The 70,295-nt window shown below is 52.0% G+C and overlaps 2 protein-coding genes across 2 annotated transcripts; both read left to right on the top strand.

The window, feature by feature from the left end:
- Positions 1-10,948: 10,948 nt before the first annotated feature.
- Positions 10,949-48,217, top strand: PTPN5 (protein tyrosine phosphatase non-receptor type 5). The gene is made up of 15 exons (XM_068556104.1): positions 10,949-11,190; positions 11,275-11,291; positions 16,059-16,139; positions 34,084-34,277; positions 34,821-34,928; positions 35,168-35,245; positions 35,737-35,978; positions 37,357-37,546; positions 39,980-40,064; positions 44,115-44,194; positions 44,378-44,515; positions 45,051-45,161; positions 47,324-47,484; positions 47,576-47,689; positions 48,124-48,217. Exons 1-15 carry the CDS (start codon positions 10,949-10,951, stop codon positions 48,215-48,217), a joined length of 1,935 nt encoding a protein of 644 aa, XP_068412205.1.
- A 3,827-nt stretch (positions 48,218-52,044) lies between these two features.
- Positions 52,045-69,772, top strand: IGSF22 (immunoglobulin superfamily member 22). The gene is given in 23 exon segments (XM_068556466.1): positions 52,045-52,153; positions 53,700-53,831; positions 54,041-54,177; positions 55,379-55,478; positions 55,561-55,600; positions 55,808-55,982; positions 56,656-56,769; positions 57,301-57,463; positions 58,129-58,401; positions 59,367-59,651; positions 60,374-60,498; positions 60,587-60,728; positions 60,883-61,179; positions 62,301-62,603; positions 63,393-63,566; positions 63,778-63,906; positions 64,547-64,826; positions 64,828-64,838; positions 65,336-65,424; positions 65,617-65,809; positions 66,924-67,223; positions 68,034-68,363; positions 69,702-69,772. Coding segments are annotated over 23 exon segments (3,972 nt in total).
- The last annotated feature ends 523 nt before the right edge of the window (positions 69,773-70,295 follow it).

Raw genomic sequence — 70,295 nt, 5'->3', positions numbered from 1 at the left:
ATCTGCCTAAAAGTGTGACCCAGCCTTTGAAAAATAAATTACACTGTAAAAATAACACAACCTACGATAGAACAATTGTAAGATGAACCATGATTTTATATGTCCCATTCTGTTTCTTCTATAGATCTGTATCTTTTATAGTTGAAATGAGTCCACATCTAGTTTTGTACCCAGCATTTTTCACTTAACATTTTCTCGTAACTTCTGTACTCATACATGACCTTCTTCTATCCTCAATGGCTTCCATACTTTACTTAATCATTTCTTAATTGGTGGACATGGTCAGCAGTGAACATCTTCAAGCACACAGCTTTTCCATCTCAGATTCTCAAGGCATCTGATTTAAGCATCCCCAATAGGGTATGACAGGACCCGGGGGAGGGGGAAAGAAGAGCACAAGGTTAAAGTACATGTTGTCTGTGGACAGATGCAGGTTGATTTCAAGGATACAAATGACGTGGTCCTGGGTCCTGGGGTAGAAAGAAAACAATGGACACCAGAGCTGGAGCCATGGAGAGGATGGAGAGGGACATTATGGGCCAGGAGGCCAAAGTCACAGAGCACTGAGGGTGTGATGGAGGGGTGTCAGATTTCAGATGGAGTCCCTCCAACATTTTATTGATTTGTTTTGGGGTGCCTTTTAAAAATTATGGTGCAATACATAAAATTTACTATTTTAACCATTTTAAGTATATAGTTCTGTAGCACTAAATACATTCACATTGTTGTGCAACCGTCATCACCATCTACCCATAGAACTCTTTTCATCTTGCAGAACTGAAACTCTGTACCCATTAAACAATAACTCCTCATTCTCCCCTCCCCCCAGTCTCTGGTAACCTCTATTCTACTTTCTGTCTATGAATTCACGTGTTCTAGGTACCTCATGTAAGTGGAGTCATATACCATTTGTCCTTTTGTGTCTAGCTTATTTCACTTAGCATAATGTTTTCAAGGTTCATCCGTGTTGTAGCGTGTGTCAGAATTTCCTTCCTTTTTAAGGCTGAATAATAGTCCGTTGTACGTATATAACACATTTGCTTATCCGTTCATCTGTTGATGGACACTTGGGTTGCTTCCACCTTTTGACTATTGTGAATAATGGAATAATGCTGTTATGAACGTTGATATACAGATATCTGCTTGAGCCCCTGCTTCCAGTTATTTGGGGTATATACCTAGAAGTGGAATTGCTGGATCAAATGATAAATCTGTATTTAATTTTTTGAGGAACCACGGGGTGCTTTTTATTAAGGATTTTTGTGTACTCATCAAAAAAGACCACTAAGTGAAGTCTTAGGACTGGAGGGTCCAGGAAGAAACCATTAATTTTTCTAAGCAAATTTTGTGTAGGTTTCTCCATGGCATGAGGGAGAAGACAGACAAGCGAACAGAATACAAATGAATCCACCCTCCATTTCTGAAGAATTACTGTGACTTAGAGGCATCGTGAGTGGGAAAAGAAAGCTCTCAGGAGAGATCTTAGGGATGGAATTCATTCATGCATGCAGGTATTCACTGTGCCAGGAAATCAACACGCCATGAGGACCTTGCCCACAAGGAGCTTGTGTGTGTCCGTTGGGAGCACCAGAGAGTAACCGGGCAACAGTGGTCTGTACTGATGCTCGCTACAGTAATCCGAAATACTAACTTTTCTGAGTGCTTACTACGTTATCTCACCTAATCTTTATCACAGTTCATTGCACAAGGTTTTTATTATCCTCAGCTTATAGATAAGGAAATAGACTCAGAGAGCTTAAGTAACTTGCCAGGAGCACACAGCAAGTAAGTGGCAGAGCCAGAATTCACACCTAGGTAGTAATTGTGCTTTGGTGATGAGCTGAGGGCTGTGGGGACACAGGAGAGGCACCTGCCCAGCGTGGTGGTCAGGTAAGGCTTCCTGAAGGAAGGGGTCAGGCAAGCGTTTTAGTGTAAGTTGGCTGTGTTCTTCTTTTGCCCATGATTTCAGAACATGGCTTTTGGTGGCAGCAGCAGCAATATCCAGCCCTGCTTCCCGTGACTCCGGCCTCCCAGGGCGCCCCGCCTCACTGAGACTGCATTTCACAGGAAGGCGGTCACAGTCAGCATCCCTGGTGCTTATCATGAGGCAGGGAGGCCAGAGGTGGGATGTGTTCTTTTCCCTCTTACATTTGCCGCCTCTGACTTCCTTAGCTGGCCTCCTTCTGGGATGCCTTAGAGGGACATCCCAGGGCACCTCCTGGGCCTGGGCAGCTTCGGGCCAGTGGGCTGGAGTTGGCCAAATATAAGGCCCAGGAGTGGCAGTGGAGGTCATATGTCCACCTCTGTGTCACTTCACACCTAAGATACCTGGACCTTGTGGGCTCCCATCATCTCAAAAGCCCCGTCTTCCCAGAACCCAGATGTAGCCAGTTCTTTCTGCCCTTTGAACTCCTTGTAGCTCCTCGTGGCCTACAGCAATGTTTCTCGACAGGGATCCTGCTGGCCTTTGGATGGGGGAGTTCTCTGTTATGACAGCATCCCTGGCCACTCCCCTGAATATTTCCCAGGAGGACCCTTCAGTCATTGTGACAAGCAAGAACACTCACACGCATTTTTAAGGTCTGTTTTACGAATGAGAAGATGTGCAGACCTTCAGCGTTCCATTCAGTGAGTTTCAACGATTGTATGAAGTTGGATAACCATCACCGGGCTTGAGATGTGGAACATTTCCATCATCCTGCAAAGTTCCTTCTTTCTCCTTCCCAGTCAGTACCTGCCCTCAGAGGTAACCGTTGTTGCCGTCTCTGTCACTGAAGATGAGTTTTATCTGTTCTCGATCTTGGTATAAGTGGACTCATGTGGCATGCGGTCTTTTGTGTCATAAAGTAGTTTTTGAGATTCATCTGTGTTGTTACACCCTCACCCTCCCTGACACACACACAGATCTCTAGATACCAATTAGAATGGCAGTCCCTGCCTTAATCTAACTGAGGAAAAGTGGGCTGTGAGTTAAAGTCAGTGTGTGTTCACCAGATGCATGAAGCCCTCTGCCGTGTGATGTGAGGCCCCTCACCTGCCCGCTGTCCAGTCACACAGAGGTGCCCGCCTTCTCCCAGCTCGCCTCGCCCTCTCACCTCTCCTGGCCTTTGCCCCTGCAGTGTTCTCTGCCTGCAGCATCCTCCCCACTGTCTGGTGAGCTCTGAGATGCTCAGACATCACCTCCCTATGCAGCTTCCCGGACTCTCCCTTTTGCCCTCCCAGGCACTCGCGTTACACAGCCTCTGTTGACAGTTAGCACATATTTGACTCTTCTCACAAGACTGCAAGCTGGTTGAGGGCAGGGACTGGGGCTTAGTCATCTGGGGATCCTCGCAGGCCCAGCATACAGAGCCTGATAGTAAAGACATGGATCTAAGATTACAGCAGGTCTTGTCTCAGGATTACTTAGAGGCAGATTGGGTCTAAAATAACTGTGCAAAATATATCCCCAAACCACTCTCTGAAATTGTTCAAAGAAAGGTGATGAAAAAAGACAGTGTAATCTTTGACTACAGATGATAAATGTAGCGTTAAACTCACTGCCAGTGAGGCAGAGACCTCCAGCCCTTCCCCCAGAGGACCTGGCATCATGGGAAATGGATGGGCATTGATGAGTGCAAAGTAGTACAGCTCAGGGAGCCAAGGGGATGGGCAAAAGAGTAGAGTCAGTCATGGGAGGCTGCCTGGAGGAGGTGAGTTCCAAGGGTTTTTCAAAGAGGAGTCTGTTGAGCCAGAGAGTTACGTAATCTGGAAATCTATAGAGAGCCTTAAAGCATGATCCAAGGCAGCCTGGATCATGGTCTGATCTGTCCTCTTGTGACTGTGGTCCTGAGTCTCACGTAGCTGCCCTTCCCTCCCCTTTCACTCCTTTTAACTCACTTCTTCCTTCCTTCTTTTCTTCTGTTTAGTCGCTCCTTCCCATCTTCCTTCCAAACTTGAATGTGCAGAAAGAGCTGGATGTACATTGCCCGGCCTTCCATCCCTCCTTCTCTGCACTGGACTCCCTGTCTTGGGGGTTATAGAAGGAGGCTCATCCCTTGCCCCCTCCCAGCCTGGGCAGCTCACAGAAGCCAAGTTTATGGACAGGAGAGGGAGGGAGCAGCCCAGGGTGGAGTGTGGTCCTTTTTTTTTTTTTTTTTTTTTTTTTAATAAATTTATTTATTTATTTATTTATGCTGTGTTGGGTCTTCGTTTCTGCGCGAGGGCTTTCTCTAGTTGCGGCGAGCGGGGGCCACTCTTCATCGCAGTGCGCGGGCCTCTCACTATCGCGGCCTCTGTTGTTGCAAACAGGCTCCAGACGCGCAGGCTCAGTAGTTGTGGCTCACGGGCCCAGTTGCTCCATGGCATGTGGGATCTTCCCAGACCAGGGCTCGAACCCATGTCCCCTGCGTTGGCAGGCAGATTCTCAACCACTGCGCCACCAGGGAAGCCCATGTGTGATCCATTTTGAGGTGCCGAGTTACAAATCAAAACGGTAGGGGAAGAATTCAGCCAGAAGAGAGGTCAACGTGCACTAGACTCCCTGGGGAGGCTTCCTGGAGGCGGCATGAGCTGAGGCAGGCCCTGGAGGAGCAGGGGGCCACAGCTCGGAGGAGAGGAGCAGGGAGCCCTGTCCAGGAAGGAGGAATGGGGGAAACAAGAGCTGAGAAGCAGGAGTGAGCGTGGCTGGGAGGCGGGGCAGTATGCATGGCGGAGGAGGATTTGGGGAATCCTACGAAGTTGGGTTTCAGTTCTTTGCGCCCCACCTTCCTGAGGGCTCTGGGTCTGACCCAGGGGACCTGGAAACAGCCCGGGGCTCTCCAGAGGGGAGGGAATGGTTCTCCCGGAGAGGCCCCGCTCATCCTCAAGCTAGTCTCTCCTGCGTCATTCTCATTAGCTCCAGGACACCTGGCAGAGCCTGAGGAAAAAGGGAACAGAGCTTTGTAGCTGATGGCACTGCCTGGTACAAAGGGCAGGAGTGGCTCCCGTGCCGTGTTGACTTAGAGGGCGCCAGGAGATGCAGCTTTAAGCCAGGTCACCTGTGGTGACAAGGAGGATGTCAGCCCTGGGTCGCTTCGTACTTTCTGCGCTTCAGTCACTTCCTCGGTCATTACCACCACCCTGCGGCCAGCAGCTCCTATTGCTTCCATGGCCCAGAGGAAGAAACCGAGGCTCAGAGAAGTTAGGACACTGGTCCAGGGCCCCTTGGGGAGAGGGTGGCAGAGCACAGCGTTTCAGCCGTGTCTCTTGGCCTCCAAATCCATGCTTTTTGCAGAGGACCGTGGCTGCCTTAAGGTATGCAGCCTCAGAATGGCCAGTCTGTTGTGTTTCCAGGCATTCCACCAATGACGGAAGAGTCTGTTGACAGCCCACCCCAGGCACCAGGTTTCCAGACCCTTTTCAACCTTGATTCCTGGTCCCCTCTGCTTTTTTTTTTTTTTTTTCCCTCTGTCCCATTCCATTCAGCTTCCTGGCTCACACTCTATTCTCTCTCCTGGCAAAGGTGCCTCAGACCTAACTAAGGTTTCCAAACAGCCTCTGCCTCCCAGGCCCTGCCTCTGACTGTTTGCCTGATTCTTTTACCAAACCCTGAAGTGCCAAGATCTTCCCAACCTGAGCACAGAAGGGTTAAATCAGAGGCTGAGTGTGAGGGCCCTGATAGAGAACTAGACCCCCCAGTGAGGTATGGCAGGAGCTAGAGGTTTCCCTAGCTGCAGGTGGGAGCAGACCTAGCTCTGTACCCCAGCTCTCCCCTCTGCAAGTGCATACAAGCCCTATGAGAAGTGGTTTTGTAAGCGACGAAGAACAGAGCAAATGCCAGATAGGATCTTCATGGATGATCCGGACCAAGGCACAGGCAGCCCTGGCATCCAGGCCCAGGGTTGGCATCAGGGACGTCTAGGGCTAAAACCAGAGACAGGTAGAGACCAGAAGCACAAGATCATTTGTGATCAGGGTGGGTATATAACCAGCACTGCCCCCTACCAAGTGGAAGGGGCAGAGCTGTGAGAGTGGACAAGGCCTCAGTCCTAGAAGGCAGATGACCGAGACAGAGACTCTGCCTGCCAGAGCATCAGGTGGAAAGCCAGGCGCTGGAATGGGGCCAGTGTCTGAGCCAGACAAGCAGCAGTGAGACTGAGTGTTGTGAAAACTCTTAACAGTAATATTAGTTACCACTTGCATGGTGCACTCTGTGCTAGGAACTCTTATAAGAGTTTTATGTTTTCTCATCTCAATAATATTTTGAGTTAGGTACTACTACTGTGTACCTATAATATTTTGAGTTAGGTCCATTTTACAGATGAGAAAACTGAGGCACAGAGAGTTTGAGCAAAACTCCTGATCTCCTCCAAAACTGGAAGCATGACCCTTCACATTGATAGCTTGAAATCAGCCGTGGTGGGAGCATTTACACCCGGGAAATCAGCAAATGCCACAAATCATGGCTTTTTAATTTTTTATTTATTTAAAAAACTTTTTTTTTCTGAGAACCAGTTTACTAGCACACCACCAGACTCATCCCAGAGCCTCCGTGGACCTCACCTATGGGAGAGAAGTCCTGTATTAACTGAGAAGCAGGCAACGCCTGACACACTAGACGACAGCATTTTTAGGCGCTTACTGGGCCCTGTCTAAGCATTTTGCATGCATCTCATGTAAAAACTTCATGTGAGGATCAAAATTCATTTAATCTCCGTAAGAACCCTCTGAAGTGTAGACACTGCTTTCCTCATTTCACAGATGAGGAACCTGAGGCACGGAGAAGTCAAGTATCTTGCCCAAGATCAGGCAGCCAGTGAGGGAGCCTTGATTCAGACTCGGGCAGCCCAATCCCAAAGCCTGTGCTTTGTGGCGTTTTTAATGAGCCATTTATAAATGCTCAAACCCTAGCTTACTTTTCATTTATTTTTTCAAGAATAGCTCTTGAATATCTGCCTGCTGCCAGATAGGGTATTAAATACAGGAAACAGGAACGTCCACGTCAGAGGCCGTACACCTAGTGGTTTCAATAAAGCCTGGGCCTGGGGTTGAGGCAAACAGAGTTTGAAGCCTGCTTCTGCAGCCTACCAACTGGGTGACCTTGAGCAAGTGACTCAGTCTCTCCAAGTCCTCATCTCCACATGTGTAGGAGGCGGCTAACGGTGTTTTAGTTCATAGCGTTATGGTGAAGGATGAGTGATGTAATACATGTACAGCACATGGCAAGGTATCCAGCACTCAGTAAGCACTCAATAAAAGGAGGCTGCCATGATTATAATCCACAGGTTTGTGTTCCGGTAGCTCCATGTGAGGTGGGGGTACAGGCATCAAAGATTCACCGAGGGACTTCCCTGGCAGTCCAGTGGTTAAGACTCTGCACTTCCATTGCAGGGGGCACGGGTTCGATCCCTGGTCGGGGAACTAAGATCCCGCATGCCACGTGGCATGGCCAAAAATAAAATGAAAAACTAAAATAAGTTTTTAAAACAATAGATGATCACTGAATAGAGCGTGAGAACCGAAGGCGGGTACCCAGTTCTTCCTAAGGGAGACAGGGAGGTTTCTGCTGAGGGGGTCACATTTGAACAGGGTCTTGAAAGACTCTTAAAGAGTTTTCCAAGCAGAGAAGGGAAAAGGGGGCTTTTCCCTGAAGGGAAAAGTGCATTCCAAGGCATCATAAGTAGGAGCAAGCATCTAACAGAATGGAAATACCAGAACACCCCCCTCCCGAGAGGTGTGATCACGCCTTCACATTTGTAACTGTTTCCTCCTTGTAAATTAAACTGTATACCTGGAGCATGGGGGGTGTAGAAAGAGGGAGCAGAAGGGGGATGTTTTCAGAATCTTGGAGACCAGATGGTTAAACCAGATGACCTTTGAACTCTGAAATCCCGCTGTTCGATTGATCATCTCTGGGCTCCTGTCCACCACACGGATAGGACTGTCCTCAGTACATACTGATCCACACAGCTGAGCTGGGCCTCCATGAGTAATTGGCTGGGGTGGGAACACCTTCCCCACTTGAAGGTTGGGCAGCCTTTGCCCCAGGCTGCATGGACCAAGGGCTTGTTTCCCTGGTGCTGGGAGCACCCTCTGCTGCTTCCCTGCCACTCCACCACCTCCGCCTCATCAAACCTTGATAGCCCCAGAATTGAAACTTGACCTTAAGGAGAGGCCCTTAAAAGTCATTAAATTCAATTCCTTTGATTTTCATTTGTGGCTACTGACACTCAGATTAGAGGAAATGACTGGACCAAGGTCCTACAGTGGCCTAGGACTAGAGCCCAGGGCTGCTGGGTCCTTGGCCATGGAGCACATTTGTTCCTCCAGTAATGGAGCACAGCTGCCACCATCATGCACACTCTCTGCTCCATCCAGTCTCCCAAGGAGGGCTTCCGAGGCCGCTGCTTCAGGTGGAGAAACCTGAGGTCGGGGTCCAGGGCAGCACTTCCTGTCGTTCTGTTCCTGGGGAGGACACACAAGGTAATGGCCCCGCAGCAGTGAGCTCCTTCAGAGCCCTGGGGACTGGAGTCTCCCTCAGGCTCCTTCACTGACTCACCCACTGTGAGAGTCTAGCACAGTCACTTCACCCCCTGAGCCTCAGTTTCTTCATCTGTAAAATGGGGATGATGCCCCAAAGACCTATGGTGAGGATTTTTCAAGGAACATCTATAACGCAACTGCTGTAGTCTGCTGTTACGTTCGTGTTCACTCTCTTCCTATTTTCAGAGTGTTGTTTTCAACGAAGGCTGAAAGCCAGAAGAGAAGAGAGCTGAGGAATATGGGCGGCGAGAAGCAGATCTGTCATTACTAGCTTTGTGGCCTTGGGCAGGTCACTGCACTTCTCTGGATCTCTATTTTCTCATCTAGAAACTACAGGTAATGATAGTATGTTCCTTCTAGGGCTGTTGTGAGAATTAAGGTCTGCCTTATGTCTCTGGGAAAAAGGGGAGAGAGGAGGAAGACACGGAGAAAGAACATCACAAATGAGCACCTCGGTAAATCTCCCTGTCTGTACTCCCTTCCCACATGCCCTTGTCAGACTGAATTTCTTTCCATTCCTTGAGCGTGCCCTGCTTCCTCTCAACTTCAGGCCCATTCACGGGCCTCCTTCTGCCTGGAGCACCCCAGCTGCTCCTCTCTCACTCCACAGCTTCTGACCCCCACTCCTCCTTCATGTCTCATCAGAGATCCCTTCCTGGGAATCTTCCCTGACTCCTCTGCCTCACTGGGGGCCTCACCAGCATCCGCACAGCACCCTGCACGTCTCCCATCAAACGGGCCACCTGTGTTCCATTGCCTTTTGCTTACCTGCACTCCCCCACTGTGCCGTGAGAACATGTACTTCATTGTATCCCCAGGGCCTCACCCCGTGGCCTGCACATAGTAGGTGTTTGGTAAACACTAGGTGAACACATGAATGGTCCAGCCCCTGAATTGGACTCACAAGAAACATGGAAAACTCTGTTGCCGAGCACCACCCCCCCCACCTCTTTCTAAGCTGGGCCTCTCCAGCACCCTTCCATCTTCCCTTCCCTGGGGTGCCTGCCAGGCCCACACCCCAGTCTCCCACCAACAGAGCAAGTTGGAGAAGTCATCATTCATCTGGGCACGTCCCAAGCAGAGAACACTCAGACCCTGTGTTTGGGATCCAGAACACTCTGAGTTTGCAGTCTGCTCAGACGTGGGGACAGATGGCTGGACAGTGGACAGGTGGGCAGGGAGGGTAGGCAGCTTGGCAGGATGGAAATAGCAGTGAACTAAGCATTGGGAGTCCTGGGCTCGGAGCCTATTTGTTCCACGAGTTTGCGGCATGCATCAGTCTAAGCTCTGTGGTTGCCAGCAACAGAAACTGAGTAACTTAGGCAGGAAAGCTGCTTGTTAGAAGGCTTTGGGGTGTGACACAGAATGACCTCTGGTCTTGGACCCTCCCTGTAGCAAGGGACAAGCAGAGCACCCGGGGAAGAGAGAGGTAACTCCCAAAAGGGAATCTGGATTTTTAACCGCCTGAAAACAATTGTTCACACCTTGTGTGACCTGAGGCAAGTCACTTAACCTCTCTTGCCTCAGTTTCCCTATCTGGATGTTCTAAAGCCAGCCTCTCTCCTCCATTCACATCTCCAGCGTGCTTTGTGCTGAGAAGGCTTCCTGCCCTGGCCCCAGATGGTGCCTTTCCCCATCCAGACACCTTAAGGATGATGATGAGTGAGCGCCGTGAGCAAGCATGTGTGTGCTTCCCTGCCGCTGCCCCAGGGAGGAGGGGCGAGGCCTCTCCACCTGCCTGCTTTGGGACACGTGACTCATTTGCATGAGGTGGTCAGCTGGTTTTCCATGAAGCCAGAGTGTCCTCTGCCCCTGTACGCTGAACGTGCTGATGAAAATCTGGATGGCATTATGGGTCTCTTTCCGGCCGTGGTCTGGCCATCTTCTCCAGGTTGGGAAGCTCCTGGCTAGATTCTGCCCTCCCAGAACCCCAAAACCAGTAACCCTAAGACCCTGCCACTGCCCTCCATTTGACCTTTAACATGTACATCAACAGGCTCGGGCCCTGAACACCTGGGATGCAGGGGGTGGCTGAGGGGCTAGGGATACTCCTAAGTCACTGGCTGCCTGGTGGGGGAGACGGGTACACAGACAGCTAACTAAGCAGCAGAACAAAGTCAGAGGCAGAGAGGAGTGTGAGCCAGGGGTGCGGGGGCGTGGCCCAGAGATGGGAGAGCGTGATTCTTCCCGGGAGATCAGGGGGTGCTTCGTGGAAGAGGTAACGCTGCACATGAGTAAGATTTGGCAGGAGGAGGAAAGGAAACATCAGGCTGAGGTAACAGCACAAACAAAGGCCTAGAAGTGGGAGTGGACAGGTTTGATTCAGAGACTAGGGATGTCTGGTGGGATTGGAGCTTCAGGAGGGTGGCAGAGGCTCTGAGTTGACAGTTCGGGGTGTCTAGAGGGCCCCGGGAGCCCCAGGAGCGTGAAGCCCAAGGTAGAGGGCATGTCTGCCTGGGGTTGGGTCAGGAGGTTCCTGCGGGCTCAGCCTCCCACCCAGGAATCTGGCTTCAGCATCCCGGTTCCTCCTCACCCCTCACCCACCTGGGAAGAGGGCGCAAGCTCCTCTGCCTCCGTCCCCAAACCTGTCAGCTATTTCTCTGCGTACGACCCGGGCAAAGCTGGCATCCACTCCAGGATGCCTCCTGACAGCACCCACCCATCCACCATCCCACCCCCCAGGCAGAGGTGAGGTGCCCCCAGCCCATCCCAGGCCTCTGTTAGCACGCTTCTCCCAGGCCACAGCGTTAGCTGTCCTGTCTCCCCCACCAGCCATGAGCTCCAGGAAGGTAGGTGGGCTGGTCCAGGCCAGGTCTCCAGTACCCAGCCAGGTACACATTACCTTCACACACGAATGGACAAATGACGGTGACGACGTTCAAGCTTCAAGGAGGACCTTACCACCTGATTTTATAGATGAGGCCTCAGGGGCCCAGGGTGAGAGAGGATTGCCCAAAGTCATAAGCATGTTGGGAGCAGAGTTTAAAAGAGAAGTTTGGTTCATAGCAGTACTACTCACAGTAGCCAAAAGGTGGGAACAACCCAGATGTCCATCAGCTGATGAATGGATGAAATATAGTTTATTCATGGAGTAGAATATTTTCCAGCCATTAAAAAGAATTAAGTACTGATACGTGCTACAACTGAGATGAACCTAGAAAATGTTATGCTAAGTGAAAGGAGCCAGACACAAAAGGCCACATGTTGTATGATTCCATTTATATGAAATATGCAGAATAGGCAAATCTATGAGAGACAGGAAGCAGATTAGTGGTTGCCAGAGGCTGAGGGAGGGGAGAATGGGAATGACTCCTTAGCGGGTACGGGGTTTCCTTTCGGGGTGATGAAACTTCTGGAACTAGATAATGGTGGTGGTTGCACAGCGTTGTGAATGTATTGTATGTTTTAAAATGGTTAAAATGGTGAATTTTAGGTTATGTGAATTTCACCCCAATTTCAAAAAAGGAGTAGATTGGGACCAGATCAGATGCCACCAGCTGGGCCTAATGTTTATTCCTCAAACACATGCCACTGATCGCCCTTCCTGTGACAGACCTCCTCAGCCCAGGGATAGGGGAGCCTGTGGCACATCTTGGTTCAGAGGAAGCCCCAGGGTCAAGTGGAAGAGGACAGGATTCCTGCTCAGGTGCCTCTGCTGGGGCCCGGCCTCCATCACTTCCCCATCCCACTGACCAACCTGCTTCCAGTTAATGCCAAATATTCCATACATCTCAGGCCTCCGAGATGCTCTGCTCTTGCTCCTGCTGTTTGCACTGTAAAGGAAGTTCTTTCCTTTGTGACCCTCTCATCCACCTAGAAACATCCTTTAAGAACCAGGTCCTATCTTCCCCTTGCAGAAGACATCCACCCTCCGCCCCCTCACCACGAGCCAAGCTGAGCTCCCCAAGGTATCACGTGCATACAGCCTATTAAAGCAGCTGTGGGAATGATCGTGTTTGCCTGTGTGTCTCCCCTGGAAGACTGGGAGCTTTGTGGGGCAGGGCCTGGCTTGTTCACCACTGTGTTCCTAGGATAGCCCTGGTGCCTTGCTCACAGGAGGTGCTCAGTAAACGCTTGTTGAATGGGGCAATGGCTTTGGAAAAGTTCTCTTCCCTCCCAGACATTCTCCATCGGTGAGGGAAGGACAGGCAGGGTGATCTCCAAGTCCCTTTATGTCTGGGGTTCTCTGGTTCTAAGAGCAGCAGTGAGGGGCCAGCCCAGCAAGTTACTGCCTGTCGTCACAGGCCAGTTTTCTGCTCCTGTTGCCCGGCTGGTAGAAGTGGAGAAGGGGAGAGAAGGAGCCTGCAGTAATCCACTGCAAGCAGCTATTTCTGCTCTTGGCAGGGAGGAAGGAGGACAGTTCCCAGAGACTGGGCTTCTCCATTCAGCCTGAATGGACCAGCTCTTCTCTTTGGAAATCTAATTAAAACCCTCCCCTGAACAGCCTAGACATGCAGGTTTTGGCGAGGTAGCCTGGAGTCCTTCATCTGCAGGGCCGAGAGCAGGCTCTTGCTCCATTTTCCTCCACAGACGAGAGGTGCTACTCTTTCCGCTTTCCTGATTATGAAATTAGTCATTTTCTAGGAAGCTTATTTATAGAGTCCGCTGCACACATGCAGCGCTGAGCTATTCTGAACACGGCTTGGGGCCTGGGAGGCTTAAGGTGTGAAAGCAGCTGTGAGTCACACATGGGTCCCCCTCCAGAGGTATCTGGATACCTCAGTTACCTCTTTGCACTGAGCCAGGGGCCAGGCCTTTGGGGCTGCCCTCCAGCTGGGGCGCACTTCAAGATAAAGAAAAAGCTTCAGATCAGGAGGTAGGGGGTAGGTGTTCTCCATCGCAATCCACACAGCCACCCACTCGATATATCACCTGGGGCAAGTCAGACCTCTGTTCTGTGCCTCCGTTTCCTCCTCTGCTAAATGAGGGGCCTTCCCGATGTGTGATTCTGGGCCTGCTGTGGACAGCAGCTGTGGAGGAAGGTTCCAAGTGACTTCACAAAGACTGCCTTCACAAAGACAGCTCAGATAATGGCCATGTTTGAGTTTCCTGATGTTTTTCCAAGAAGGTCAGGGCAACATTCACTTATTCAACAAGTGTTTGTTTGTTTATTTATTGGACACCTGCTGTGAACCAGGCACTATGCGAAGCTTTCAAGATACAATGGTAAATGAAACAGAAATGGTGGTCCCTGCCCTCGAGTCGCTTATAATCTAATGTTAGTCATATAATGGCCTGAGTTAAAAGAAATTTCAAACTCTGTCAAGTGTTGTGAGTAAAAAGTACTGGGAAGAAAATAGATAGCTAGTGGGAAGCAGCCACATAGCACAGGGAGATCAGCTTGGTGCGTTGCGACCACCTAGAGGGGTGGGATAGGAAGGGTGGGAGGGAGACGCAAGAGGGAGGAGATATGGGGATATATGTATATGTATAGCTGATTCACTTTGTTATAAAGCAGAAACTAACACACCATTGTAAAGCAATTATACTCCAATAAAAATGTTTAAAAAAAAAAAAAGTACTGGGAAGTAGAGCTCGGGGAGTGGTGGGGGGCTCTCCAGGCAGGGAGAAAAGCATGTGTAAAGGCATCATGAAGGAAAGAGCCTGTCCCAGTGTAGCTAGAGTGCAGAGGTTAAAGGGGAAAGGGGCATGAAATAAAGTTGGAGGGATGAACAGGGGTTAGACCATTCAAGATCTGATAAACCATGTCAAAGGTTGCCATTGCCTTTGTTCCAAGTGTAATAGGATGCCATTCAAGTATTTTTTTAAGGAAAGTTATATGATAAATGTTGAGTTGTGAAAAAGTTGATCCTAGCTCAGGCCTGCCCCATCCAGATGTACAGGTTGTAAACTGCACAACCTATGAAGCCGTATGTATTGGAGCCATATGGAGAATGTTTTGGAGGCCAGGCTGAGTGGATGGCAGAGACCAGTTAAAAGACTGCCACAGTAATCTAGGCAAGAGATGCTGCCCTGGGCCAAGATGTAGGTAGTGAAGAGGGAGGAAAGTGGAGAGACTCAGGAGACATTTAAAGGGCCTTGAAGATAGCAGCCCTCTCTCCATAGGAGAGCTGGGCCCTGGGATTTGGGATTCTCAGAGACCCTGCCAATTGAAGTGAGGAAAAAATAAAACAATTGCCAGTTGAGAGCAGAAGATGTCAGAATGAAAATGGTCACCATCCTTAACCCGGCCTGTCTGCCCTTCATTGATTCCGATCTGCAGCTGGGCCTGAAATCTACCTCAGGACCAGTCCGAGGAGCAGGATTGCAGGACTAGTGGGTGGAGGGGCAGCTGACCTCACCTCTTGAACTTCTTGGAAGTATTATGCTAGCAAGGCTGTATTAAAGTTTCTTCTGGTTGCCAATTTCAGAAATCAAATTCCGCTGGCTTGAGCTAAAATGTTGGAATTTATTGGAAGGATCCTGGGGCATCTTATGGTCTTAACAGACATGTTGCCCAATCAAGACTCAAGATGGGCCGGAATGAAGTAGCTCCAAGACCCTTGGCAGCAGGTGTTTTTGGACCTTCTCTCCAGGACACTGTGGCTACCGTGATTCAGCCCCCAGAATGCATTTGAAAAGTACAGAGGAGAGGATCTGATTGGCCCAGCCTAGTTGGTTTGTCCAGCCCTGGATCAGTCAGCTACTGCCAGGGGTCAGACACGAAGGGCAGGCAGAGCCACTGGAGCCCACACCTGCACAGCAGGCTATTCCCAAAGCAGGGGAAGCCCTGAGAGCAACGCAGTTACCCTCAGGATATGTCAAAGTGCAGACACTGGGGTCTGGCTAATCTCCAGCAACCTTTTTCCCAGTTTACTGGGTAAAGGAGAAAAGCTAGACCCCAGCATAGTCCTGGAAGGTGCCCTGATGAGCTAGAAAGAGGGTTTTCTGAGTTCAAAAAGAAATAGAACGTTTAGAATATGCACATACATATACAGCTACTTTTTCTAGCAATTTCCAGAGGAGAGTTTTGCATACCACTTTTTACTGCCTGAGGCACAGGGAATGTGCAGATGTGGGGAGCTGGACACACACTGTATGTTACCCAGATCCCTCTTGCTCACCCATGGTTCAAACCCACAGGAACTAGGAGGCAGAATGGCACAGCAGTGAAAGTGTGAGCCTGGAGTCCTAGACTGTAATTTCGTACCCAGCTCTACCCTAATGAGCTGTGTGACCTGAGGCAGGTTACTTGACTTCTCTGAGCCAGTGGAATGATCCCTAATTCATGGGGTCCTGATGAAGATTCAGTGTGATAAAGTTTGTAAAGTGCTTTGAACGGAGTAAGCCCTCCTTCTGTGGCAGAGATGATGGTGCTGATGGTGGTTTTAGAGATGCTGCTGGTGGTTATTCCACCTGGAAGACACCTGTAAAATTCTGCTTCTGCCTCTGCAGCTTGACCCCTCTGTAGGTTGGTCTTTTCCTCCGGTCCCCCTAATGGGACAGGGTTACTCCAAGGGACACAGTGCAAGAAAAGAAGGCTTTTTCTCTTTGCTCAGGGTTTTGTCTTGATCCCAGCTCAACAGCCTCATCTCACATTTTTCATTCTGCTGCAGGAGTGAGAGAGAGAGAGAACCACACTGCTGATGACTCCGAGGGAGGGGCCCTGGACATGTGCTGCAGCGAGAGGCTGCCGGGTGAGTCTTCCCAGCACCAGGTCCCCCAGAGCTCCAAATGGAGGAAGAGAGCTCCGGATGGCACTGGGGCTGGAGGAAAGCCTGGGTGGCTGTGAATTTGCTTTAGAGGAGTGACTCAGCTGGTCTGTAGGTCTTCGTTTCAATGAGGATTTGTTTTTCTAATCCCTGATGTCTTTCTGACCTGTTATCATTTGGAGCTGCTCTAGACTCAGCTGGAGGGAAGAAGAGGCAGCTGAGGGTGTGCGGGGAGGGTGGAGAGAAGGGTGTAGAGCTGGGGAGTCCAGGCTTGATCAGGACGTGACCACTGGCCGGTGGTGTGCCGGGCAGATTTCGAAAGATAAGATTAGGAAACACAGCCTGACCGTGGCATGAGCCAAGGGTGGGGTGGACGAAGTGGCGAAAATCCCTGACAACCTTGAGGAGAAGCCTGGCTGTGAATGCCAGATTGTGCTGCTTGAGTCTGGTTGACCACACTTGAACCACGGGCCATTGCTGTCGCCACAGAAACATTACCAAGGCACTCCTGCCCATGGAGAAGCAACCCGTCCAGTTGTAGACCAAATACCCAAGTCATGATTAACAGCCTTGGAAGGAATGAAGGAAGGAAGGTGGGGGAAATTTTTTTGTGTTTTTTCCTTTTATAAAAGTTTTTATTGTTTTTTTTCCTCCTTATAACAAATATCCATTGTAGAAATATTAGAAAATAAAGACAAGAGAAAAAGAAAAGAAAAATCACCGTAATCCTGTAACACTACACACATTTTCACAGCTCCCTTTCCAAACCTTTTTGTTAAGAAATAACCGATTCTGAATTCTAATTTTGAACTCTCAAACCTGTAGCTTGTCAGAAACCTCATGATTGGCAAGGAACCTTAGAGTGTCGAGTCTTCAGTGACCCTCTTTAAGATAGACATGGGAAACAACTCGGTGTGACTCTAAAGCCATGACTCTTTAAAATAAGTGGCTGTTTTTTCACCCCATGAGCATTTGCCCCAGCTACGGATGAAGTTCCTCCAGCCTCCCACTGAGCATTGAGCCCTTCGGTGTAATTCTCACCTTACCCAGTAGGGGGTGCCATTGCTCAAAACACTTCGGACGGCCTGTTGAGATGGGCTAGGATGGATGCCATTGCACCAGAGTCGTTGCGGGACCCAAAACAGCTAGCTTGAGGTCTAGACTTCTCCAAAGGGATGTGAGAGCTGTCTGAAAACATCTGAAAGGCTGTCTTGTGAAGGGGACGGCATACTCATTCTGTGTGTGTCTTATGAAGAGGGCATAAATCCAATACATAGAAATTTTAGAGGCCTGTTGGCCCACGGGATGCTGAACTTTCTTTCTGACTCTAAAAATAGTCCAGTCATTGAACTTGATAATGCAGGAGAAAATGAGTGTTCCATCACTGGAGGTATTCAAGTATTGTCTGGATAGACATTGGAGAGGAAATTTCCACAATGGGTGGGAGGTCGAGGTGACATCACAAGTCCCTTTCAACTATTAAACAGTTCTGTGATTCAGATATGAGTCATAGAATTCAGAGATGATTCTACAACCAGGGATGGCCCCAGTGGCTAGAAAAAAAATCCATAGAAAATAGGACACCATGTATAGGAATCCAGAGAGTAGCATGGTGTGGAGGAAAGAGCATGGGGTCTGGTCTTGGAGTCTGGCTGTTCTGCACACAGGCTCTGTATTTATGGACAAGTCATATAACCTGCTGGTCCTCCAGTCCTTTATTTGCAAATGGAAACAACAACAATATGAACATTTATCCTCACAAGGAAAATAAATGTAATCACACAAGCATTCACTCAACAAATACTTATTGAGCATGTACTATGTGTCAGGTGCTGTACTAGGTGCTAGGGATATAGTGGTGAGTATAACAGACAAGGCCCCTGCCCTGCTTTGAGCTGCTTCTGGAAAATGGGATGAAGCCACCGCAGAGAGGCTACAGTAATAAGCGTGATATGTTTAATTCCAACCCTCTCTCCCATTCCTCCCCAAAAGCCAACAACCAGCACAGAATCAAAGAGGAGTATTGGTCATCTCCACTGGACCTGGCACATTGCCTGCCTTGTGCCAGGCACTGTACTAAATGCTTTCACATGTATGCAAAGGTGCAGGAGCACCAGCAGGTTATCTGAGAATTCAGCTCATTTCTGACACTGTCTACCAGGAGCTAGCATCAGATTCCACAGGTAAAGGGCTCAATCCCACAAGTCTGCCCTCTACTTCAGACGCCAGTTGCAAGCCCAGGTTGTTACCTGTAGTTCTGACCGACTGGCTATATATCAGAGGTTCCCACAACCCTCTCCTCAGGTTCAATTAATGTGCTAGAAAGGCTCACAAAACTCAGAGAAACATTTTAGTTACTAGATTACCAGTTTACTGTAAAAGGATATTAAAGGATATAGATGACCATCCAGATGGAAGAGATGCGTAGGGCAAGGCATGGGGAAAGGGCACGGAGCTCCCATACCCTCTCCCAGCACCACTCTCCCCACCTCTCCATATGCTCACCCGGAAGCTCTCCAGGTCCTGTCCTTTTGGATGTTTCTGGAGGCTTTATTACATAAACATCATTGATTAAATCATTGGCCATTGGCGAATGATTCAACCCCTAGCCCCTCTCCCTGGAGGTCAGGTCTGGGACTGGAAAGTTCCAGCGCTCTAATCACATGGTTGGTTCTCCTGGCAACCAGCCCCCACCCTTGGGTGGGATCCAAAAGTCACCTTCCCTGAAGCATTTTCAGGAACTAAGGACAAGAGACCAAATATGATCCCACTGCTCTAATAGCTCAGGAAATTCCAAAGACTTTGGGAGCTGTGAGTTAGGAACTGTGGCGGAAGACCAAATATATATGAGAAATATATATTTTGGTCATCTGAATGGCAAATTGTATATTTCTGATAAATCATAGTGTCACAACCTATATCTCATGCAATCCTCTCTGCTACCCTAGGAAGTCGGTATTATTTGCTATCACCATCTCATAGAAGAAAGGACCAAGGTCCAGGGAGGTTAGAGGGTCTGTCCAGGTTCATCCAGTGTTTAGTAGAGTGAGGAGTCCCTCCAGGCAGTTTCCTTCCAGAGCCCAGGCTCCTGGCCACTACCCCATTCTGCCTTCTTTGTCGCCATTGAGCCGTCATGATCTGGCACCCTTTGGACTGAGGCAGGAAGAACTAAGGTATGTCTGTCCCCAGGGAGGAGTTTGGAGGAGTTGGGCGATGTCACTGTGCCTGTCCCTATCTGTGTCCTTCCTCTGGAAAGCCTGCCTTCCAGGGGCCAGGCAAGTTATATGCCCTTCTAGACACCCATGATGCCATCTTCATGTGATATTGAAATAACTTTTTGTCTGTTTCCTCCATGGGACCGTGAGCTCTTTGAAGGCAACTACCTCTCTATTCCATCCTCCATGGCAACATTCATTCACTCATTTCTTCATCCATTTACTCAGTATTCACTGACCACTTCCATGTGTTGGGCACTCTGTAAGCACTGGAGTTTCAACAATGAAGCAACCTGAGAAAATTTCCCACCCTCACAGGACAGTATCGTGCCCTAGTTAAGAGCAGGCATTCTGGACCCAGGCGTAGCTCCACCATTTACCACCATTTACCACTGGGGTGATCCTGGGCAAGCTACTTAACCTCTCTGCCTTCCATTTACAAAATGGCAAGAATAACATTCACTACCATGTAGAGTTGTTGGAGGATTAAATGGAGCCCAGGACAATGCCTGGAATGTGGCAAGTGACATAGGCATTTGCTATTAAGGGAAAGATAGACAATAAATAAGTAAAATATATAGTATAGCAGATGGTGATAAGTGCTGTGGAGAAAATTAAAGCCAAAAAGGGAGGGGTGGGAAAGGACCGGGACTTGGTGGCCGGGTGGGGGGACGGGGGGATGGTTGGCATTGTAAATAGGGTGGTCCTGGAACCTGGTAAGGAGTAGACTTCCACAGTGTTCGTCAGCCAAAACCACCAGCCTAAGCTGCACCTTGGACATAAAAGGAGATGGAGGCATACAGGCCCAGAGACTTGGGGCGTTGGGCCTTTAGAATGAGCCCATGGACACTGCAAGCAGTTGCATAATGATGATGTAAAAATACAGCCCTCGAGTAATCTCTCCCCCTCCCAGCTGTCTTCCCCGCTGGGCAAGACTAAGAGGCGAGGCAGAGTGAGGACCAGCCATGCCTGGGTGACTCACTCATTCCCACACGAGCTGCCAGGCGGGGGCGACATGGCCAACACTCCCGTGGCCGCGGTCACCCAGACCCTAACCAGCGCCAAGCAGGTCATCCGGTCCTCCCAGATTGAGATTTCTGGGTGAAAACATCCTCAGGCATCGCCGACACCTGCAGGCAGCCCACAGCTGCCCCCGGGACAGGCACGCTCACTCGCACCCCCGGGGGCGTTCCACGCAGGCGCACACACGCTCATGTTTGCTGTCACTTGTCACAGCCTCATGCTCACGTATGCACGTGCACATACCCACACGCAGTCCCCTGGGCACGTGCAGCTCCCGCACCTCTGAGTCTTCTTCCTCTTGCACACCCCGGACCTCTTAACTCCATCGCCCTGTCATCCACCCCTTTCCGCTAGAGACGCTTCTTAGAGATGGACACACTTGCTTCTTCTCTGTTTCCTCTTTAGGTCTCATTCTTTCCTGCAACGACGCCCCCTTCTCCTGCACATGCAGATAAGCAGGCACATTCCTGCCCTCCGGTTCTCTGTCCTGTCCCCAGCCCCTTAACCCAGCCCTCCCTCATTGCACGCAGTCCCTAGGTACTGTGGTGGGCACCGGTGTATCTCCAGGTCCGTGCACGGGCATACATAGGTTTCTCCTCTCTCGCGTGCACACGCTCGTTTTCACGTGCTCACCCTCCTTCTTTTCTCTTGCACTCCCCCTCACTTGCTCACTTCCTCCCTCATTTTCTTGCTCACAGTCACCCAAACACATTTAAACATTCAAACTCACACTCTCTCCCCTTCTGTGTGTAGGTGTTCACATTTGCGAGAAAGCAGGCAACCCTGCTGATGCTGGGGCCTCTGCTCCTGCCCGAATAGCACCAGTGCAGGCCTAGCCTGGGACCAGCAGCTTCCGCAGGGATACAGGGCAGGGGAAGGAGGTGAATAAGGCAACGGTAGGTGCTGGTGATGGCATGACGTCACCACATGTTGCTCACAGCGTCTCCAGCGGGCAGGTTCATGAGCAGGCCTGCTCCTAATGTTTGCAGGGACCAAGGTCAGATTGCGGTTGGGGCCCCTCGTGGGGCACCACCCCCTGCTCAGTCCTGCACTGGGAGGGCCCTCATCTGAATGCATGGGGGCACGTCAGTCTGTGCGTGCAAGTATGGTTCACACTCCACCCTGCTAGCTGACACTTGGCCACCCCTCAGACCTAAAGATTACCCCCGGGGAAGGCCATGTCCCTGCTCAGAAGGGTGTACGTGCATTCATGAAGGCTTCAGGCCATTCGGGCAGAGAGTTCTGGAGTCCTCGTAGCCAGAGCATGGCCTGGAAAGCGGGGCATGGGCACACCTCCTGGTCCCTGTGGACCTCTTGCTCCGTGGGGAGTGGCATGGCCAGAGGAGAGGGAGACCAGGGGCCAGATCTAAGGACCACACTGCTTTGGGGAACAAGGTACTCCCAAAGGCCTCCTACAGCCGGCAGCTGGTTGGAGCCATGGCAGTCCCCGCCACCCTGAGATTTAAGTGTGTCATGATCAGCTGGGTCTATGCAAGGCTGTGAGTAGCCACTGAAGGCCTGAGTAGGTCATTGCCCCTTTGGTAGGAACAGCTGACTTCTCCACACCTTAAGTCCTGGTGCTTTGAAGGCTACCCCCAGCCCAGCCCTAGGCTCTGTACCATCATGGATATCAGATGGACCCTCCTCTGAGGAGGTCAAAGTCTAGGTCTCAGCAAGAGACCACTGTCCATCCTGGGTGGTCTTTTATAAAGTAAAGGGAAGACCTGTATTGAGGAAATCTTTGTTATCCTAATCATGCAGTGACTACCCCTGGTCATCAGGGAGAGTCAGGCCATAGCTTTCACAGCCATCCCACCCTGACATAGATGAGGTCTTTGCCAGAAGCCAACAAGGGCTGATTGAAAAGGCAGCCTGACCCTGTTATTGATTCAGCAAGCGTTTATTGAACGTCCACTTTGTGCCCAGTGCTGTACCAGGTACTGGTGATACAATGAAGAGCAAGAGAGACCTGGTCCCTGCTCTCAGGAGTACAGGGTACCATGGAAGTGTACAACAATAATATTACCTTATCTTGGGGGGGTGGGGAGGCGGTCAGGGAAGGCTTCCTGGAAGAAGTGGCCTTTAAACTGTGACCTAAAGGATGAGTAGGGTCCTGGTTCATATCTTGAGGAACCAGCTATCAAAGCATCTTAAGGAACAGGTTAACCTCAGAATGGGCCTTATCCCCTACCTGCTAATGCTTGTTCTCACAGAGCCCCCTGATCTGGTGCCTGGTACTGGTTCAAATGGTCTGGGAGCAGGTGCAGGAGCCCAGATGGACAAACGTAGAGAAGACAGACTTGGATATAGTATCATTACTGAGATGTCACTTGTGCCCATCAACGCTCAGCAGCTTAGGTGCTGTTGACTTTTAGTTCTTTAATTGATGGCTCTGTTTTCATTCGGGACTTTTAATGCATTTAGGGGTGTTTATGTGGCCAATGGTACTATGAATTGTCTTTGAGACTTTAGGATAGAAATTAAAGAAAGACAAACAACACCATCCAGATGTGCTGAGAACCCTAATTTAGAGAGTAGTCTGTAACGATACCACTGTATTGAGAAGAAAGGTACCAACCCAGGTACTCACTGATCAGCGATGGTAGAGGTTAACTATTCTCAGACACCAGGACAGATATGGAGGCAGGAGCCCATATAGCTGGGCCTTGGGGTCCTGGCGGGGCAGTCAGACCTGGGTTCCAATCTCAGCTCTGCTGCTGACCAGCAGCTTGATCTCAGGTAAATAATCTGACCACTTTGAGCTCCAAATTCTTCACTCTAAAATGAGGGTGATAATAAGATCTTCACAGACATTTTGGGAGGTTTAAATAAGCTGATGTGTGTGAAATGCTTATTACACAGTGCTCCATAAATGGTAGCTAATAATGATGGTGATGATTTTGCCAGGATATGGAGTATAAGCAACAACAACAAAAACCTGTGCATGTTCCCAGGCGTCAAGGGCCCAGGCATCAAGTCCCAGGCCAGACCTTCAGGCGTGGAGTGGATAATATGGGTCTGTGGATCTTTCATGACTCCCCACCACGTGCCTGGGACCTCACAGAACCAGCAGACACATAGAGGAGTGTTGTTTACTTGCAAAGTCAGGTGGGAAGAGGAGCCAGACTTGCTGGAGAGGCCAATCATCCATTTTCCTGTATAGAAACAGTTCTGACATCCTGGGAGTTGCCTGGATGTATGATGAAACTACAAAGAGAGTCTTTGCAACTGGAAAAAAGAGACCATCTGGTTCAGTCCCGTGCCTCCACCCAGGTGGATGCTCGAGCCCTTTCAGACAAATGGGCATCATTGTATAACTAAGATATGCAGTGACAGATGCTGTCACCTTTCTCCTTGACTTGGCCAAGGGACTAAATACCCCAACTCCCAGGAACTTCTTTATACCTTAAAAACAAACAAACAAACAAAAACAACAACCTGTTTCTTTCCATTTAAGCTCATTTCTTCTTTTCAAGTCTCAGGATGTGCTTTGTTTATCTACTGCTGCCTAACTGTCTCAAAACTTACTAACTTAAAACAACCACCATTTTATTTGTTTATGATTCAGAGGGTCATGAGGGGCTCAGCTAGGGGGTTCTTCTGTTCCCTGTGGCTTCAACTGAGGTCATTCACTCATCTGTATTCAGCTGGTGCTGGGCTGGAATAGAAGGTCCAAGAAAGCTTTTCTTACGTCTGGCACCTTGGTGTGAATACCAGGAAAGGGGGATCACTAGGGCACCTTGGAGGCTGTGCCATACTGCTTAAGAGTTGAATCCTTGAAATTCGAAAAGGCATGTTCTCAGGATATGCCTGTACAGTTGTCCCTCCGTATGTGCAGGGGATTAATTGCAGGATTCCCCATGGATACTAGAATCCACCGATGCTCAAGTCCCTTATATGAAATGGCATAGTACAGTTGGCCCTCCATATCCACAGCTGTGGAACCCGCAGATGCAGAGAGCCAACTGTATACAGAATGGTGGGGAAAAAAATCCACCCCCAGAGAGAGAAAAAAATACCAGAAAATGTATCTAAAGGAAACCAGTGCCTTTCTCAGTGTGGTAGGATCATGGATGACTTGGGGTTCATTTATGCTTTTATGGGGTTTTTTCCCTCATATTTTCCAAAATCATTTTTAAAAGATTGGCCACCTGGGACTTCCCTGGCGATCTGGTGGTTAAGACTCCACACTTCCACTGCAGGGGTGTGGGTTCAATCCCTAGTCGGGGAACTAAGATCCTGCATGCTGCACAGCGTGGCCAAAAAAAAAAAAAGATTGGCCACTGGAAAATATTTATTAATCCTTGCCAGGCAAGAGTGGTAGCTGGGGATCATGGGGGCCCCCTGGGGTGAGTCACCTCCCTCCAGGTTGGGTTGCTCAGCCTGGCAGGCGCAGAGTCGGGGGCTGACCCAACCCCAGGGATCTTAATGGGGGCTGGTTAATCCTTTGGGGGCAGCGGTGGAGACAGTCACCAAGGCATGGAATCCCTCCCCCCACCCCATAGAAAGCCAACAAAATGACTCACGTCATGTCATGTTGGTGAACCAGTTCAGAGAAGGGAAGACTCAGGGGTCCTTGACAGGCAGCTCTGTTTCACTAAGTCCATGAGTCCTTCAGGAGGTATCAGTTCCCAGGGCAGGAGAAGCAAGTTCTTGCTCTGTAATTCTCCCAGTTCCAGGACACAGACGGGATGAAGGGCCCTCTGCTTTCATTCATTCTTTCCCCATTGGACCTTGGCCCCCTTCCAACTCACCTGGTTTTGTTTTTACCTGGGGGAGGAGGGGGTGGTGACTGGCGATAGGTTCAGAGCTGTCAGTCATACTCCTCTGTGGCCCTGCTTTCTTCACGGGTCCCCGCAATGCCCCTCTCTGGTTTCATTCACTGATTTTTTCTCTTTTGTCTCCCACCGCCAGGTCCCTTCTCCCCACAGTTCGTGTGTTCTAACGTGTTTAAGGCGTATTTTGTGCGTTTCTGTGTGCTCTTGCAGAATGAGTGGCAATATGTCGTGTATATATATTTTTAAAATTTGTGTCTATTGTGTTGTGTTCGGTCTCATTCTTTTCGCTCAGCCGTGTTTCTGAGGTCCTTCCATGGTGCCATATGTCCTCTGATCCTTTGCTTCTAAGGGCTGCAGAGTATTCCCCAGTGTGTCCCTGGACATGGCCTACCAGCTTCCCCAAGTGATGGGAATGTAGGTGCCCCACTCCTCCCACCCCACCGCAGAAAGCACAGGAGGGAGCTTCGGCGTACGGCTTATGTGTTTCCCAGGACTAGGTAAGAATTTTTTGGAGCAGAAGCACGCATTTCCAGAGTTTTCTACTTCCCAGATTGGTTCCAACAGAGGATCTGGAACACAGAGAACCGGGAGGAAATGGTGTGGGTGGTAGCTGGGGAGATACGCAGGGGACAGAGCATGCTGGGCCTTTATTGATGGCCATGGCAGGGATTTTGGTCTTTATTCTAAGAACAAGGGGAAGCCATTGAACGAAACTAAAGCAGGGGCTCAGATTTGTTTTTTTTTTTAAAAGGCAACTGTGGATCTTTAGCACTAGAAGGGCCCTTAAAGACCCCTAGGCACACTCTTTGACTTTACAGAAGGCCTCTGAGGCCCACAAGGCAGTGAGATGCCCAGGGTCACACAGCCCGCTCCTCACAGAGCTAGAACTGCTACCCAGGCCTCTTGACACTGCCAGTGTTGTGAGCCTCCCCAGTTACTGAGGGCAGCAGCCCCTGGAGGGTTGGAATTTGTCAGCACATCTGTCTCTGGGGGGTCTTGGGTGGCTCTTGCTCACCTCCTATCCCCTGGACTTTCCTAGACCTCTGAGAGCATTTACCAGGACCTACCAAGGAACCCCAAACCAGGACCCAGCTTTCTGCTGTCAGGGAGGGAGGCCTCAGACCTTCAGATACCCACGGGCAGCCCCTGTGAAACATCCCATGCTGGCTTAATGAGTGAAAACTGAACCAGAGGGTTAAAGACATGCGTGCCAATCCTGATTCTGCCTCTTACTCTCTGGACCTCAGTTTCCTCATCTGTAAAATGGGAGGGTGGAGCAAGAGGCTCTCCCAATTCTGTCCCTCCCTCCCCACATGTTTGGGCTTAAGTCTCAGGCACTAGGGACCTCTGGTACCCACTGCCCAGGGCCTCTCCGTTGGTTATTTTAGTGCTCACCATGGGCTGGAGGGAGGGGGTAGCTGCACCCTCAGAGTTTCATTGACCCTTTTCACCCTTGTACTTCTGGGCCTCCGCTCCAGAGAGGCACAAAGAACTGAGCCTTTGTTTGCAGCAACAAAGCTGTTTGCAATTTCATATAGAACCATTTTATTATATCCCATCCAAAGAGTACTTGAGTTGCCTTTTGTTTTGAAAGCCTGTTAGCATTTCAGATTTAATTAACTGACAGAGCAAAGCTGCCCCACTTCCACCACCCCCAGCCCATGCCCACTCCATCCACCGAACCCAGGTGCCAGTCGGCAGCCTCAAAGCCCCCGCCCACGTGGGGGCAGGGCACCCACTGTCCTCCTGAGGGACTCACCTGGCAGATGAAAGGGAGGTCCTGTTGCCTGTCCCTCATGCTCCCCTCCGCTCCCCTCTTCCCCTTCCTCTCTAAATTCTGCTGCTGTTTACTGAGCGTTCACTGTGTGCCAGGCACCAGGCTAAGCACTGGGCATTTTTTACCTTATGGCATCCTCAGACCCCAGCCAGCAAGGCTTAGTGGATCTGTTGTCCAGAGGAGAGATTGAGTCACTTCCCCAAGGTCACACAGGTAGTAAATGGCACAGTCGGGCTTCAAAGCTAAGTCTGGGTGACTCCAGAGCTTTGGCTAGGAGCCCCCCCAAGGAGCTTCCTCCCCAGAAACAAGGCACTTGTAGGGACAGCAAGAGCTGCAGTGCTGACTGGATAGGGCCAGGTCCTAGAGATAGTTCTTGTTACAGATGTACCTCCTTTTATTGCGCTTCGCTTGATTGCGCTTCACAGATACTGCGGTTTTCACAAACTGAAGGTTTGTGGCAACCCTGCGTTGAGCAAGTCTGTCGGCACCATTTTTCCAATAGTGTTTTTTTAAATTCAGGTGTGTACATTGTTCTTTTAGACATAATGCTACTGCATACTTAATAGACTACAGTAGAGTACAGACGTGGCTTTTGTATGGACTGGGAAACCAAAAAATTCGTGTGACTTGCTTTATTGCGGTATTTGCTCTATTGCAGCGGCCTGGAACCAAACCAATAGTGTCTCTGAGGTACTTGGAAATCTGCCTCCCAAGAGCATCCACACACTGGTCCCATTCTCACCTCTTGACGTGCCCCCTTCCCTAGCACAGCCCCCTCAGGTGTCTGCAGACAGGACCCCGCCGCCTCCACTCCCCTCCATCCCCACAGTGAGGTAACAGCAGTAATCCTATAAACAAGTGTCCGTGTCTAAGGGTGGGGTTTCAGACACAGTGATGGGCTGTGGAGCCCAGCACCATCTCCCACAGAGATGAGGCTGTACTTGGAAACACATGGAGGGTTAGGAGTGTTGGAGATTTCTTCAAGATGCTGTGGTGTGGAGAGCGGGTCACCTGAGCTAGTCTCATCCGGTGGGTTGGTTAACGGTATGGGCTCTGGCCGCAGGCTGCCTGGGTTCTAGTCTTAGCTTCTGCCTATTGTTAGCTGACTTGGCCAAGTGACTTAACGCCCGTGTGCCTCAGTTTCCTCATCTGTAAAATGGGAGTAAGAGCAGTACCTTCTAGCATTGTTGTGAGGATTAAATGGGTTAATATACGTGAAGCACTTAGAGCAGCACCAGCGTGTGGTGAGTGCTCAGTAAGTGTTAGCCCTCAGTGGTCCTGGCTCTACGTTTGGCTGACTGTTGACCTACAGCAAGCCACTTTCCCTCTCGGCCTCAGTTTCCCCATCTGAGAAACTAGCAGACTAGACCAGATGCCCCTCAAGGCTGGTCTGGCTCTGCCCATCAGTGGTTCTAGAAGCCCGCGCAGGGCTGAGTGTGATGTTCTGTTGGTCAGCGCCCCCATGACTGTGTGGGCATGGTGGGGGGGGGGGGTCCCTCCTTGCCACGTTTGGGAAGAGAAGAAAAGCTGAATGGGACAAGAGCTCCCTCCTCATGTAAACAGAAACAGGCCGAGCCAGCCTTCGGCTCCAGTTCCGCGGCTGGCAGCCGGCAGCTCCAAGGATGAGTCACCAGCGGGAGCAGCCACGTTCTGGGGCTCGGGCGGGGCCAGCCCCGGGGCACACCATGGCTGCAGAGTTTAATGGTGGGATTTGGGTGCCAGGTGACGGGAGAGGGATCATGGTGTTTCCACATGCCCAAGGTAAACTCTCAAGGCCATTTGCCTGCATGCCTTACCCAGGGCCCCTAGAGCTTTGGCCCAGGATGCAGAGCTCCTGCCTTCCAGTGCGCCATCGTTTCATAAGATACGGCCTTTGAGGAGCCGGGATCTGGCACAGAAGCTGCACCGCCACCCCCATGCAGCTGGTTAGGGTTCAAGGATCCCCAGACACAGGGACTCCCTCCTTCCCAGGTTCTCATCATCTCCCAGGTTCTCATCATCTCCCTGCCTTTGCTGCAGTGACCTCTCCTGAGAAGCAGTTTGGCAAAGCAGAAAGATCACTTGGCGTCAGGAAGGCCTGGGTTTGCATCTCGGGTCTGCACGTACTTGGGCAAGCCACTTAACCTCGCTCAGCCCGATTTCCATGCCAGGAAAATCCCTTTCACCCCATGCAGGAAGCAGGCCCGAGAGGAGCCCAGTGTTCTGTCACTGTCAGCAAGCTGCCTCTGAGTCAGGGCTTCGTGCATGGCAGAGCAGCTACCGTGCTGTGAACTATTGAAAAGCCAGTCCTTGACACAAGCAGCCGCCTCTCACCGGCAAAACGGGGCTGACGATGCCAATGTCTACCTCACAGAGAAGCAAAAGGAACTGCGTGCGCACAAGCGCTTTGGGAGCTGCATAGAGCCTACCCAGGAGATCTGGCGTTCTCATTCCGGAGCGAGACAGTGAGTGGAAGGGTGGACAGGGCGAGGAGAAGGGCTGGCGTGATCTCTAGGAGCAGGACCTGGAGGCCAAAGGACAAAGGAGCCCAGGACCTCTGTGGTCCACGAGGGCGGGCACTGTGTTGTTCACTGCTGTATCCACAGAGCCTAGCCTGGTGCTTGGCAAAGTATTGATATATAATCGGTGCTCAATAAATGTGTGTCGGACTCACACATGAATGAGCAGAGACTAAAATCAGCCCAGTTCTCTACCTCCCCACTGCTACCACCTGATCACAGACCTCTGCTCCCCACCCCTGAGATCAGGGGTTCTTAACCTGAGGTCCGTGGATCCCTTCCAGAATTACATGCAGAATATAGTGTGTGTGTGAAGATGTATCTTCCTGAGTAAAGAAATGTTAGATTTCTGCCCAGAAAAGCTTTTAAATAAACCCTGCTCTGAAAGGTAGGCATCTACCAGGCACTCATTTGGATTCATCCAGCCTCCAGGGCTGCCAGGTACCCTGTGGGTTTAAAAACAAAAAACGGCTTCCACCCTCGTCTCTGAGACGTGCATACAGGGCCCCGCCAGCCTGCAGTTTTTCTTCTACCCCCTTAAGGTGCCAGGCTGTTAACCTGCCATCTTTCATATGCAAAAGTGATGTCAGGGGGCCTGTCTTCTGAGTGGCTGCTCTCCAGCTGGGTGGGTCTCACAGAGACTTGGACTCACTCTCAATCTCTCCCAGTCCCCCCACGTGCCGTTTAGGTGTGACAGGTGAAAGTCGGGGTCCTGAACCTGGGAATATTAACCAGGCCTCATAATATCTGAACTTAGAACAGTGTCCTCTTTTTAAAAATAATTTTCCTCACTACAAATAAATATATATGTATATACATTATATATTTATCTCTATACGTATGTGCCTATTTACTTATTGGAGGAAATTTAGAATATATAAACAGGGACTTCTCTGGTGGTGCAATGTTTAAGAATCCGCCTGCCGATGCAGGGGACATAGGTTCGATCCCTGGTCCGGGAAGATCCCACATGCTGTGGAGCAACTAAGCCCGTGCGCCACAACTACTGCACCTGCGCTCTAGAGCCTGCGAGCCACAACTACTGAGCCTGCGCACCACGACTACTGAAGCCCGTGCGCTCTGGGGCCCGCGTGCCACAACTACTGAGCCCATGTGCTGCAACTACTGAAGCCTGCGCGCCTAGAGCCCGTGCTCCTCAACAAGAGAAGCCACTGCAATGAGAAGCCCGTGCACGGCAACAAAGAGTAGCCCCCGCTCGCAGCAACTAGAGAAAGCCTGTGCACAGCAATGAAGACCCAACGCAGCCAAAAATAAACATAAAAATAAAGAATATGTAAACAATGAAAAAAATCACTCTACTCTCACCCTCCTCCAAAGAACTATTGTTACTACTACCTGTCTTCTGTTCTTCCCATTTACCGTGTATGATGTTCATTAAACACTTCCTGTGTGCCCGGCGTCCACTGTGCTGCATGCTCTCCAAGCACCACTTGAGTTAGCCTCTCATCTTTCTTCGGGGATTCTCCACCTTTTTATATACTATACTTTCTTAATTTTTAAGGCCAAGGAGAGCAGACTGTTTTGTAACCTTGCCTTTCTCACTCCACACCATCGAAAATCTTTCCCCATTATTAAATATTTATCTACAGAGTCATTACTAACGACAGCATGATGACGTTTTATTGCAGGCAGGTTCCAGGCTTCTCAGACTGGGGTGCATGTACCCCTGAGGGCAAAGCCACAGGATAAATGTAGAACATTTTCCTGAAGCATAAATTTGATTCCAAGCTCTGGGAGGGAAAAAAAACACATTATTTTAAGATCAAAACAAGCACAGAAATGCCATAGAATAGCATAAAGAACACCCATGAATTTTAAAACAAAGCAGCAAAGTCCAGGATCATGTGACTTGCTGTTTTTCCCCAAAGACCCATGTCCCCTCTGCTCTAAGGATGGGAGAAACATCTAAGAAGCACTGTGTTCTCCCTCTTCTTACAGATAAGGAAATTGAAACCCAGTGGGGAGAAAGGATTGCCCAAAGTCCACAGTGTGTGTTACGAGCCAAGCCAGGTGGCCCCTGAGCTGTACCCCTCCTACCTGTCCGTATTTGCCGTCACACATCGACTGCTTTTTCTGAAGGTGTGGGTGGAGAACTTGCCACTTGGGTAATCAACCCTCTGCTTATCAATAGTGAAAACTCTTGGCTTCCTACGTGATCCATCTCTTAGCAGCGGCTGGATCTGAGGTATCTGCTCTTGTGGTTAGTAACTATAGCCTCCCTGGGCAAAGGTAGAGGCCCTTAGGCTCCACCAGCACTTAGATTTTTCACTTAATGCACTGTATTGTAAACACACATCCACTGGTCTGTTTTACCCAGCTGACTTGAGCCTTTTGAAGGCAGGAGTTACGTGTTGTCATTATTATTATAATCTGATATTTCTTGAGCAGCTACTAGATGCCAGGTGCCAAGTTGGATGTTTCATCTATAGGATCTACCGTCTTCATCGCAGCTTTTCAAAGAATGTATTATTATCCTTGTTTATCACTTACCCATCATCATTCACTCATTTAGGAAATATTGATTGTAGACTTACGTGCCAGGACTAGCGCCGCATGTTGTGGACAATCAGGATGAGCAAAACCAATACTGCTCCTGCCCTCATGGAACTTACAGAGACTGGGGGAGATGATATTCAGCAAATAATTTTGACAGACTGGAGTGAGTGTACTGTAGCTCAGAGCCTGTCCAAGTGCCTCAGTTCAAACCCACCTCAACCACTTATTAGCCTCTCTGCACCTCATCTTCCTCTTCTGTAAAATGAGGATAATAGTAGTGCCAACTTCATAGGGTACCATGAAGAGTGAATAGATTAACATGTGCAAAGCACTCAAAGCAAAGCAGGGCTGTGTGCTCGCCAGGTGTATTGTTGCTGCTGGTCGTATGAAGGAGAGATGTGGGTTGCTGGGTGTGTGTGATAGGGGAGCCCCTACTTTAGGAGACAGATGATTGAGTTCTACAAGATGAATAGGAGTCAACTTGGCAAAGTGTTTTGGGGACAGTTGAGGGGAGCAGGATGTTGGGGGGATGTTCCTGGCAGAGGGGACAGGATATGCAAAACATGGGGTGTGGGCTCACCCGAGGAACTGCCAAAGAGTGTGGCTGGACCACAGCAGGTAGGGAGCTATACAGGGTCAGGTCTGGGAAGGAGGAGCCTGGGAGAGAAATACAGGTATCCCCAGGATCACCGCGTTGTTGATCCAGGCCATGCGAGATGCTCAGCAAATACTTGTCACGTAACCAAGCGAGCATGCAGACAACTATGTTGGCCTCACATGGTCTTGGCTGTGGGTGTTCCGTTGTCTCCCAACTAGAAAAGGAGTCCATTGTCCCATATACACAGTGATAGGTGGACCGTCCCATCCCCACCATCAAGCCGTATACATCCGTCTTGATGGTCCCTCTCTTCTTGGCAATAGATTGGACGGTGTGGGTTTAGATGGGGAGCTCCAACCTCTGGGGCTCACCGAGGTGGTGCTGCTGGAATCCCCACACTCCACCAGGGCATCAGATCCAAGCCAGTGCTGTTCAGACTTGTTTAGTAGTGGAACCTTGTGTTGAAATCATCTTAGAGGAAGCCCAGTATATGGAACGGTATTGAACAGCTTCCACGGCTGAGGCCCAGGCATAGGGACCCAGAGGACTTGGTCATAGCTGGTGCACCTGAGAAAACACCAGGGCTCCTTAAAGCACAGTTAGAAAACCAAGGGACTTCCCTGGCGGTCCAGTGGTTAAGACTTCGCCTTCCAATGCAGGGGCCGCGGGTTCGATCCCTGGTCAGGAAGCAAGACCCCACAAGCCTTGCGCCAAAAAAACCAAAACGTAAAACAGAAACAATGTTGTAAAACATTCAATAAAGATTTTTTAAATGGTCCACATCAAAAAAAAAAAAAAAAAACCAACAACTTTAAAAAAGAAAACCAAGGGAAGGCACCCAACCCCCATTTTCGAGGTGTGGAAATTGAGGTCCAGAAAGGAGGGGGGACTTTCCCAAGGTCACACAACCAGGGATAGACCCAGAACTGGATCTTAGACGTTTGACATCAATTCTGCTACACTGAGATTTTCCTCCACACCATCCTGACCACCCCCATCCCCCCTCAGTGTGGGGTCTTGAGGTGGGGAAGGGGCACGGGGCTGTGACCTTGTCAAGTGTCCAGCGTCTACCCCCCCTGCACACACACCGAGTCAGGGCGCAGAGCATGAGAGACAAAAACCCAGAGGGCAGGCGTGGGTGGGCTGTTCAGGGTCACGGCCTGGTTATGCCGTACCTTTTTTTCCCTCTCTCTTTTAATTGAGTTTGAGGTGGTGGTTTTTTGTTTCCTTAAGGAAGGGAAAAGAATGAAGCTGCGTAAACACCACGACGTTAACTCCCTGAAAAACCTCCTGCCATTTTAACTCTGTTACTGGAGAAATCAAAGAGAAATAATTTGTCCACCCACACTTAGCTCTTTCTGACGAAGGTAGGTGAATATTGCTTTGCTAATCGAGGGTGACTGCTGGAAGCGGAGCCAGGCTGACTGATCCCGGATTGAGAGGAAGCCACGGCAACCCCAGAAGGAGCGGTCCGCCGGGGTCGCCAGGGCCCGGATCACCGGCCGTGTGTCCGCCTTCCGCAGGTGTCCCCCAGCCGGTAGGGATGGAGGCGCTGGACCAGGCCGAGGGGCCCACGGCCTTGCAGAGAGAGATGCCGCTGCCCCCGCCTCCTTCACCGCCCTCAGAGCCGGCTCAGAAGCGACCACCTCGAGGCGCCAGGAGCCACTCCCTCACCGTCAGGAGCAGCCTGTGCCTGTTGGCTGCCTCCCAGTTCCTGGTAAGGACATCACAGGCCTTGCGGGGCCTGGAGGGAGGGCGGGTTGAGGGACGGCCTCCACTTCCTCCCCAAGATGGCCACCTGGGGACACCGAAGGATGAGGGGCCTCCGTGGCGTCCCTCGTGACTCCAGCCCTCGGGCTGGTGTGAGGAGAAGGCTGGAGTTCTGAGCCACAGCCTTGATGGATAAGCCCCTCACGCCCTGACCTCAGAAGCAGGACCACAGGCCCACTCCCAAGCCACTGGCCCCACAGGGGTCCTTCTGAGGACTTCCTGTCTCTGGAGGCATCTCTGGGAGACTCTCCTTGTTATGTGTGTACCTGGTGGGGTGGGAGGGTCCCCTCTGGGAAGGGCTTTCTCTTGGCTCCCTTGAGTCAGCTTTTCTCCAGGGAAAAGTCCCGGGCCCTTGCCCCGGCTGCGCAGTCTGGACCTTGGGGGGCCAGGTTGAGGCTGAAGGGGAGCTCTCGAGGGTGGGGAGATGGGGGTATGTGGGAGCAAGGAGCCCAGGCTCCAGACTCAGTGTGCTGCCCCCCGGCCGCCCCAGCTCGCCTGCGGGATGCTCTGGCTCAGCGGCTACGGCCCCATCTGGTCGCAAAATGCCACAGACCTCATCTCCTCCGTGCTCACACTCCTGGAGCAGCTGGGACCCTCGGTGAGTAAGCTCCAGGGAGCCCCAGGGCAGGAGGGAATGCTTGGGGGCCTCCAGTCCCCCCAACCCCTGCCTGGGGCTTCTTTGAGTTCAGGAGATATTTACTGGCCCCTGAAGTGCTTCTCCCTGTCCCCCACCCAGACCGGGTCCAAAGTTTTCAGAGCCTTGATTTTATCCCTTTGAAACATGAGAACTCTGCCCACCCCCCCATCACCCTGACCTGTTGGTCTGATGTTCCCCAGGCCTGGCTGGCTGTTGGGACCTGGGACATCCCTAATCTGCTGCTGGTCTCTCTGTCCGTGGTCCTCGTCACCACCTTGGTAAGGCTCCTCCTGAACCAACCTCCGTGCTCCCCTCCCGTGACCCTGAGGCCCGATCCCCACCTTCTCCCATTTGACCTACAGACTAGATATTCTGGGTAGGGCTGAGGATGGAGTACCCATCTCCTTCCACCAATGTGCCCAGCCTCGGGGGAGAGGTGCCGTCTTTCTCAAAATTGGTTTGCAGCATTCTTGGCTGGGGAAAGGGGCTGAGGCAGGGGGAAGACTGGAGTAGGAACTCTACCTCCACCCCACGAAGAAGGCTTCAGTCCACAAGAACCTGAGGGTTGGGGATGGAGAGGGCCGGGAGGACATGATGGGGGTGGAGTCTCCCATCTAGGTGAGGGGTGGTGCGATGCAGACAGCTCCCAGGAGGGTAGGGCTGCTCCAGACACATGGAGGGGCAGGGGGCTCAACTCCATGGGCACCGCCTCACCCAGGGGGGCTGCCGGAATGGTCCTCGGTCCATGATGCCATATGCCCCCAACTAGGTGTGGCACCTCCTGAGGACTCCCCCAGAGCCACCCACCCCGCTGCCCCCCGAGGACAGGCGCCAGTCGGTGAGCCGTCAGCCCTCTTTCACCTACTCTGAGTGGATGGAGGAGAAGGTCGAGGATGACTTCCTGGACCTGGACCCTGTCCCTGAGACACCTGTGTTTGACTGCGTGATGGACATCAAGCTTGAGGCCGACCCTGCCTCACTGACTGTCAAGGCCATGGGTCTGCAGGAGAGGTAGGTGCAGTGGAGAGGTGGGCTCTGCGGGCCCTGGAGCTCTCAGCTCCCGATCGGAAGGGCAGTTGCCTGACTCTTGCCTCCCAGTGCCCAGGGAAGAGCTGAGCTCATAAGCCCACCAGTGGAGACACATCCTCTCCAGGTCTGATTCACATAGATCAGGATGCCCCAAGGTGAACGCTAAGAAATGCTGTTACTACACACAAACACATGGGCATACACAAGTGTACATACGTGCACGCTCACACGTACGCTTGTGGTTTGGATAGGTTTCTTTACTGCAGGACGTGTCGGGACCTTTAACATGCTTGTAGTCATTGTAGATTGACTGAGGGGGGTGTGTGGCATTCCTCAAAGTCATCTGACCACAGAACCCTACTTTTTTTTTTTTTTTTTTGGTTTGAACTCAATTTTTTTTTAAATTTTTTATTGGAGTATAGTTGCTTTACAATGTTGTGTTAGTTTCTGCTGTACAACAAAGTGAATCAGCTATATGTATACCTATACCCCCTCCCTCTTGGACCTCCCTCCCACCCCACCCCCATCCCACCCATCTCGGTCCTCACAGAGAACCGAGCTGAGCTCCCTGTGCTACACAGGTTCCCACTAGCTCTCTTTTATAGTGTCTCATAGTGTTCCGCAGAGCACACGTTGGGAGGTGTCAACACTCTCTTTTCGGGGCCTGGCTGGGTAAGCCAGATCACACCAAGGTTGAGTTGCCCACATGATGTCATGCAAAGAGCACTGGACGAGGACTCGGAAAACCTAGCTTCTTGTTTCAGCTCTGCCACCCCGTCACTGTGTGCTTGGGCCGTCCTTGTCCCCGCTGTGGGACTCAGATTCCCTTTCTGTGTCACGAGGGCGTTCCTGTTCTGCGCCCTGAACACAGTAGGGTTTGCTCTGTCTGCTCATCCTTGCTGCCGCTGTGCTGCCCTTGGGACTCCATCTTTCCCGGGCCTCTCCTGGATTCTGCATCCTTGCAGACTGCCGGTCCGGGGCTGGTATACAGAAGGTCGAGCCCTGCTTCTCTGCTCCAGGCAGGCACCCTCTCTGTGAGCTTCCTGGGGCCACACAGGGCTGGGAACTGCCTCCAGCAGTGGCAGAGGCGAGTGCAGGGAAGGACTGAGCTCAGGGGCCTTGCATTGAACCTTGGGAACCGCGCTGAGGCCACACTCAGCTACTCCACCGCAGGCAGCCTAAGCCCCGGGGCTGAGCCTCACGCTCCCTGTGTCAGGGGTGATGTCACACCCACTCCTGTCTCTGGAGCCCACCTGGTTCCCACCCCCATCTCTCCCTCCCTCATCCTCCTGCTCCAAGGCCCCCAGCTGATGGCCCTCCCTGACCCTGATACTCACCCCTCCTTACCCGGTCCTTCCAGGAGGGGCTCCAACGTCTCCCTGACCCTGGACATGTGCACCCCGGGCTGCAATGAGGAGGGCTTCGGCTATCTCATGTCCCCACGTGAGGAGTCGGCCCGCGAGTACCTGCTCAGCGCCTCCCGCGTCCTCCAGGCCGAAGAGCTTCACGAGAAGGCCCTGGACCCCTTCCTGCTTCAGGCAGAATTCTTTGTGAGTCCCCTTGAGCTGGCCACCCTGCAGGGGGCAGCCCGTTCTGCTCATGTTGATCCCCCCAGCAAGGCTTTGGAGCGGGGTACCCCGAACTCAGCATCTGATGGATGAGCATCATTTCATTCTCACCTCTCCTACTGTCTTGTTTTCTCTCTGGGCCTCAGTTTCTCATCCGGAAAATGGGGGTAAAAATAACAGGGGTGTTGCAAGGATTCAAGAGGTGCAGAACGTGTGCAAAGCGCCCGTGGGGTGATTGGTGTTTGTGGCGTTCCCAAGTCTTTATCATCCAGGACTGTGCTCTGAAAGCCTGAGAAAGCCTTAGAAAGCTTTCTCTTCTTCTTTTTTTTCTTTGGCCACGCCGCGAGGCACCAGGTATTGAACCTGGGCCCCAGCAGTGAAAGCACTGACTCCTAACCACTGGACTGCCAGGGAATTCCTGAAAGCCTTCTCTTCTGACTCTCCCATTTTCCCACCCTCCCCCTGCCCGACATCACCTAACATTGTTTGTCCTCCTTTGAAATCTCTCCAGTTCTGTGATGCAGGCTTAGGGTGGTCCTGATCACCTCCCCTCTAGACTTATGCAGCAGCCTCCGGCTGCCTCCTGTTGGACTTTGAGGGGCCCATAAATGACACCCCTGTTTTACCTGCCTGAGCACTCAACCAGTTAAGAGCCAAGACATGGAAAATCACAAAACCACCTTTATTTTTGCTGATAAAGGCTAGGTTTAACATGAGGATTAGGTATGTAGCAGTAGGGAACTTCCTGATACCAACCACCAGAGTGAACAAACTTTCCACCCACCCCAGGCGGTGCTGGCACATCGCCGGCCTCACCTCATAGGGGTGCCCTATAATTCTTTCTTGGCAGGAGGGCCAGGAAAGAAGGAAGAAGGAAGGGGCTGGAGCCCAAAAGCCCGGTTCCTCAATCAAACACACTCATTGGGTAACTCGCCCACCTCTGTGGGTAGGAACGGGCAAGAGGCCGTGAGCATTTGGGGAGTCCCTCTTGGGAGAAGCCAGAGGGATGGAGAACCCGTGTGCCTCCCTCACAGCTCCCCCTGCCCCAGGCCACCCTGCTCCCTACCTGGACCGGAGGACTCTCCCCTCTGAGAAGCCCTCCATCACCCTCAGACCCGTTGCTCCAGTTTCTCCAGAATGTGGCACAGCCTGCCTTACCTGAGTTGAACGAGCCCCAGACTCCTTTTCCGGACTTATATCCCCATCCCTGCAGGGACTGTCCACTTCAAATTGGGCCCAGCACCACCCCCCCGCCCCGGTGCCTTCCCTGTCATCATCCCCCACCCTGGAGGCCCCTAGGAAGCCTTCCTCGACCACCCAGCCTCAGCTGCCATTCCCACGGCCACACCTCCCCTTGAGGAAAGGGCTTGCATCCCCTTGTCATCTCCGGTTCAGTAGATCATTGTCAGTTTTGCTCAGAGAGTAAGAAAGAGGGGGTGCCCACACACCCACTCCACGGGCGCTTCTGCACGTGCTTTTTATTCTTTTGATTCTCACAACCACCCTAGAAGGTAAGTATTATGATCCTCATCGTACAAAGCACATACTTAGTGTGCCCACAAACAATGAACACTGTAAACCATGTGAAGTCAGGTGCTAAAGCGTGTGGACAGAGGGAAGGGGCGTGAAGAGAAGACAGACACTGGGGAGTCATCCCAGAGAACATGGGTGGGGGGGAAGAGGTGAACCTTAAAGGCTGGGAAGGATTTGGGGTGATGAAGAGGGGTGGGACTGGTGCTCCCCACAAGCTGGGTGCCATGAGCTCAGACCTGGAGGCTAGCTGGATACTGACAAATTAGCCACAGGAAGAGATGGGCATACTGGAAGGTGGGTCTCTTCAGAGCAGCTGGTGGTAAAGAAAGGCCGGATTGGAAAAGACCTCACATTCCAGGCAAAGAAGTTCCAACTTGGAACTCTTGACATAGAGAGTGATTGGGAGGTGCAAATACAACCCTGGGAGGCCCAGAAGGAGGCTCCTTTCCTGCTGGAGAATCAGGGAAGGCTTCTTGGAGGAGGTGGCATTTATGATGGACAGGAGGACATGAGAAGATGAGGATGGGGTGGATGTTACTACAGAGTGAGCAGCACTATCCAGGGTCCTGAGGTAGAGACACCCAGGGTAGGAACACGGGTCAGTAAAACCACTCAGTGTGGCTGCAGCACAGGGTGCAGAAGAAGGCAGTGATTTGCCAGGTCACTTTTTCTTCTGTTCTTCTTTGAGTGTCTACTGTGTGCCAGGCTGGCCCCCAATAAACAGTGGTGATAATAACATTTATTATGCACTCAGCGTGTGCCAGGTCTGTTCTAGATGCTTTTTATGTGCTCTAACTCATTTAATAGTCAATGTTTGTTGAATGAATGCATGCACTTAAGTCAACCCACCTCTGCTCACACCCCCATGTCCTCCTCCTGCAGGAAATTCCCATGAACTTTGTGGATCCAAAAGAGTATGACATCCCTGGGCTGGTGCGGAAGAACCGGTACAAAACCATCCTTCCCAGTGAGTACTCACTGCCCCAGGGGGTGGGGGCAGGCTCCCCCTCACCTGGGAGCCACTTCACCCTGAGGAAGGCCTTAACCCCAGAGTGGGCCTCCACGGTCACGAGGAGAGGGGACGGAGGGTGCAGGTACCCAGTGAAGGGAAACACCCCCTTTAGAGGGTAGAGGGCTCCTTGTTCCTTCACACAGCACTTTCCAGACCCTTGCCCTGTGGAAGCCCAGAGAGAAAGAGGAACAATAACAGCAGCTTCTAGACAGTTCGTGGTGGCTGAAAAGTCTTATCACATCCTTGGTCTCTTCAGAATGGGCAGATTTTAAAGAGAGGACATTAAGGCTCAGAGAGGATAAGTGGCTCATCCACTGTCACACAGCTAAGACGTACAGAACTGAGTTTCAGACCGGGCCTGTGACCCCAGAATTGGGCTCTTTTGTCTACCTTGAGTTCAGTTTGGCCAGATTGTGAGTCCTTTAACAGGCAGAGCCACCCCATAAGGGAATGAGCTGCCTGTCAGATAGTAAGCTCCCCATCAGTCAGGGTATTCAAGCTAGATTGCATGAGCAGTCCCCTGGAAGGTCTGACAGGGATTTTCCCCCTTTGGGGGCAGTTAGACCAGGTGACCTGATATTCCTCTTTTAGCCCTGGAGTGTCATTTTCAGGTAACTTTCATCAAGCCCCTATCTGCCTGTCACCCCTGCCAAGTTCTGGCCCCAGGCCCCAGGGCTAGCTTAGGGGGTGATATATTGAAACCAAATCCACAAACCTACTCCACTCAGTTTATGGAGTAACGAGGCTTTAAAAAAGCAGTTTTGCCATTAGCATCTCCAACAACATGTAAGATGTCATGACTTATTTTTAACTTTTAAAATATCGACTTGTGGTTGCTATGGTTACACAGTGTCTAGGTAGTTCCGGTTAAACAAAGCACCATTTAAGGCCAGGATGCAATATTCAGGGCTGCTCACCTCTTCCCTCCTCTTGCCGCCCTCCACCCACCCAGCCCAACTTGGAGGGAGGGGTTCGGGTACCCCACAATCTAGGGCTTTGCTGACCACTCAGAATAGCCACTGGGGGAGTATGGGAGCCAGGCCATCACTCCATTTGGTCCCCACTGGATTGCTGAGAAGAATCCAGCCTCTAGCCATGCCCTGAGCCTCCAGGTCCCCGAGCCCAACAGAGAACCTTCTCTGTGGCCAGCAAGAATTGACCCTGTGCCTTCAGAGACCGGGCTGGGGTGGATGGCAAAGCCCCCTCTCAGATCCAGGACACTCAAAGGTTTGCTTTCTCATTCATTCTACACCATGACCAGGGCCTGAGAATTCAGACATGAATGAGACACAGACTCTGTGCACAGGGAGCTCACAGTCTAGTGAGAGAGACAGATCCATGGACAGTTCCAGTACAGAGTGACCCAGCAGGTAGCATTGAGGACAAGATGCAGGGGAGCTGCACCTATATGAATGAATGAATGAATATCCCTCAAATCTAGCTCCCCCTCTCCAACTTCACTGCCAAATTACTTTTTTGAGGTGAGGGCTTCCATGTTGCCCAGTGATTTTGGGGGGTCGGACGTGCATGTTGCACAATTCCCGGGGTGCCATTTACATGGACTGCATTGACATAGTGCCCCCTGGTGTTGTGCAGGGCAGGGCAGCCCTCTGACCCTGACACTTCTTATGTGGATCATTACAGTAATGTAACTAGTCTCCTGAGTCCCACATTCTCTCCTTCTGTCCATCTTCTACCACTGTCACCAAAATGATGCAAAACAGAAAACTAATCATGTCATTCTCCTCTTTAAACACTGTCACTGTTACCCCGTAATCCTCGGGTTGAGGTCCAGCCTTATGAGCGTGGTTTATCGGACCCTTTGTCAGCTGGTTCCTCTCCAGCCTCATCTCTCCCCAGCTCCCGCCTGGCCCTGTACACTTGAACTGGACAGAGCGGTGCTCCCTACGCCGCTTTCTCCTGGTCCTTCAAACCCAACCCAGGTGCCCCCTCTTCCATCTGAGCCAAGTCAAGTCCCCTCTGTTCCCTCGTCCCCAGTGCTCACAGGCCATACACTGCTCGACCGCCTGCCCAGCAGTAGGGGACAGGGACCGGGCCTGGCTGATCTAGGAGCCCCCATGCTCAGGCACAATGTCAGGCTCAGAGTCCACGCTCGGTAGGGTCAATAGAACCATCACCATTCTCACGGTGGTTCTTTGATATCAAAGGCCCTGGTGTCTGGCCAGGGGGTCTAGTGCCCACTTCTGAGTCCTAATCTGGGCAGGCACCACGAGGAGAAGGGAGGTGGCCCACACAGTGCTGCCCGCGCCTCTCTCCCGCTGGTCACCCAGAGCCTCCTTCCATTTACCCTCGCTCTTCCCCATACCTGACACCCCTCCACTCCCTCCTCCACAGGAGCTGCCCTGTCCCCACCTCCCCCCACCCCATCACCTGCCCAAACCTCAAGCACTGGGGCCGGGGCATGAAAGGGCCAGAGAGCGGGAGGTGGGTGTCATGTCCCATTTCATCTACTGGGTTTGGGATCCTTCTTTTTTTTTTTTTTTTTTTTAATGTCTTTATTGGAGTATAATTGCTTTACAATGGTGTGTTAGTTTCTGCTGTATAACAAAGTGAATCAGCTATACGTATACATATATCCCCATATCCCCTCCCTCTTGCGTCTCCCTCCCACCCTCCCTATCCCACCCCTCTAGGTGGTCACAGAGCACCGAGCTGATCCCCCTGTGCTATGCGGCTGCTTCCCACTAGCTAGCTGTTTTACATTTGGTAGTGTATATATGTCCATGCCACTCTCTCACTTCGTGGGATCCTTCTTTTGACCTGTTAGCTTGTAGTGGATCTTGTAATGATGGCAGTAATAACAGCAGACACGTGCCCTATAGTGTTCACCATGTGCTGGGCCGAGTTATGGGTCTGAGGACTCACTAACATCTACTCTTGAACGTTTAAAAGATGAGTGAGGTTGTGATGGAAGGAATGTCCCTAGTTTACAGAGAAGGCACAGGGGGACTAAGTAAATGGCCTACACTGACACTGCCAGAGCTTGAACCCAGCCTTACTGGTCAGTGGTATAGGCTCCTGACCGCTCCTCACACGGCCTTTGAGAGCCCTGTATGGGGTACACTGGCAGGGCCTTTAGTCCAGCCCTCCCTCCACAGAAGAGAACCTGGGGCCCAGAGAAGGGAGAAGACAGCCAATTGGTGACAAAGCCAGACCAGAGCCCCGGGCCCCAGCTTCCTGCCCACCCCACAACCTGCCGGCTCAATCCCAGCTTCTGCAGGCTCACAGAGCAGACTAGTCAATACAGGGAGGCTCTAGCTGGAACAAAACAAACCCAGGAAGAAGAGCAGGACGTTGTGAGAATCTGCTGCTATGGCATTTGACATGTGAATAGATGGGGATGGGGGGAAACCCTTGTGCACGTGTGTGCCATCTCATCTCAGACGTGGAAGACTTTACTCCTTTCATAGTAATATTCTCCCTCAGCGTCCTACCCAAATCTTAGCTATAAAGTGCTTTACAGTTTAACGTTGCACTTTCACATCTGTTTTCTCATTTATCTTCCCAACAATCCTAGGAAGTAGGCATCTTTACCCCCCTATTACAGATCAGAAAACCGAGGCTTAGAAAGGCCATGTGCTTTACAAGCTTACACGGCACGTTGGGGACAGTGTGTACTCGAACTCAGCCCTGCTGTCCAGGATGCATCCTCTAGGGAATTTCTTACTGATTTAGCTTTCTCCTCCCCAGAACATGAGGCACAGTGAGGACAGGGCAGCTTAAGGGACACATGGCAAGGGGCGGCATGGATCCTACAGAGGGAGAGACCTAAGGCCTCTCTCTGTACTGTCCTCTTCAGCCTGGGCCTCACCTGCCTGAGTGGGCCACAGGGGTGGGTCAGTGTTTTGCTTCTGGGCAAGGGAAGAAGGAACTTCAAGTTCCAGAAGAAATGTGGGTGCCCTGAAATGGGCCAGACAAAGTGGGCTCTGCACCAGGGGGACTGCATATGTTAAATCCCAGCCTCACCTGTCTCCCCCACCCCAGACCCTCACAGCAGAGTGTGTCTGACCTCACCAGACCCTGACGACCCTCTGAGTTCCTACATCAACGCCAACTACATCCGGGTATGTAGCCCCATCCCGATGGCCTCTCCCTGAAAGGGAGGCCCGAATCAATGGGATCCATCCTCTAGGCTTGTCCCTAAGCCCATGTGGCTCCTGCCAGCCCCCGGGAAGAGCCTGAGTGTGGGGACTGGGCCCCAGGAGCACGGCGTCTGACCCTGATGGCCTGGCCTTGGCTGGCCGCAGGGCTATGGTGGGGAAGAGAAGGTGTATATCGCCACTCAGGGACCCATCGTCAGCACAGTTGGCGACTTCTGGCGCATGGTGTGGCAGGAGCACACGCCCATCATTGTCATGATCACCAACATCGAGGAGATGAACGAGGTAGGCACCCCTGTACCTTACCAGGTGTCTGCTGCTTTGTGCCCTGAGCTAAGCGTCTTGTTTCCATATTAATCCTTACAGCAGTTTTGTGAGGTTGGTATGTTCACCTCACTGCCTGCCAAGGGGAGGAAATGTGAGGCTCAGCGAAGTTAAGTCAGTTGCTCAGAGCCACACAGAGAGTCAGAGGCAGAGCCTGGAGCTGGCCTCTCCACCTCCAGGGCTCAGGATCTTAACCACGATGCTCTGCTGCTGCTCAGGCTGCCAGGGCTGATGCTGGCTACTTCTGTACTCATCACGGCCCATTTAATTGAACTCCCATAAAAGTCCTTCAAAATGGGTATTATTTCCATGTTCCAGATGAGGAAACTCAGGCTCAGAAAAGGGAAGTAACTTACAGGTTATGAAGCTGAGATTTGAACTCTCTAACTGCAAACCTACTGCCCTGTTACCTCTCTTCCCGCTGGCCTGGGAAGGGTATTGGGGAGAGTATGGCTGGGGTGCTGGGAGTATCACAGCCTGATCTGGGCCCCTGCAGAAGTGCACCGAGTATTGGCCGGAGGAGCAGGTGGTGTACGACGGCGTGGAGATCACTGTGCAGAAAGTCATCCACACTGAGGATTACCGGCTCCGACTCATTGCTCTCAGGGTGAGGCCTGGGGTTGGACTGGGCTGGGCAGATGGGGGACTCCACAGCCAACAGGGTCCCAGGGGCCATGATAGCTGAAATTAAGGCATGTGTCACTCCCAGGATTTACTGATAAGCAGGAACGAGGGAGAGTGGTGAATAGACTTGGAGGCCAGAAGAAGGACCAAACCCTCCGTGCATTTCATATTGTTAGGTTCTCTCCATCCACACTGTCATTCATAATGTCTTCCAGCTCTGCTTCAAATGTACCCAAGGCCAGGACTGTCTGGAAAAGGGGGCTTCAGCAGCTTCCAGCACTGTCCTTAAAACTGAACTTTGAGATCCTGCCTAGAAACATCCTTTTACCTGAGCTTCCAGCCTGTAGTATGACACCGTCCACCAGAGGGCAGGCGCTCCTTGCTGCATTTGGGTTGCACAGGGAGGTTGTGGTTGCACAGAAAAAGGAAAAAAAAAAAAAAGAGAGAGAGAGAAGAAGACATACAAAATATGAGCAATTACAGAACAGCCCAGAAGAGTGGGGGGAGGTATCCTCCCACCCTGAAGTTGTGCTGCTTCCAGGCTCAGCATAAGAGAGGAGATTGTTCCTTTGGAGTCAGGAGAATTAGTGCGTTCTGTTTTTGAGAAATCTTATGACCCATGTTTGGGGAAAGTGGTGCCACTGTAATAACCCAAAGTCTGGAAGAAGTGAGCTGGATGCCAGGAAGCTGACATCCTATCCAGAAACAGCCTAGGAGGTCCACTGACGCTGGCAGCCACAGGGTCTGGATAGGATGTCAAGGGCCTGAGACTTGTTCCTCTGAGCTGCCCCCTCCCACTGGAGAAGGTGAAAGAGGGAGTGTCAAGGAGAACTCAGCCCCTGGAGGACAGTGCCCAACTAAGCATCTCCAAGGTGTAGGCTTGCTTGTGGGCGGAAAGGGCCAGGAGGTAGAGGGCAGAGGCCATGGTAGCTGCCACAGCCAGATAATGCAGGGGTGCAAGGAACCAGCTTCCTTTTTACCCCCGAAAGATATGCTGCGGCTGTCTCATCTTCTCAGTGCTGCCGGACTGGTTAGGGAAGAATTGGGACAGCTTGGGGCTTGGGGGTATTTACTTCTGTCCATAAACCTTTACAAGCACCTGCTCTGAGCCTGGTTCTGGGTTGGGTACTGGGAACACAGAGCTGTCCAAAGCCTGGACTCTCTCCTCAAGGAGCACCTATAAAATGGTAAGTACTGACATAGAAATAGGTAAGAGCACAGAAGAAGGACCCTTTGTCAGCTAGGGTGCTTAGGGAGGGCTTCCTGGAAATGGTGGTGCTGAATTGGGTTCTGAAGGATGAGTAAGAGTTGGCTAGGGGGCAAAGAAGTGGCGAGAGCATTCCAGGCAGAGAGAAAGTAAAAGTAAGGGCGTGGAAGATAGAATAGCTCTATGTGTGTATACGTGGAGGAGGTGGGGGAAGCAGAGGTTTGATCTGCAAACCATTTGGAGTGCAAGAGAATCAAGTGCAAGTTCACAGGAGCAGGAGTTGGGCCTGAAGGGTAGATACTGAACCATGTGTCTTATTTGCCTGGCTGAAGACTGGGGAGGGTGGGTTTGATTCTAAGAGCAATGAGAGCCATCAAAGGGTTCTGAGCAGGAGAGCAGCCTGTGCTGTAGACAGACCGTTTTGACACTGTGGAGCTCGGGCCGTCAGGGAGGAGGAGGGAGGGTCTCACACAGTTGAGAGATGATAAAGACCAAAGTGGAGGCGGTGGTGGTGGAGAGGATAGCATGGAGAGGGGAACACTTGCTGGGGTTGGAGGTGGGCAGGGAAGTATACTGAGGCAAGAGGAAGGGTCCCAGGGCTCTTGGGAGGTGACTGGGCTGTTAAGGGGTGACCAGGAGACAGGAGTGAATTGGAGAAGGGACTCTTCGCCTCTCTTGGATGATCTTGGAGTTGCTGGGGCAGAACCCACGTGAAGACCAGTGCTGTCGCTGCTGACCAGCCCCTGCTGCCCACCTGGCTTCGGGTCTCTGTCTGGTGCCGCTGGGTGATGTGGTATAGATGGCAGAGGCCCGAGGCCCCACTCCCTGTGGCCTCCCTCCTGTGTGTTTCCTTCTTCCCTCCCATCTCCATCTCTGGGCTGATCTGTGGGCTCAAAGAGTTCACGTGTATCTGGGGTGGGCCTCTGTGTCCTGGACAGAGTGGGACAGAAGAGCGAGGCCTGAAGCATTACTGGTTCACATCCTGGCCCGACCAGAAGACCCCAGACCGGGCCCCCCCACTCCTGCACCTGGTGCAGGAGGTGGAGGAGGCAGCCCAGCAGGAGGGGCCCCGCTGCGCCCCCATTGTCGTCCACTGCAGGTGGGTCCTCCCACACACCCACGAGGGCAGGGCAGCTTCCCCCACCCCTAGGCTGCCCTGCCCCTCACCCACCCACGCCCTCGGCCCTCAGTGCAGGGATTGGGAGGACGGGCTGCTTCATCGCCACTAGCATCTGCTGCCAGCAGCTGCGACACGAGGGCGTGGTGGACATCCTGAAGACCACGTGCCAGCTCCGTCAGGACAGGTCAGCCCATGGGCGGGGACTGAGCATGTGGGGAGCTAGACCCCTGGGGGCAGCAGAGAGACACTGACGTGTGCATAGGGTGAGGGTTAGGGGGACACACCCTGCGGGGACTGACCGGCGGACAGGAAGTAGGGAGGACAGATGGGTAGAGGAACCGGATCCAGACAGTTGGTGGCTGGATGAAGAGGGGAGAGAAACAGAGCTGGTGGACAGAGGGGCAGGGGCCGAGAGTGGTGGGACATGTCACCTGTATCCCCGCTGTCTATGCCAGAGCTGGGAGGGACAGGAAGGGGGCGGGGGAGTGGCTGGCCAGGGTTGGCCTCTCTAAGCTGCACAAAGGCAGAGTCCCTGATGTGCCTCAGATGACTGGCACTCTGTGGGTCTGGGGGCAGGTCCCTCCATGACCCCGTCCCCACTGTGCGTCTGCCGGGCAGGGGCGGCATGATCCAGACGTGTGAGCAGTACCAGTTCGTGCACCACGTCATGAGCCTCTACGAGAAGCAGCTGTCCCACCTGTCCCCCGAGTGACCACACTCCTCCCCGAGGTCCTCTGGGTACCACCCAGCCTGAGTCTGGGCCCTCATCCCGGCCACACCCAGGGCCCTGCCTCGGGTCCAGCCTGCTCCCTGCCCCTCCTGCTTCCTCCTCCTCAGTCTGCTCCCCCCAGCCTGGGCCTGGCCCCTGCCCCCCCCCCACAACGTAGCTCTTCCTACTGTACATATTGGGGAGTGGGGGAGGGTGGGGGAGGGGTGTGCCAGGCCAGGCCTGGGGCCCCAGGGCCTGACCCACGCTGCGCGACCTGGGGCCTCAGTTTTTAATGATGGTTCCATTGCTACTTGATCCAAAACATTTCCGTGCCGCACTCCACGTGTCCTGCTGCAGCGTGTTCTGTCTGTCCATCCATCTCTGCTGTCTGTACCGGACACTGTGTCTCCTCAGCCCGGGAGAGGGGTAATGAGCTCCAGCCCCCAAGTGGCCCCGGCAGAGGTGCCTGCCCCCGGCCCCCAGCCCCACTTCTCCCAACAGGCAGATTGCACTTTGCCCCTAGTTACTGGGACCAGGATAAGGACGGGGGGCCTGAGGACCTGGAGGTCAGGCACAGGGAGCTCCTGAGGGGGTGGCAGAAAGATCTCAGCTGGGGGAGAGGTCTCTGGGTGGTGGTGGGGGGAGGAGTATCGCAGCCAGCGTGGCCTCTGGGTGTCAGATGCCCGCAGGGGGCAGTGAGCAACCCACGAGGCATCAGGGAGGAAGGGGACAGATGGGGACAGTGAACCTAGAGGACCTGGGCCACGGTGGGAGAGGGGGAGCTCCGAGGGTGGGGTGGGGACTCGGCCTCAGATATGTGTGAAACATTTTTCGGTGTCACTGTGGGAAATCCCTCCCAGAAGTCTCACTGCGTGTAGCTCTGCGTGTGTCCCATGTCCATGCGTGTGTTGAGAGCCCATCAGCAGGGCGTGCATGACTCTTTGGCAACATGTGTTATCTTGGAGCCACGTGTTTTTATTGCTGACTTTAAATATTTATTCCACGGCAGACAGAGACATTTGGTGTCTTTTTATAATTTGCTCATGGTCATTGAATAGAGCAATAAATGGAGCATTTTGAGCAAAACTGGGTCTGTGTCATTGCCTCTCCCCTCCACTCCCTGTACCCCCGTCTTTGTACACACACACACACACACACACACCCTGACCCTCGAGATCCCTGGCACCACACACACACACACACACACACCCTGGCCCTCGAGATCCCTGGCACCACACACACACACACACACACACACACACACACACACACACCCTGGCCCTCAAGATCCGTGGGACCCCCTTGTGGATGCTGGGAGTGTAGCATGAATCCAGATTTGAAAAGCCAAAGTCCATTGAGCAGGATCCTCACACACCCTCACCGTCCCACCCAGCCAGGAGCCAGGGGCCTTGGGGAGCCACAGGGACAGGTGTTGGAGGTTTCCAGAGAAGGAGAAGTGGCTGGCAGGCCACCAGCTTCGACAGATGGGCCAGAGAGGTCAAGGCTGGAGCAGGGGGACCTTCAGCTCACACAGGCCCCTCCCTGTTGGCCAGCCCACTTATCCCTTGTTAGCCCTGCAGGTCCCAAGAGCAGCTGCAACCCAGCAATTTCCCCTGTAAGGCCTGGGCTGAGAGGAAGCCCCACCCAAGGAGCCTGGGGAATCTGCCCCCAGGCAAAGATCCTGCGCCTCCTAGACACTCCTGCTCTATTCTTATCCCAGCCCCCAGGGATGCAGCAAAAGTAGCTGTCATGCCCTTGCTGACAGGTGTGGGTCAACCCAGGGCAGGAGGGAGTCCAGGGCAGGACTGCTAACCAACCGGCAGGACTGCTAACCAACCAGCAGGTCCTTACAAGGTAGCAAAGCCTTGAGTGGGCTGGTTGAGGGTCTGGGCTGCAGGTATACTACAGACAAGGAGGAAAGAACAGGGAGTGCTTGGGCAGCTGGGACGGAGGGCCCAGAGTAGGGGGGCCTGCTCTCCAGCCACCCTCCAACAAGAGGATGGGCCCTCCTACCCTTCTGCCCAGATTAGGGGGGTTGGGCGGTAGGAGTGGGAGTGGGGAAAAGAGCTAACAATTCCCCCTCTTCTCCTGGGGTGGCCCTGTGAGGCTACTCAGGCTCTGCAGGCACCACATGTAGAGCACAACATGAACGGTGCCCCCTGGATTTGTGCAAAATGACAGACCTGCCAGACTGTCCCCAACTCACCCCCTCCTGGTCCCTGGTCCCTGGAAAACACAGACCTGTCGCTTTGTTCCCCAAGCCCTGTTGGCCACACACACACACACACACACACACACACACACACACACTGCCCTTCAGCTCAGAAGGTCCCACCCAGCAGCAGTGAGAACCAAAAGCTCTGCACAAGGGACCAGAAAAAGTACCCCACTTAAGGAACCAGTGACTCCTGGTGGTCCCATTGCTGGGGCAAAGGAAGAAGGAGACTGGTCAGTCTACAGCCCAGGCACCAGCTGCACCTCCAAAGCTGCGGGTGGACACAGCATTCGAGGGTTAGAAGGGATTGGTGACACAAAGGTAAGGCTTGCATCTTTCCTCAGGAAAGGGGCAGGATCTGTTAACTTCTGAGCCCAGAGGGGGACAGCAGGAGCTGGGACAGGGGAGTGGTCTCAGAACCCGGAGGGAGAAGCAGCCCAGGCAGAGAGATATCATGGGATGAGGGGGTTAACTTTAGCCCCAAACCTAATTTGGAAGAAGGCTTTGGGGTCCCCTGGAAGGACACTGGACTGGGAGTCAAGAGGCCAGGATTCTAGTCTGGGTGACCTTGGACAGGTTATTTCTCTGACATCAGTTTCTCACAAACAAAATAGAGGTTTAAAAACCGCCACTCTGGTTAAATAAAAGATGGTATGTATACCCATTCGTTGGAATACTGTGTAGCCGTTAACAAGGATGGGGAAACTTTATGAACTGGGATGGAAAGATCTCCAAGATGTAGAAAGTGAAAAGAGGGCTGAATAGCGTGTATAATAGGCTACCTTATATGTTAAAAAAGGTTAGAGACAAAAACATATTCCTATTTGCATGAAGGAGCTCCGGAAGGAGCCCAGAGACCACAAGTGGTTACCTGCTGGGGAGGGCTGGGAGATGGAGGGGCTTGGGAGCCGGAGGGAGCCTCTTCACATAGATGTTTATATTGTTTTACTTTTTAACTATATGATTGAACTACCAATTCAAAAAAAAAGTATAAGAAATAAAAAATCTCTGTCTTTACCATGTTGCAAACGAAAGCAGAGCTGTAGCAATGCTTTGTCATCTGTCTCAGCATTCCCCCAATGCCAGGGCTCCCCAGGGCCCAGCAAGAAGATCCGCAGTTTCCTTTCAAGGCCTGCTCCAGTGTGGCTTAGTCAGGAAGTTCCTTCTCAGGTCTGACTTCATTCCCTCCTGATAAAACCTCCGGCAGTGCCCCCCTAGTTCCATGTAGCTATCAGTAGTTATCCTCAACTCCCTCTGGGCCTTACTGGGTGTGCTGGGTAAGTCTAAATCCTACCTCCTCCCCCTCCAAGTACTTGGAATAGTTTGGTGCTAGCCAGTGGGGGACAGGCCCATTGGTCCTTGTAGCCAGCCAGGGAAAGGGAGACACTAAAGGAAGAGAAGAGAGGCCAGGGAGAAGAGGCTTGCTGCCCAACCTCTCCTCACCCTCTCCTGTGCACAGCCATTTCCCCCTGTGTCCACCTGTCCCATCCCTTCCCCCCCCCCAACACACACACCTAAGAACATCTCTGAGTCTCCCACCTGCTCCCTTCCTTGTCCTTCATGGCCTCATCCTCTCCCTGGTCCTCCTAGGTGAGTGCCCACGCCTGCTGTCACCATGACGACCATTCACCACAAGGAGATGCTTCAGGAGCACGTGTCCATGGAGTTCTCCAGTTCCACCACCCACATGCAGACCTTCTCCCAGACAACCAAGATCTTGGGAGGCAAGTAGAGTGGGATGGCTGGAGGAGGGGGTCAGTAATCAGGTAGGGGCAGCCTTTCTTCTTCCAGTCTTTGCGACTGCTGGGCCCCTCAAGAGCCCAAGATACCACCAGCAACCCTTCCCAACCTGTGTTTCTAATCTGTGCTTTGATAAAGCTTAGCCAGCCAGATGCTCACCCACAGATCCAACCTCCAGAAAAAAAGCTTAGGAAAAATCAGTCACATGGATGTGTGTGAGTGATTGATGAACTCTCAATTGCTTAAGATCAGAGCCATAGGCAAATACCATCTCTGATGGTAGAATTTCAGGCATGGAGGAAGTTAGGGAGGTAGCAACCTTATCTACCTATGAATAAGAATGCTGGCCCTGCCTCACTTAAGAAAGAGAAGACCTGGAGCTGCCAGTGGAGAGAAGATGAACACATAAACAAGTGACTTGAGCTTCCAGGCACTCAGCCCTTGGGGACCAGACTTGGAGGGCAGATCCAAGGGAAAGCTGAGAAATGGTCTCAGAGCAGAACAGACTGTTTTAGTCATGTCTCTAGAGGAAAGTGATTAAAAGACGGCCAGGGACCAGGATACTGAATTCCTGTCCTCCCAGTCGTTGCCCCCTCCTTCAGAGTCCTCTGTGCACAGAGGTGAAGACCAGATAAACACTTTACACCAATTCCTCCTGGCCAGTGAGGCAGAGCAAGTGGAACAGCCGGGACTCAAGACCAGAAGTTGCAAACTCAACTGACTATAGTAGCGATTCTCAGCCCTGACTGCGCACCAGAGTCATCTTAGTGTAGGAGTGGGGGGAGAGGGGAGTGAAACAAACAGCGATATGTGAGTCTCACCTCAGACGGTTAAATCTGGTGGGGTTTTTTTTGTTTGTTGTTTTTAAGATCTCCGGGGATTCTTATGTGCAGCCAGCGTTGAAAACCACTGGCCGATAGTGTCCAGGCAGGGAACATAAACGCAGAAAAAAGACTGAGGTGAACTGGACGGGATGTAGTCCATCTAAAGGGACAGTCACTCTTCACCTCCCTCCCACTGACTGTTACCATATGGGAATGTGAGTCCAGTGCTGAGGATCCAGCAATCTGCATTTTTATGTGAAATCTCTCAGTTTTTAGATGTAGGGCTATTTTTTGTTTAAACATTGTAAAGGTCAAATAAAAAAACATGTGTAGACCAGGTGCAGCCTTTAGAACTCTGGTCACTATTTAATGCTACTGGGGGACCAGAACTTCCAGAAGAGAAGCCCAAGAGACCCATAAAATCCCAAAGACAAGTTTCCTTCTAAAACAGAAAAAAGTAGAACTCAAGGCTTTGACCCAATAAAAATTGACCAGAGGGGTGGATGAGGCGTTGGCTCCCCTAGTGGTTGAAATTTGCCATAACACAATGACCCACCGACTCTAAGGTCCTTGTTTCTCGGCCAGTGCTGGTCCTGCCCCCCGCTGACCTAAAATGCTCCACCGTCCCCTCAAGAAAAGGTCAGCCCTCCAATCCCAGGCTAAGCTCCGCCTGTAGCCCATTCTGACCTCTCGCCTGCCGCCACAGAGGAAGTCGTGACGAGGAAGTCCTCCGGCACCACAGAGTTCTTCAGCTTGGTGACCCGGAGTTCCAACATCTCTGCTGGCGAGAGCATCCCGGAGTTCGTGGATAAGCCTCAGCCGGTCACCGCGCCCGAGGGTGCGTCCCTCCCCGCGTCTCCCCAGGCCCCTGGGTGCTTCCCTTTCCTCCCCAGTGCCCCAGCCGCCACCACCACCACCACTGTCCTCTCAATACACAATCACTGGCTGGGTCGGGCCGAGGGTCCCTGCCCTGCCCAGGGCTGGGAGCAGGTAGAAGGTGCAGCTTGGAGGCTAAGAGGCAAAAAATAGGTCCTGTGCCCACTGCAGGGGATAAAGCCATGTTCCGAGTCCGGGTGCAGGGGAACCCCAAACCCAACATCTCCTGGAAGAGAGAGAGCGGCGCCCCCATCAAGGAGTCCGCCAAGACATTCTACGACAGCGTTAACAAGGAGCACGTGCTGAAGGTGCGAGGTCCAGTTACCCATAAGGTCGGAGGCGGGGACCCCTGGCATGGGCTGCAGGTCCTGTCGCAAACAAGAGATCCACAATGGAGACCCAAGAACTGGGAGATGGGAAAACGGGCTGTCATTGCCCTAGAGGAGGGGCAGGATAAGAGAAACCGTGTCAGGAGCTGGGGCGTTGCCAGAGTGAGCACGGGACCAACATTAGGGGCGGGGTAAGGCAGAGCTAGGACAATGCCAGAACAAGGAGGGGGCAAGACCAAATGGAAGAGAAAGAGAGGTTCCAGAAGGTGAGTGAGCCCAAAAGGAACGTGAAACCAAAGCTATGGGCGTGGCTAGAAGGGGCTAAGACCACGGTGGGCGGAGCCAGGCTGAGCTGGAGCGGGACCGGCACGGAGGGAGGGGCTGGTCCTAGAGTGTAGGTGAGGGTGAGGGTTCCTGGGCTCTTCAGGGGAACCTTCCAGAAGAGCAATGCCAAGGGCCGATCATCCTAAGGTCTAGCTATCTTCTGCATGCAGCCTCTGGCTCCAGACCCTTTGAGGAGAGGGAGGGATGGGTCCCTGGGAGACCTAGGCCTATAATTACTCCTGTTCCTCGTCCTGCCCGGACTTCCCACTGTGAAAGTCAAAGAGCCTCCCTTCTCCCCACAGACGCAAGTCGCTTCCTTCTCCTCCGGAAGGCGCATTCTAGGACCCTTAGCCCCTACAGCACACACAAGCTGCCCCAGAGCCCCCCCTACTGGCCACTCCCTACACAAGCTCATTCATTCGGCAAGCACTTTCCAGGAACCCACTGGTACCTAAGTGCCTTTCTACAGGCGCCAGGGCAGCCTTGTTCACCCCCATTTCCTCAGGGGCTCAGGCCAATACCTGGTACAGAGGAGTAAATCCGTGTTAAATAAAGGCGTACTCAGCCCAGTGCCAGAAACTGCAGATAATGTTGCAAATCAGAGGAAGTCCCTGTCATCCAGGAGCTCACAGCCATGGGGGAGAATCCAATGCAGAATCAGGCTTCAAACAGACACACACACACTGACTGCTACCTGGCACCTCCCAATCACAGAGGCTGCTCAATCCTCCACACATACATCCAACACTCAGCTCCTCCCCCAGCCCAAAAGAAACACCCTCCTTTCCCATCTCACAGAGAGTCTCCCTGTGGTTCCCTCCCCACCTCCCCTACTAATGGCCTGACTCTGATCCAGCTGGAGCCACCGACCTCGGATGACTCTGACAACTACAAGTGCACTGCAAGCAATGACCACGCTGACGCCATCTACACCGTGTCCTTGCTTGTGACCGAGGGTGAGCCAGCCCCGTTCTCCTGGCCTTTCCTCTTAGGGACCAAACTCCCTCTGTCTGACCCTGTCCCTCTTTCTGTCCTCAGGTCAAGAAAACTTGGATTTCAAAAAGATGTTGAAGAAGAGGTGAGGCTGGGAGGCTCCTGTGCCCAGGGTGTGGTCCCCCCACCCTCCTGGCTAGAGCTTCTGGAAGGCCTTTCAACAGCCCCCTGAGTTAATGGCCCAGCCTCCAAGAATCCATGGAGTAGGGAGGAGAATCTCATGGTTGGGAGAGGCTCCCTCTGTCTTCAGAGAAAGGCACTAAGTCCAAGCTTGGCACCCACTTCCTTCCAGGGGACCCCCTCCTCCCAAGAAGAAGCAGAAGAAGGTGACGGATGAGAAAGAGACGCTGGAGATTTTGTCCAAGGTGCCCAAGAAGGACTTTGAGAAGGTCTGCATGGAGTATGGTTTCACAGACTTCCGGGGGCTGCTCAAGAAGCTCAAAGGGATGAAGAAAGTGGAGGTAGAGGTCAGTGCCCATCAGGGAGCAGGGAGCTGCAGGCCAGGGGCTGGGCCTTACCGGAAGTGCTAGTGCCTGTGTGACTCCCGGTGGCAAGGTCTCCCCACCATGCACATGCATACTCAAGGGCATTCTCTACTGCAGGGGCAGGCAAGGAACTCAGGTCACCCTCCTTCTACCTCTTTTCTCTTCACCGCTCCCTAATGTATTTGCATGGACTTTGGAGTCAGACAGACCTGGGTTCAAAGTCCAGTTCTACTGCCTTATTAACTGAGTGAACTTGGGGGTCTCTCTGAACCTGTTTCTTCATCTGCAAAATGAAAATTATACTTTCCTTTTTCATTTGTTTTTGCGTTGTTGTTCTCATTCATTCACTCAACAACTCATGACTGTTAAGCATCTACACTGGAATTAGAAGGCCTATGTAATGGGCCCAGGTACATGGTGACTATTCCACAAATGGTGGTTCCTTTCTCTTCCCTTATCGTACCCATTTCCCCCTAAATCTTCAAGTTGTTCATTGTAGGGGGAGGGGGGTGGCGGGGAGCACAGTTATCTAATTAGCCTAGTCATTTCTCCCCAGACGTTCGGGGGGCTCCTCCAGCACTGGAGACACAGTCTGGGCAGATTCCAGATTCCAGATGCCTCTGACACCTGCCTTTTTGTTACCACAATCTCTCAGACCATCCAGATTCTGAAGCCCCTGGAAGACAGAGAGACCAAGGTGGATACCACGGTGGTCTTTGACTGCATAATGGAGCTGAAGGACCCCAATGTCAAAATGACATGGATCAAGGTGGGGAGAGCACCTAGGAAGGGCCCACCCTGGAATTTCGTTTTTTCTCTGCACCCCTTTCCTTCCAAGACCCTCTCATTACCCATAAGCCCTGTCCTCTCCTCCATCCCATCAAAAGAATGCTATCTGGTATGGTTGAAACTGGATGAGAGCTGGGCTTTATTCTTAGATGTTCTACCAGTTTGCTGTTTGATTTGAGACAGTTACTTCCCTTTCTCTATACCTCAGTCTACCCATCTGAAAAGGCTGGATTAGATAGTCCTGCAGGTCACTGAAGATGGGCCTCTAAGAGAAAGTATCTAGTGAACTCATGCATATTAAGAGTTCGGGCCTCGGGAGAGGCAGAGACCCTGGATCCCACCGAGCCAGATGATGAGGCTAGAGAGATCTTAGGGGCCTCTGAATGTGTTTGAGGATCTTAGAGAGGTAGATATGTCACCTTCCAGCTCAGGCTGGCTTTGGGGAATGGAGACCTCTAGAAATCTCCTCCTAAACCCCTTCATCAGCTTTTCTACCTATTCCATGAGGCAGGATAATGAGCCACTGAGGATCCAGTACTCCCTGGGCAAGTATGACATGAAGCAGATGGGCACCAAGTACATGCTGGTTATTACCAACGTGAACATGAACGATGCGGGCACCTACAGCCTGTCCGTGGGCAACAAGCGGATAAGTGCAAAGCTCACAGTGCTGGGTAAGAGTGTGGGCACCAGGCAGCACAAGGAGGACACAGTCAGGGTCAGGGCAGAGGAATATCCAAGGATGGGGTCCATGGGGACATGGGAGGAAGGACCATGGGGCTGTGCACAGATTGCATGGGGATGGGAGTTAATGGAGGAGAGAGACATGGGGTGTAAGGGAGAGGACTATGAGATAAAGTGCTGTGGGGCAGTGTAGCATAGTGATTAAGAGTACAGCTTCTGGAGTTGAACTACTGGAGTTCAAATCCCAGCTTCTGTCACTTATGAGCTGTGTATTTGGGGCAAGTGATTTAACTTCTCTTTGCCTCAGTTTTCCCATCTGTAAAATGGGAAATAATGGTAGAGTCTACCTGTGTGAGAACTGAATGCTTTAATATGTGCAAAATGGCTAGAATAGTGCCTGGCACATATCTAAAATCACATAGAGAAATACTCTTTCTAAAATTGCTGTTAACATTACTGGGGAGGAGACCATATGAACATCATGGGAGGAGACTCTAGGATTCACAAGCAGAATGAAAGAAGGATGCTTCCCCCAACTGTGGGCTACAGGAGGCCAATGACACCTAAGTCTTTATGCCCCCCACTTCACCATCCTACCCCTCAGGAGGGACCAGGGATACAGCCCAATGAATGCCCCTCCTACTCTTTGCTGCAGATGAGCCTCTGAATTTCTTGGGAGAGATGAAGCCAATGAAGGTGACGGAGCGCCAGACAGCTGTATTTGAGATCCGCCTCTCCAAGAAAGTGCCCAACTCTGTGTGGAAGTTCAATGGAAAGGAGCTGAAGAGGGATGAAAAGTATGAAATCACTGTGTCTGAGGATGGTTTGACCCACACGCTTAAGATTAAGGATGCCAGACTCAGTGACAATGGCGAGTTCTCTGCCGAGGTGGGGGACCTGGTTCAGAAGGCCCAGCTCACTATTGACCGTGAGTGTTTGGGCCAGAGCTTGAGGGGTGGGCTTCATGCCACAGCAACCTCCATGTGAGCATTCATTCATCCATCCATCCATCCATCCATCCATCCATCCATCCATCCATGTATCTGTCCATCTCCTCCTTGCAAGGCCCTTTGATGGCTACTAGAAAGATAGAGAGTTCTCTCTGCTAATTCCTAGTCTAGTGGGAGAAGCAGGTGTGGAAATGGAATTAGAACAAAAGTTCTTAAGCAAAGAGTCAAGACACTCTAGGATCTTACTATCAGCTGGGAGATCATGGGCCAAGAAATTATTAGCCTTTATGGCTCTAATATCATATATTACAGCACATCACTCTTGACTACTTACATTCTTATATCATACCCAGTTTGGAGAGTTGCACATGATGGTGGGTCGTACATGTGAACCACTCTTGACACAAGTGACATGGAACAATCATTGCTGTGACTGAGGGAGACATGGAGGCTGTGAGAACCCAGAGAAGAGGTACCACCTGGCAATGTCAAAAAGGATGTGATGAGATGATGGCAAAGCTTTACCAAGTAAAACAAAAAGGAGTTCAGTTTTCAGAGAAGGGGCAAGAGAAGAGGACATTCTCAGGAGAGGGAATAGCATGTGTAAAGGCCCAGACACCAGAGAGACAATGCAATTATGGCTGGAGCTCCAAGAGGACATTAGAGATATTGCCTGCAGTGCTGTGAGGAGGTAAAAGCTGTTGTCCCGTTTTACATATGAGGAAAATGAGACTTAGGGAGTGACTGCACTAGCACTTGCTAGTCAGCTAGCAAGTAAGAAGCAGAGCTGGGACCCTCCCTGCCGGGTACCTCTGTGAGTCGGGTACACACTTCATGTCACAAGGCCCTGTGGTTTCTAGGGTCAAAAAGAGGAGCAGGGCAGCATCTAGCTGCAGAAAAGGAGGTTGGGAGCAGGACCAAGTGTCTGTTTGTCTGTCCATAGGCATCCCTATAAAGTTTGTGAGCACCCTCAAGAATGTGCGTGTGAAAGAGAGGAGCTGTGCATGCCTTGAGTGTGAGCTGACATCCAAGAATGTGACCCTGCGTTGGAAGAAGGACGGACAGCTGCTGGAGCGTAGCTCCAAATACAGCATGAACCATGAGGGCAAGCGAGCGGAGCTGGTCATCAAGGATGCACAGCTCAGTGACGGTGGCGAGTACACTGTGGTGGCCATGCAGGATGCGGACCCCACGGAATACTGCAGTACTTCTGTAGTCACTGTGGAAGGTATACACCCACCCTGTCAGTCCCCACTGACCAACCCCCCAGCCCTAACAGTTTCCTACTGTGGACACCCATCAGTCCCCTGACTGACTTCAATCCTCCTCCAGACCATGATCTAATTCTACCTCCCCACTCTGACCACCCCCATCTCCCAAATTCTGACCGTCTCTACCTCCTAGACCCTGACCATCCCTCATCTTTTGAACTCTATCCAAAATCCCTTGACTTCATCCATCCTTTACTTCCAGACTCTGACCATCCTCAGCAAACCTGGTCATCCCACACCCCTAGACCCTGACCAGCCCCTACTCACTATCCCTGACCACTCCTCACTGACCCTGACCACCCTCAACTCCCAATAAACTTTGGGCATCCCACAGACCAGCATAACCAGCTAAATATCTCAACTCCACTAACCACCTGCATCCCACCATCTAGTCCCCTTCTTCACCTGAGCATCCTAAGTCCCCACTGACCATCCTCCGATGATCAGCCCCCCATTAGCCATCTCCCAGAATTCCCAGTTGCCATTTCCCAAAGCCACTGACTTTTCCCCAACCGCCCCCCACCTACCTGCTCGAATGCCCCCACTGACCATTACCCACTTGCCCATTGCCAAACATCTTGCTCATCATAAATGATTTTGATAGACGACACCAGCCCTCTTCCCGTAAGTCCCTTCCACCCCGATACCCTAACCCAGCCCCTGCCCCCTTTCTCTCGAGAGCGGCTGGCCACCGTGAAGAGCGGGATGTCCGACGTGCACGCAGCCACCGGGAGCCCGGCTGAGCTGTGCGTAGTGCTGAACGACGAAAAGGTGGATGGCGTGTGGCTGAAGGATGAAGAGGAGGTCCGAGGCAGGGGCCAGGAAAGGGAATGAAGGACGAAGGGGTCGACCGGGCATACACTCGCACTCATGACCGCCCCTCGCCCCGCAGATCACGGACTTGACCGGCGTGCAGATCGTGAAGCAGGGTGCGGTACACAAGCTCATCTTTCCCAATATGGGGCCAGAGCACGAGGGCAAGTACACATTCAGGGCCAAGGGTGCAGAGAGCGAAGCCTCGGTATTTATTGCAGGTAAGGTCGCTGCCCACTATGGAGAAAGCTAGACCACGCCTGGCCCGCCCACCTACTCCTAGCTCCTCCCCCATCCCGCATGGGCTCCTCCTCCACCCCTCGGCTCCTCCCGCATCCCTGCTCTTCGAGCCTTCCCTGCCGCCCCTCCCTGCAGATCCTCCAACCATCGACCCATCGGTCCTGGAGGCACTGGCCGCGCACCCGGTGACCGTGAAGGCGGGCCACACCGCGAACATCAAGGTGCCCTTCCGGGCAAAGCCGCTGCCCAAAGTGACGTGGTACAAGGACGGCATGGAGGTGACGGAAGAGGAACGCGTGTCCATGGAGCGAGGGGAAGACCAGGCGCTGCTCACCATTTCAAACTGTGCGCGGGAGGACAGCGGCATCATTATGCTCAAGCTCAAGAATGACCATGGCTCCGCCACAGCCACTCTGCACCTCAGCGTGCTGGGTGAGGCCAGGACCCTGGCTTGGCTGGGCGAGGCCAGGACCCTGGCTTGGCTGGGCTGGGGGCACCACGCAGGCTGAGGAGAGAGTTGGAGTTCGGGTTGAGAATGGGAATGAAGTGCTGGCTTTGCAGCCAGAAGAAGCCCATTTCCTAACTTCCTAACTAGGTGGCCTTGGGCAAGTCCATTAACTTTCCTGAGCCTCAGCTTCTCATCTGCGACAGGGTGGTTTTATAAGTGCCTATTTCAAGTGAATTTAAAGACTATAGCAGAGTGCACAGCACGTAGTTGACCTTCAGATGTTGCTGAAGTATTGTAACTGACTTGGAGATGAGGACGTGGTTGGAAGTAAGGTGGAAATGAGGTAAAAGAGAGGTGGAATTTAGGATGAAAGTGAGGTTCATTGGGAAGAATATTGGAGTTGGAAGTGAAGTGGAGTGAGGGGAGGTGAGATAGGGTTGAGGATAGAATGAAATTGGAGAGAAAGATGGAATGGGGGTGGAAATGGTATTTGGGATGGGTCTGAACATAAAGTTAAGGAAAGAGATGAGGAGCTGGCCTTAGTGAACTCATATTCAACATGCAACACACATACACACACACACACACACACACCAGCATCACCTCCTCCACCTGCATCTCCATCAAGCTGTGGGTTTGGATGGATTGGGTTTCAATTCAGTTCGGCAGCATGACTGAGCACCTCCTCTGTGTTCTCAGTACTGGGGACACAGGGATGAATTATCCCCAGCAGTCCCTCAACCCAAAAGGGATAAAACCCGGCAGACATGTAATTATAAAATAAACTGTAATAAAAGAAAGTACTGGAGTTCTGGAAGCTGAGAGGAGGGGAGACCTTGTCTGGAAGAGGTAAGTGGGAGTTAGCTGAGGCGGGGGTCCCTCAGGTCTCCAGTTCACTCATTCCTAGGCAGACAGGAATCTTGGGGGTGCAGGGATCAAGCTATTTGGGCAAGTCTTAGGAAAACAGTGACAGAGGGAAGGACAAGGGATCCGCAAAGCTCAGAATCTAGCTATGTCTCAGTCTGGTGGACCTCCAACCAGTGGGATGAAGCCCTTCTGGTCCTTTGCTCCAAAGACACATTCTGATGCTATCTTCTGTCCTTAGACCGTCCCAAGCCTCCCCAAGGCCGGGTGGAGTTCCTGGAGCTCTCGGGTAATTGTGTGCACATGAAGTGGAAGGCCCCGAAGGACAACGGCGGGCGGCCCATAACACAGTTCATAGTGGAACGGAAGGCAGTCGGCAAGAAGTCCTGGATTAAGATTGGTGAAGTGGACGGCAAAGTCACCAAATTCTCCACCAACCAGGTGGAAGAGGGGAAAGCCTACCAGTTTCGTATCCTGGCCGTCAATTAGGAAGGAGTGAGCGACCCGCTGGAGGCAGAGGAAGTGTTTGCAGGAAATCCTATTGGTCAGTGAGATAGCCCCGTGCTCAATGGGGACCTCAGGGGCCACCGTGGGGACGTTCAGCTGGTGAGGAGTGCTGGTCTGTGGGAGATTCCGCAAGGTCATCTCTAGCTGCCCCACGAGACAGATGGATTCTAGAGTAAGAGCAGAAGATCGTTTTGGACGGGAATTGTCAACTTTTTCCAGTCAGATCACATGCACAACACACTCCCGTGTGTATATCCAGAACTGTGCACGATTCCAAGGAGATAACTCCACTTGTTTCTCCATTCCAGAAATCATCCCATATCTAAGGGAGAGTAATGTTACTTTAGGGATAGCCTTGAATCCACTCTAATTTTTTTTTCCAAAGAAAACCCTTGACAACATTGGCATTTTAATTATGATCACTAGTTAATTACTTGCTACACTCCTCCCAACTGATCTCCATGTTTCTGTGTGTCAAGACAGTACATTAAAAACTGTGCCACTGGGAATGCCACAGGTTGGAAAATTCAAGTTGGCGGTTCTCTATCTTGGCTACACATTAGAATCACTTGAGGTCTCTAAAAAAATGCTGATTCCTGGTCTCCACCCTAGGCCAACTGAATTAGAATATCAGGACACAGGACCCAGACACTAGTTGTTGGTGGGGATTTTTGGGGTTTTTTTACTCCCCACATGATATTAATGTGCAACCAGAGTTAATCATTGGCTTAAGTTTTTTTAAGGAAGGGATCAGAGCTCAGCATGGGGTGGGCAACTGTCTACATGCTCCCCCTCCTAACCTCTGCCCTCTCTCTCTCTCCCACAGAGTCCCCTGGTCTTGCCTCCCAGCCCCAAGTGACTGACATGATCAAAGAGGCTGTGACCATCAGATGGAATGCCCCCACCCAAGATGGGGGAGCCCCAGTGCTCAGCTACATTGTGGAGCGGAGGAAGAAAGGCAGTAACCTGTGGGTGCCAGTCAACAAGGACCCCATCCAGGGTGAGGTCGAGGGACAAAGGCCCAGGAGGGACCAAGGGAGACTTGGTTGGTGGGCCCAGGTACCCCTGCTGCTCCAAACATACTCCCTCCTCCAACTCCTTTGTGGGTTTTAATAGCATCTCATGACCCCCTCTTCCACATCCACTCACTCTATGGTCTCCTACCACGTGGACCACCCCTGGCCTCATTAGCCCTCAAATTCCCATTTCAGGCACCAAGTACACTGTGGATGGTCTCCTTGAGGACACAGAATATGAATTCCGAGTTGTAGCTGTGAATAAGGCAGGCCCCGGACAGCCTAGTATGCCTTCCAGCTCAGTGGTAGCCAAGGACCCTGTCAGTGAGTATGGTGCTGCCAGGCCGCAACACATAGTGGAATTAGCCGTTTGAGGTAGAAAGAGGATTTCTTCCTGGGAAAGTCTAACAGGAGGGGATCACACAGTCCCCACTCTCTGGGAGCTGCCAGCCCGATAGAGGGACAAGGTTCACACACAAGAGAAAGCCAGCAAATAAAGATTGAGAGTCAGGGACAGCGAGGAGGTGGGTGGAAAAAAGTTTTTATCAAATGTTGAGTATGTCTGGTTAGGAGAGGTAGTAGAAGCATGTTTGAGGATTGAGCAGGGGTGTTGGGTAAATGGTTGGGTGGGTGCTGAGCTTAGGTGGTGAGATGGGGATATCACACATGAATGGGCGTGGTGCAGAGGGCTGAGCTAAAGGCTGGAGTTTTGAATACAGAGGGGTTGAGTGTATAGTGTATATTGAATTTGGAGGGTTTTGACTTCAAGGGTGAAAGTATTGAGACTGAGAGAATTAAATTTAGAGGTTGTTGAAGGTGAAAGGCTGGGTATTGAGCGTTTTAACTGTGAGTGTTGAAGGTAGAGGTGTTGAAAGTTAGGTTTCAGGGGTATTGAGTGCAGGAATTGGGCATGGAGTTGAGTGGAGAAGAATCTGGGGGCTGACTAGTTGTCTGTGTCACGCAGAACCCCCGGGCCTGGTGCAGGACCTGCACGTGTCGGATTCCTCCAACTCCAGCATGTCCCTGGCCTGGCTGGAGCCTGCCGAGGGAGACCCACCCTCTGGCTACATCCTTGAGATGCGGGCTGAAGACACCAAGGAGTGGTCCAAGTGTACAAAGATCCCCATCTCGGGCACCTGCTACACAGTAGGAGGCCTCACCGAGAGGCAGAAATACTTCTTCCGAATCCGGGCTGTGAACGAGGCTGGGTGCGGGGAGCCTGTGGAGCTGGACGAGGGGGTCCGTGCCACCACCAGGTGAGGGATGCAGGCAGGGCTGGGGTTTAGGCCCCAGCATCCTAGCCCCACACCTTCCTCTCTGGGACCTCATCCCACAGGAGAAAACTGGGCGATGCTGTGATCAAGAAAGAGTCGTCCATGCTTGTGCCTGGACAGAGCTAGGGATAACCCCAGGGGCTTCCCTGCCAAAAACAAACAAACAAACAAAACGAAAACCAAAAACCCCACTCATTGTGTGCCGAATAGTATCTACTGTGTGCCAAGGGAGGTGTTAGGGATACAGAAAAAAATAAGACACAGGACCTGCCCTAAAGAGTCTTATATAATAATAGAGGGAGACAGATGAGAAAAAATAAATAAATGCTTCACAGCACTGCAGGGTTGCTAGATGTCTGTATGGCCTGTAGTGAGAGCATGAAGGAGAAGAGGTTGGGAAAGGCTTTGGAGGGGAGGCTTAAAGCTAAGACTTCTGGAAAGAGTGTTCCATGCTCCCATCTCTGTCTCCTCCATCTCAGCTGCTCCCAAGTTTGACCTCAGTGCCCGGCTGAAAAGTCACATGGTGGTTCGCGCTGGGACAGCCCTCTGCATCCATGCCGCCTTCTCTGTGAGTCCTACCTGGCCCCCAGACGCCCACCACTTAACCAAGTTGGCTGCTACAGCTATCATAGTCTCTGCCTCTGCCCCTCATCAGACCCCTGGCCTCAGAGCCTGGCAGGAGACTCCTGGACAGTGGGATAGGGCCTGCCCCCAAATACCACCCAGGTGACCCCTGGTGCCATCTCCTGTCACCACCCAGGGCTCACCACCACCCAGCATGATATGGCTGAAGGATGGCATGCCCACCAAGGGCAGGGAAGCCATCACCAAGAGCAAAAACCACTCCCAGTTCCTCATCAGCAGCACCAAGCGCTCCGACTCAGGGGTGTACCGCATCTTGCTCCAAAATGAGTTTGGAGAGGCATACCATGACATCCACGTGCGTGTGGCAGGTATGACAATAGGTAGAGGCCTGGGAAGGCATCGCTGCACACGCTCCCTTGTGCTGCTTGAGTCCCTACCACTGTAAAGTCATGCCTTAGGTTGTCAAGGCTTCTTTGGCACCACAGAGCAAGACTTTATCAGCCTTTGCCTTAATGCGGAGGGTTGTTTTCACTTTTTCTCAGTGTCTTGAAGCCCCAGAGGCATTGAACTAGGACCCAGCCCTTGTTTCAGTCTCAGTCATATGTGGAGAGCTTCGGGGCATATGCAGAGTAGGGTCTGTGAGCATAGAGAGAGCAGAGAATGGGTAAGAGGCAGGAGGGACAGATGGAGAGGAGTCCATTAAAACTTGGGGTAATTTGCCTATATGTTATTGGAAATACTTTTAAAGTTTGTGATGTGGTCACCGAGAAAGACTTTTGGGGGAAACTTCACAGTCCCACAGTGTCATTGCCATACAGCTTCATTAGAATTCTTGAACCACAGCTGAAATGAGCCTTCTATTATTTTTCAGTCCCCCCAGATATTTAGAATTTTAATAATAAAGGTGGTGGGTAAAAACTTTGGAAAGAGCCTTTTCATTATCTTAGGTTGCAGGAAACTTTGTAGGTTTTGAGGTTTAACACATTGTGTATTATTAAATTTACATTAATCACTATGCCAAAGAGTATGTGAAACATTCTTTTGCATTGATGCATTTTGTACCTCTCTCCATTAAAATCATAACAGCCCCCCCAAATTGGGTGACCTCTTAGAGACGGCTGGAAGCTTTATAATAAAGCCCTAAACCCCCAAGAGATGAAGGGGTGAACTTTTATTGAACAGATCCTACCTGCCAGGCACTTTATGCAACATTTCCATGATAGTTATTTTTAGCCTCATTTTGCAAATGAGGAAATGGGTCTCAGAAAAGATAAGGAACTTGCCAAAGTTCACAGGGCTAGTAAATGGCAGAGCTACACTTCATAAATAGTTCTTTCTGACTCCAAGACCCCCAGCTGCCTGAGAGTTAGAAGAAGGTAAGGTGCCCCATCCCATCCTCCTTAGGGCTTGACAGGTAGCGGGGGTGGGGGCACGATACTTCAGCCCCCCCAGGGTGGCTGATGGACCTTCGGACCCTTCCAGATTTTCCGCAGCCACCCACAAACCTGCAGCTGTTCGAGGAGGTCCCCAACACGGTGACTCTGACCTGGAACCACAGCCCCGACGTGCCGGAGGACAGCGAGGCCCACTACGTCATCATGAAGCGGGATGCCAGCACCGCCACCTGGTTCACTGTGGCCGAGCACGTCTTCAGCAACAAGTACATGGTGACCGGGCTGCTCCCCGGCAGGAAGTACTACTTCCGAGTGCTGGCCCGGAACAAAATCGGTGACAGCGACCCACTGGACTCCAGGGATACCTGGCTCGTCAACAAGGACAAGAGTGAGTCTGGGGACTTGGGGGTTCAGGTAACGTCTGGGATCCCTGATGGTGGGGATGAAATAAGGGTTGCAAGGGGTACCCGAGATTTGAGGTAAAATCTGAGGAGCACTGAGGTGAAAGGGTTAATTAACGTCAGGGACCCTGGGGAGAAAAGCAGAGGCCTGGAAGCCTAGGGGAGATTCCTTCGTGGTACACTGAGGGGTGGGACTAACGCGGAGGTGGGGAGGTCCCCTTGGGGGCGGGGGTGACAGTGGGGGGCCGGAGGGTGAGGAGGGGATGTGGAGCTGAGAGGCAGTCTGAGCCGAGAGGCTGACTGAGGTCCTGACTGAGGACTCAGGGAGGGTCCAAGGAGCGGGGATGACATCCAGAAACCCTGGAGGGAGGGGATTAAGGGTAAGGATAGCTGTGGGAAACTTGAAATGAGGGCATGAATTGGAGAGAGCGGAGACCGCGGAGGCTGGGAGGGCGTTGGGGAAAGCTTGGATGGGGAGTTAAAAGCCAGATAACAGCTCGGGTCCGGAGGCTGGCGGCTGGAAAGAAGTCTCTAGGACGCCCGGGTCTGGAAAAGCGTAAAACCCCGCGGACCTGGTTTAGGTCTTGGAACCCATGGGGGTGGGGGGTTGGCGGAAGGGGAACCTTAGGAACCAGTATAAAGTCGGGGCCCCAGAGTTGATAGCGCGTGGGAATCTAACCCAGGTCCTCGGGGTTCCGTGCGCTGGGTCTCCGGGGCGTCTTAGGAGCTCTAAGCCGGCGCGCGATGGATGGGGGCCTTGGGGTGCGCTCACCGCCCTTCGTGTCCCGTCCGCGCAGTCGAGGACCAGAGCGCCAAGCTGAAGCCGTACCAGCAGAAAGACTGGCGCCACGCGCCGCGCTTCCTGACCCCGCTCAAGCCGCACACCTTGCTGCGCGGCCAGGACTGCACCATGACCTGCGCCTTCCTTGGGTACCCACGGCCCACAGTGACCCTCTACAAGGGCGACGTCAACATCACGGCCAACTCCAAGTTCTGGTGCAACTCCACCAGCGGCGTGTGCACCATCGTCATCCCCACCTGGACACTCAAGGACAGCGGGGAGTACAGCGTACTGGTGGAGAACGAGCTGGGCAAGGACCGCAGCGGCTGCACGCTCACCGTCTACGGTGAGGGTTGAGTGTCCCGTGTGGGGCGGAGGCGCAAAATGGCGACCTCCTGAGCCGTTGATCGACTCTTTTCCTATGGCTGGTGCAGGCTTTTATTTAATCTGACATGGGGTGGTGTAAACATTCTCCAACTGGCCATAGTTCGTACCACTGTCCCATCTTCTCGATGTCATTTGTTATGTGCCTGGCCCCTGCAGACTTGGGAGTTTGCAGTCCCTCAGTAGTCTGTAGTTTGCAACCCTTGGTGGGCCTAGACTTGCATTTGAAAAAGACGCCAGTGATCAGGCCTAAACCAGACTTACCGATCACAGTCTCCCTGGCAGGGTTCTGGAAGGAATCTTTATGTTTACAAATTTTGCAAGTGGTTCTGATGTGCAACCAAAATTGAAGACTGCTGGTCTGGGATAAGGATAGATGGGAGGCACTGAAGGGAACCTAGTGGAGGGAGGCCCTCCCTCTGCACATACGTGTGCTATGTTTCTGCTCATGGGTGCACATATAGGGGAAATGTTCTATTTCTTCCTACACACTCTACTGTCTTCACAGCTAAACAGCTAGTTGCATGAACTGTCTAAATGCAAAGATGACCTGTTTTGCTCCTCTTTGTTTAAACTCCCTCCAAGCTTTCCTATGATCCTTTAGATAAAATCAAAATCAACAAGGCACCCCACCCCACCCCCCGACCATCTACCTCTCCAGCCTCATCCTCTGCCACTCTCTGAAGTCTCCATGGCACACTATTGGTGTCCATGGTTTCCATGGTTACAGATGCCTTTTTTTTCATCCTGTTATAGATGCCTTTCTCTGGGGAAAGGACCTGGTCCTGTTGCTCTGTCTCTCAAGTACTTAGCTAAGTGTCTGGCATTGAGATGACGCCTCTACAGTGCCTGCTGAACTGTGTAACAGAACTAGGCCAGGGAAGGCCCTATGGGAGACATCCAGCTCTCATTCCACAGCTAGAGAGATCCCTGACAACTTAATTCTGGTTGTAAGCACATGGGCACAGGGCCCTGGCTCCAACACTCACCAGCCACGTGACCTTGGCAAGCCACTCTGAGCTTGTTTTCCCATGTACTGCTTAGGGCTGTTATGAGGATTAAATGAGATAGTGCACAGAAGTGCCTGGCACAATGCGTGGCAAATAGGAAATGCCGAATAACTGGCAGCTCTTGGCCCCACACACTCAGCTGACCTTGGGAGACTGGGGCTGGCAAGGACCGAGGATCCCGGGCAGGGTCCAGCCCCTGGTTTCTGCATAGCGACTGCAAGTCCAGCAATTTGGAGTTTCCCTTACCCCAGCATCATTCACACTAACAAATACTTGCTTTGCTCTTTCAGACAAAGATGACAAGGCAATTCTAGCCTCCGTCACTGAGAGTCTGCAGAAGAAATCAAAGTACCTTATGTGAGCTCCAGCCCAGACCAGGCATCAGGAGGATGCTGTGATGTGGGTGGGGCTTCTTGGCCCATCCTCTGTGTGTGGTCCCAGTGAGACAGACCCGGTTCCCTCTGTGGTGCTTGTCAACGTAAACATTCAGTGAAGGCACGGGACAATAAACTGAGTGAGTGCGCCTGTGCCTGTTCCTAACCATGGTGTGCAGCAGGGACCAAGGAGTTAGACTTGGGCATAGGATACATAGAACCACGACCCCTGAGAGCTCGGTCCAAACCCACCCACGTGGGGAACGACCAGTCCCCTTCTGACTGGGCCTCGCCTTGCCTTCCCCTCCTCCACAGCCACACTGCGCCCTGCCCTCCCTGCGGGCAAAGTCTGCATCTTTCTCCCCATCCTGCCCTTCCCATTTCTTCACTCCAAGTAGGTGTGTCTTCAGAGTTCAGGGGTTGGAAGGGATCAGGACCTTGCCTCTTTAGTGTCTGGGGTTCCCACTATTTGAGAATTAGAGCATCTGAAAGCTAGAAGGGATTGGTCAT

This window comes from Eschrichtius robustus, chromosome 11 (genome assembly GCF_028021215.1).
Source record: "Eschrichtius robustus isolate mEscRob2 chromosome 11, mEscRob2.pri, whole genome shotgun sequence".
Lineage (NCBI taxonomy): Eukaryota > Metazoa > Chordata > Mammalia > Artiodactyla > Eschrichtiidae > Eschrichtius > Eschrichtius robustus.
The sequence above is the reverse complement of the archived record's forward strand: the minus strand, read 5'-3'. Positions and strand labels throughout refer to the sequence as shown.

Bases quoted from the DNA above. Each gene is read 5' to 3' on its own strand.
- PTPN5 (XM_068556104.1), top strand. From the start codon at position 10,949: ATGTCTGCCTGGGGTTGGGTCAGGAGGTTCCTGCGGGCTCAGCCTCCC. The intron at 40,065-44,114 runs GTGAGTACTCAC...CCCCCACCCCAG, and splicing joins GTACAAAACCATCCTTCCCA to ACCCTCACAGCAGAGTGTGT. The intron at 45,162-47,323 runs GTGAGGCCTGGG...TGTCCTGGACAG, and splicing joins TCCGACTCATTGCTCTCAGG to AGTGGGACAGAAGAGCGAGG.